Source organism: Panthera leo, chromosome B2 (genome assembly GCF_018350215.1).
Source record: "Panthera leo isolate Ple1 chromosome B2, P.leo_Ple1_pat1.1, whole genome shotgun sequence".
Taxonomy (NCBI): Eukaryota; Metazoa; Chordata; class Mammalia; order Carnivora; family Felidae; genus Panthera; species Panthera leo.
Genome location: NC_056683.1, coordinates 78,414,917 through 78,487,005, shown reverse-complemented (window position 1 = coordinate 78,487,005; position 72,089 = coordinate 78,414,917). Strand labels below are relative to the sequence as shown.

Genomic DNA, 72,089 nt, shown 5'->3' with positions numbered 1-72,089 from the left:
TGAGAGACAACATGTACTTCGTCAGACCTCTGGCAAAATACTGAGAAGCTAAAATAAGTGTCACCGTCCAAAAAGACTATGCAAGGATGTTGTAATTAGAAGAGCAAGATTTGGCTATATATCAGACAAGGGGGAGTGGCTACAGTAAAAGCAGGTAGTATGATTTGAGAGAGGTAATAAACATAAGAACCAAAGTGCCAAACTGAGAAGATCCAACATGCACATGAATGGAATTTCTGAAGAATAAAACAGAACATACAGAAACAGAGAAAAGCATCCAACAATACAATAGAAGAAAACTCTTCTGGAATAATTAATTGATAGAACTGAATCTACAGGTTGGAAGAAAAACCTTGACACAGAAAAAATGATACAGAATAATCAATACTAAGCTATATCATGATAAGTTTACTGATCTTCAAGAACAAAACATGAATTTTGAGTCTACCCACATGTAGAAAAATAAGTTTCTAAGGAGGCACAAATAACCAAGCTGATCCCAGAGACTTCAGTAATAATTAATGCTGTAAATCACAGATCAGTATCTACAAACTTCTAAAAGAAATTATGTACATACAAGAACTGGAGATGGTTTCAAGGAAGTGGGGCTTTTCTTTAGATTAAGTGCTGTCAGGAAGCAGCAGTATTTTTGTGATTGAGTACCCAAATAATTCTTCTTTAAAAGGTGAGAAGAGGGGCGCCTGGGTGGCTCAGTCGGTTAAGCGTCCGACTTCGGCTTAGGTCACAATCTCGCGGTATGTGAGTTCGAGCCCCACGTCAGGCTCTGTGCTGACTGCTCAGAGCCTGGAGCCTGTTTCCGATTCTGTGTCTCCCTCTCTCTCTGCCCCTCCCCCGTTCATGCTCTGTCTCTCTCTGTCTCAAAAATAAATAAATGTTAAAAAAAAAATTTAAAAAAAAAAAGAAAGAGAGAAGAATTTAGCAAGGCTAAAGTCGTGATTGGTAAAGAATCAACAACCACTCAAATTAGACAGACTAGGGGGATATTTGATTCTTTTTGTGATATGGAAAATGTTCATGTTTTTGTCTGAAGATGATTTTCTATGAAATTGTTTGTGTTTGGCAGAACAGTGGGGCCTCGTCACGAGTGCCAGGCCGGCTCCTGGCAGTGAGGGCCTGCTGTCCTCTTCTTCATCTGTCTACAGTAGAAAGTTATATGGTGAATACGAATGTCTGTGGATTGTGTTTTGGGACTTCTAGTATTCCTTAGGAGCTTGAATCATGCAAATAAAATTGATACTTATTAAGTTGCTGTAATGAGCAAATGCAGTTCCAAGATTTCATTATGTTATGCATCTATCTGCTGTTATAATTTTTTGAATGTGGGCTTTGTGCTGCAGTAGTTGCAAAAACTATAGTAGTAATAGTAATAACAGCTGCAATTTATTGTGTCTAAGATGTACCACACACCTTGTAGGTGTTCTGTCCTTGCATCTCTTTTACCTCTCTCAAAACCCAGGGAGGTAGATATAGTTACAGATAATGAAAGATAAATTCGGAGAGTGTACATAACTTCCCGGCGGTCACACACAAAATTCGAGGCAGAGACACAATGCATTTCCATGTCTCTCTAACCTCAAATCCCATATCATTTGAGGGATAAATGTTAATAAGGTTTCAGAGACCTATTATTTTCTATTATCAAAACAGAACAGGAAATTCTAAAAACAGCAGTAGTAGCAGCAACAATAGCATGGAAAGTACTTTTTGTTAAAAAACAAAAAGAAAACTCTTGAGACTGCCTCCTTCCCCCATATAAGGTTTTGCTTTTTATCTGAAATTTTTTGGATTAGGTAATGTTGGCATAATGACTTTCTTATCATTTTGTTCTTTCAGCTGATCTCAACTAATTGGTTTAGAATGGCTTTCTTTTTCTCCAAATTTCTAGTCCTCCTGGTGGGTTAAATTTAGGTCGTAAGTTTATCCAAAGCACAATGAGGAACCCATTTGTGGTGGCATAAATCACAGATGATCACAGAGAACAAAACTCCTGACTTAGGTAGTATCTCCTGCTGGTAATGAGGTGGTGAGCTGAGAGGCCAAGACAAAACGTAGTGACATTTTGGGCTAACAATTCTTTTAGAACATTTCCCTTTTTTGAGCTGTCCTTGAACTAGAACATTGCATGAAAGATGCCATCTGGCCAATAAAATTTCCCAGGAATTAGCTCCCCAAGGATGCTTTATCTTTTATAAAGTTTATCCCAGGTTCCCAAAAGGGGCCATGACTACTAACTGAGGGTTGAGTCCTTGAAGTTACAACACTCTCCCACACTATCTTTTCTGGGCTCTAAGTCTCACATTGTCCTCTGGAGTGTTGAAAAAAATGGCAGAGGAGAGATGAGGGGTTATATTGGTTTAAGGATCATGGTGAAGGGGGAACCTGGCTTTAGAGATCTCAGCCTTACAGGTATCTAGTTTGACCAAAGGGAAACCTACGAGTTCCAGAGGAAGATGCTCCAGCTTGCAGAGAAAGAGATGACAGTCCAACTCCAGGCAATACCTGGATGGGCCCTTTGGTTCTGATAGAACAGAAAAAAATTGATGGGAAAAGAGCTATTTCAAGACATTGCATGAACCAATCAACAGGAACAAAGAACTATTAATATTTATTTAGTTGACAATTAGAACATATTTATGTGTAAAATTTTTACACAGAGAGGAACAGTTTTTGGCATTTTTTGTCAAAGTTTGAATCCCGCTGTTTCTTACCCCTCCACATTTCAATGATAGCAGTTCTTTCTGAGTCCTGGATAGCAATAGCTCAAGCTTCCAGTCCACTTGACTGCAGGACTTGGGCGCTTTACAAGGCTTCCCTCACTGATTCCCCCAGGAGTGCTGCAAATTGCCCACATGTCTGGCTGTACCCTATCACCCCTGACCCTTTACTAACCCCTATGTCCCCTCACATGCTGCCCCCTTCCTTTCACTACTTCTGCCAAATGAGGGCATTGATCTATTCCTCACTTCTCCAAAGCTCAGCCAAGACCATCACATTTAGCTGAACCCTACTACTGGTTTAGGAATCATAAAAGGTAATTAAAGAAATTATAAAAAGTTTAAAAATTGGTATAAAACTAGAATATGCCCAAGGTCCCTAGATTGTGCACCTACAGGGTCCACTACTGATGTCTCTTTCCTGGTGTCTCATGGCCTTCTTCCCAGGTGCCAGTGCCAACCTGACCATCCTTTCTCACTCAGTCTAAGCCCTCCACCTCTCAGAGTCTTCCTCTCACTCCCAGACTCAGAGAAGCTTCTGCTGAGATATTACTCCTCTCACAAAGGGAACAAACTTGTGCCTGCATGATGAAACTCACCCCTCCTACTTTTACCACTTAAAACAAACAAAAATGTTTTTGCTTCATCTTTGCTTAACCATGAAGCTAAAATAGATGTTTTCCCAATACAAAAAACTTTTCTCTTAAAGTTGAACTCATATCCCCACCTCTAATAGAAGTTTCAGACTTATCCCCAACGCTGTGAAAGAATATGGAGGGTCTAGTCTCAGGTACAGCACCCTGTAAAATGAGGCATAGGCAATATATTATTGATATTACCATAAATGTTACCAATCCCATTGTTAAAACAGAACAAAAAGCAGTTGATCCTACCAGATTCTCTAAAAAGAGAAAAAAATATATTGATGGAAGTATTTCTCCCAATATCTTTCTTTCTAGAAAGCAAATGTCCACAGAGGATCCCTTGGACCAAAATAATGTCAGAAATCTGACATTTGTATTCATTTGCTAATAAACAATTTAATAACATAAAGGCACTTACTTTTTTTCCTAGTGAAAGCATACTTTGAACAATTCTTTTTTTTTTTAAGTTTGTGTATTTATTTTGGGAGAGAGAGAGAGGGAGGGAGAGAGAGAGCGTGCAAGGGGGGTAGGGGAGAGAGAGAAAGAATCCCACGCAGGCTCCATGCTGTCAGCACAGAGCCCAATGTGGGGCTCAATCTCATGAACTGTGAGATCATGACCTGAGCTAACATCAAGAGTTGGGCGCTTAACCAGCTGAGCCATCCAGGTGCCCCTACTTTGAACCATTCTTAATCATGCAATGGAAGAGTCTGTGGGTTCCTACCAACACAACAAAGGAGTTGGGATCCAGTTGGGTCTCCTTAGTGAAATTAGCACCGCTCAAAACCACAGTCCCTTGTTTAAAATTGTCACCTCAAAAACTTCTTTTGTCACTCAGCCTCATCTGCACCCTCCATTTTTCTAGAAGCCTTTAAATTATTAATTGATTATCTCAGTACCTCACATTTCTTCGAGTTCCTTATGAGACGAACTTGGTACTAGGTTTTGCCAATTTCATTCAATGTGGCCACATTTATTAATGATGTAAATGACTTTTTGGCCATCTGTAGTAAGTTATTTGCTTATGCTCCTAAATTCCATTTCCCTTGTTGAGATGATCATTTCCTTGTATTTCTATGACTCCTTTCACACACACCTTGGCCTTTCTCTATAGGGTTTTGCATACTGACTTAATCCCTAACCAACAAGACAACAGTCCCCTGTCTATTCACATGTAATCCCTTCTTTCCTTTTTTCTGAAATCCTTCAGCTCTCATTCTATTCTCATGGCCATCTTGCACTGTTCATTTTACCTTTTCAGATAGCTGACAGAGTCAATATATTGGTCTGAAATTTGCCTATAGCAATTTAGTACCTAGAACCATGACCTTTAGCTTTCTGAAGTAATGGGAGGTTTTTACTGCATTTACATCAAAATGTTACAACATGGCTTCTGTTAGGTCTCACCCAAGTTCTAACCCAAGAGTACAGTCGACTGCGTGATCTCATAGGGTTCCATGGGTTTGCCTATTAAATTCTGCTTTCCTTCTTAAAAACATCAATCTTATTTATGTTCAGACTTTCTGTTTATCTTATTGCTACCTTAAATGTAGCATACTCATAAATTAGTGGTATGTGGGAAAGAAGCTGGACTTGAGGTTAGAAAACAAGAGTTAAAATCTACCGCTTAACACTCATATAATATGGAGTAAGTTCTTCAACGTCTACTAAGCCTTAGTCTCCTCATCTTTAAAAGTAGGTTAACACTTACCTCACACAGATGTTATAAGGATTCAATGAGATCACAAACCTGGACACAAACTCTTCCGGTCTGTTGATTATCTTTATACTCAAGGACATCTCCCACAGCATCAGGAAGATTAGTTAAATGATGTTGAAGCACTTTTAGGTAAAAAATTTAATATGTGTACAAAGTGTATGCCACAAAATTAGATCATTTTCTTCTGTTATCTTCTCATCCATTGCATCTGAGAAGACACTAATACCTTGCTAATCTGGGCATAATTGCTGAAGAGTTTTTGTAAAAGCAGGAATTAGGGACAGCATTCTAGTATAGTAGAAGGAAAAGGAGAGCTACATTTGCACAGCATGGGGAATCTTCTATTTTCTGTATCAAAAAATTGATGAAGCTGGTGAAATTATGAGGGCCTAAAACTCCCCCAACCGTTCCCCTAAACCCCAGTTTTCCCCTTGGTGTTGCCACTGGTTGGATATAAAGGACAGAACGAACTACCTCTATTTTATAGGTCAGCCATTAAACATACCACCCAACACAACCTTTGGATTGGACATGGCAGCCAGAAGCATGCATTATGTTTGCACTTTCTAAGTGCGTAGGAAAACCTTCTTAATGAACACAAGGAAATTGAGAAACATATAGAAAATACAAGTCCCACCGTTTTCTATTTTGAGCCTCCTTATATGAGAGTATTCACCTCTAGAGAGCAGCAGCACACTCACTCTTCAGCCCTTTCAGAGCTTGTGACCCCCTGCCCACCAAAAAGTCTTAACGTACTGTTCAGAATAGATTATTCTCTCTCAGCTTGCGCCATAAAGTCCAATAATTTTCAGATCCAAAAGGCATAATTATCACCATAATTTGTGAGAACAACCATTTTTACACACCCACTATGTACCAAGTACCATGCTAGATACATAAGACACAAAGACTATATCATGCTGTTAGAGTCCTCAAAGAGCTTATTTTAGGTGGAGAAGTAAGGAAAATGTTAAAAAAATAAAGGAGCATAAATTCAATGTAAGCAGATCAATATAGAAGATTAGAGGCAATAGAGATACTTGTGGGATTTGTAATTGTAGTCTGAGTTGCTAATTCCCCCTCCTCTACCCCTAACGCACTCTGTACCTCTCACCGCCCAGCATTTCCCCTTCTTTCTTTTGCTAGTAAGTCACTGAATTTACCTGGGATCAGACTCCAGATGGAGACCACATCTCTCTCCCAGCCTCCCTTACAGCCAAGTATGGCCATGTGACAAAGTACTGCCTAATGAGATGTGAATGGTAAATGGTGTGAACAACTTCGAAGTCACACCTTTCAAAAAAACCCTACTCTACCCACCACTTTCTCTTTTGCCTTTACTATAAACTGAAACATGACCTGTGTCTTTTGCCCTTTATAAAGCTTTCACCATATGGATGAGTAGAGCAACAAGACAGAGGGGCACCTGGGTGGCTCAATAGGTTAAGCATCTGACTCTTGATTTCGGTTCAGGTCATGATCTCACGGTTTGTGGGTTCCAGCCTCTGTTAGTGCAGAGCCTGCTTGGGATTCTCTCTCTCCCTCTCTCTCTGTCCCTCCCCCACCTCAAAAATAAATAAATGAACTTAAAAAAATATATAGAAAATCTCTGATTTATCTCATAGGCAAGAGTGGCCTAGCCATTCCAGACTGCCTGCCTGCCTGCCTCTGGACTATTGTATTGGAAAGTAAGTCTCTATCTTATTTGAGTTATTAAATACTGTGGACTCTCTATTATAGTAGCTTAACCTGTACTGTGGTAAAAAGGAAGTGTAGTGATGGAATGCCTTTAAAGGTGGCTAAGATTTAGGTGAAAAAGGAGGTGAAAATGAGGGGATGGAGGAAGAAAGAAAATAAGAGTTCTGAATTTAAAAAGGAGAGCAAAGATGTGGATGTAGCACATGGCATGCTTGAGGGAGAGTTGACAGATCAATTTTGTTGAAGGTAAAGATGTACATACAGGAAGGGTTAAAGACAAAGTTCAAGTTGGGTTTGCACAAAACTATAGAAGCACTTAACTAAATACAAGCTACATAATAAAGTAAAATTCTTCACATAAGAAATGAGACCAATGTTTTGATAGAAGGGTGCTGAATGAACAGAAGCAGCTACCAGAGGGCTAAGGAAAGGGGAGTCTGAACTGATGGAAAGAAAGAACAGATTCTGGGGAGACATCTGTACGACTTGATGACTATTTGGGTATGTAGAGGTGAGATTTTGAGCCTGCTGACTAGAGGATGTTAATACCACAGAAGAGGTACTTAAAAAAATATATATATATATATATATTTATATATATATATTTACATATATATATATTTACATATATATATTTATATATATTTACATATATATATTTTTATATATATTTATATATATATATTTACATATATATATATATATATATATATATGTAAAGGAAACTAGTTTCATATGATAGCAGTGTATCCATGAGGAAATATCCAACAGCAGAAATGCAAAATTAAAGCTCTGGGGATCTGTTCAAGTTGGAGATACATAATTAGAGGTAACCAAAAGAGAGATTAAAGCAATAGGAAAAAAAATTACAGAGCAATAGATGAAAAACAACAAAAAGAACACTGTTATTGAAGGCCAAGGAGGATTTTTGATAAAAATAGGGGCAAATTGACATGAGAGTAAGTGAGAGAGAAGGCAACTACAGAAATAGAATGAACTTGGCTTCTGGGTTCATGTTCTTTTCATCTGTATATCCTGACAGATATAAATTTTTTTTTTCTCTAAAATCTGTTCTTTTTTACTTCTCTCTGCTGCCAAGACACTCATCACATCCTGCCTTGATTTACACAAACTCCTTCTCATTGGCCTCTTTCTCATCAGTTCCTACTCCAATCTTTGCCAAATGTTACTGCCAAGTCCATTTTCCTTTCCTGCTGTTCAGACTATGTTTCTCCCACTCTGCTTTGGCTTCTCTTCACCTTCCAGCCTTTCCCCCAACTCCACCTGCTTGTAATTCTTCCTCATCCTTCCTACATGCCCCCAGTCCGCACACACCCCCACTCCTTCATCTGGCCCTGTCATCAACTCTGGCATCTTCAACCATCAGACTCAGGTGCTCCTAACTTCAGGCCAATACCCGACATCATCCTCCCCCACAGACCTCCCAACTTGTGTGCACAATACAGCTCCTAGTCCTGCTGCAAAGAAACCCAGCAGATCCACTTCCTTTATGAAGCTTGCTAGCTCTAATAACTGTATTCCGTATGCTGCTTTCCCCCAGAGTATACAAAAGAGTATTGCTTGTACTGTACTCTTTCCTGTCCCTATTACCTCTAGGGCCTTATATTGTTTGTTCTGGAAGAACATGATTTCATTACTGTCAGATGATTTCTGTTCCTTGTAAAGCACTTATTGGTGTTACCTTGGGGTACCGCGTAAATAATACAAATCCCACAATGCCTCTTCGATGAGAGGGCTTAAACCCAACCAGTGTGTCCAAAAGCAACTTGAGTTTTGTCTCAGTGATGCCTGGAAGAAGACCATATCTGTCAAGAAAAAAAGATTAATGTACAGAAAGGAAGCTGTGATTTTTCTATTGTCCTCAACAAATAATGCACACACACATACACAAAACATTTATCTGAGTGAAAGAGAAATTCAGTGGGCATTACAGGTAGCTCAGCATAAAATCCTCTACCACTGTGGAAGCATTTCTCAAGGACATATCCTGTCATCATATAAAGCAATATTTAATTGCCACTTTTGCAGTCAAATGCTCTACCACTGAACTATACCCTCTTTAATTGTCACCTTTGAACCTTTGCTCATTCAAGTTTCACTTAGCAGAGATACTAATACACTTCATTTTTGATGAAAATATTCACTATAGAGCATACAGAATTAATTTCAAATAAGATCTCTATTTATAAATACATAAGGAAAAATAATAAACTAGTGTACATGTCTCTAAGAGCATGATTTAAATGATTATTGCTTAATCCTAAATTTACTTTTTCAAGAAAAAGACTTAAATACCTATCATTAATTTAAATACACTTGACACTTCCACAAAATGTAGAAATTGAATATCAAAGATGTGTCCTTTTTTTGCATTTTGTTTCCTTTATATGGTGAACAAACACTTGATAAGCAACATCCAAGTTTTATTTTCAACAGGAATCAGAAAACTGTAAAAGACAAACTGTTTTCCATCATACAAATGACTTGATCACAGATAATAAAATTGCAGTAACCTCAAAGCCTAAATAACCGTGTAAATGGCTTCTTTGTTCCTTGAGACAGATGGTGGATCACAACAGAGATAGGTTATGAATTCCAAAAGGATTGTCCTCCAGGATATAACAAAAAATAACTGGAGAAGTAGATTTAAAATATAGTTAAAGTGGAACCAAAATAGAAAAATCACATCCATTTTTAAGAGATCAAGAAGACAGAAACAGAGAACATACAGATTGTATTAGAACTACTCCAGGAAGAAAATCATTTTGAATTGAAATATTATGCATATATTAACAGAAGGAAATTGGAATGTATTTCAACATGATGAATAACGTTATCTGATTCATTATATGTCATGTCCAAAATTGTAGGAAACTGTAGCCTACTATGTCTATTAACCACCTTCTCACTTGTTGCTGGCTTAGAGGTGTGCCCACCAACCCTAGTCATTGTTGGAAGCTCTCAAACTCCTGTTTCTAGGTCTTAGCTGAATAACATGAGAGTGAGTTAGGAATTCTTATGGAAGAAAATTAGGGTTAATTAAGGAAATGTTGCATTTCACTCAAAGGAACCCAGATTAAAATATAGACAACCTTATCTAGGTAAGGATCAACAATCATCATTATCAAAAGGCCTATAATGAATGTCCAGGAAGTCATGTGGTAATGTGGTTTGGCAAAACATTCAGGAGTACCAATTTCAACACTGAATCCTTCCTATACGTATTCTCAGGCCATTTGGCTATATTATTTTACATGTATATATATCACCTGCTCCTGCATACATTCCCAGCCTCATCTCCCACCACTTTTTCCTCCTTTTTCCACACTCCAGCTCAGCTTGCCTTCTCTCAGAATGTGTCGTGCTCTTTCCTGACTCAGAGACCTCACACCTGCTCTTCCCTCTGCCTAGGCTCTCCCCCCTGTTAACCAAAGTAACACCTATTCAGGGGTTAAGTCTCTTTTAATGTTATTTCCCCTCCTACAGCTTCACAGAAGCTTGCAGATTTTCTTCAATATATTAATCTCGGTTATGGTTAATTTAATGTCTGTTTCCTAGGTAAATGACAAACTCCAAAAGAAGAGGGATCTTATCTGCCCCCCTCCAAACTGTATTTCTAATGCCTAGTACAGTATCTGGCTCATAGGAATGGTTCAATGAATATTAGTTGAATGAAAGGACAAATGTAGGATTTTTTTGTTGAGTAGGTTGTTGCCTGAACCCTTCAAAAAGTCCTGCTGCTGCATCTGCACAGACCAATGCCTTGAGGTACAAAAAAGGAAGGCTTCTTTTGGATACATAACTGCTTTGCTTCATTTACCTTCTGAAACCAGATGCAAACTTCAAGGCTTTCCCTGTGGACATTTTGGTGACCAAGAAAAGTAACAAATGCCTGGAATTTGGGAGTGGATAGGACTGGAAGATGCCTTGGGTGAGTCTTCCTGGTGAGGGAAGTGACTGGCCCCATAAATCTTTAGCGATGTACAGTGGAGTCCTCATGTACCAGAGCAGACACAGATTCCCCAACAGGCAGACTATGACCAAGTGGCAAATGACAGAGGGTCTTTGTGAGACCTGGAGTGATTTCATGGAGGCTTCGAACATATTATAATCTACTTCAGTATAAGGTTTGCTGATTATTATAACCTAGTGCAGTGTGGTCACAGTCCTCAAGAGAGGACTCAGGAATAGGATGATTTTAAGAAAGGCCATCAAGGAAAGTCTTGAACACCCAGATATCTACTATGGTCAAGGTGCATTGTTGATATGTGGTATGTTATACACTATGAAAGACTAGTTCACTGAGCTCTGCCTAACTCCTTGTGACAGTCCTGCTCATCAGACAGTCCTGCTCAAAACTGTATTTCTGAGTTGGTATAGTATTAATATTCATGCACGCTTTCACTTTTGTTCAACAGACCAGCAATAAATTTGAAAAATTTACCTAGGGTGTCTGGGTAGCTCAGTCAGTTTTAGCGTCTGACTTTGGCTCAGGTCGTCATCTCGTGGTTTGTGTGTTCGAGCCCCACATTGGGCTCGCTGCTAAGTGCAGAGCCTACTTCCAATCCTCTGTCCCCCACACTCTCTGCCCCTCCCCCTGCATACTCTCTCTCAAAAATAAATATTAAAAAAATTACACCTATATCCCCTTCTTGAAGAGTCACAATGTGCATAGCATATTGAAGGGAAGTTCTGCACTAAAGAAGTCTTCAACTCATAGGACCATGGAAACCTGTTTTTTAGAAAACATTTATGTCTCAATAAGGATAGTCTTAGTAAACCTGCTGTATCAAACAACCTCTAACTTTCAGTGGCTTAAAATCACAAGGTCTATTTCTAGCTCATGCTGCATATCCATAGTTGGTTGACTGGAGATCCTGTGTCATGTGAGCCTCACTCTGGGATCCAAGGTGTCAGTACAGTCAGCATCTAAGCATTTTTGGTCACTCTGGCAGAGAGGAGATAAGCTCTGGATGTCTTCACAGTGAAATGTTCTAGTCTGAAAGTGAAACTTGGAATTTTGTCTCATAACTCATTGGCCAGAACTAGTCACATGGTCCCCATCTGACCACATGCCTGGAGAGTAGACAGCCAGAAATACAACTAAACCTGTTCACCTGACTGAACATTAATGGTCACTGAACTACGGTTAGAAACCACTGCTGTTCACAGTTCTAAAAATAAGGATGACAATTACCATTGAAGAATGTTTAACACCTCTATGCCATACTTAATCAGGAATAAGAAATGGAAGGTTGACTTTTTTTTTTCACACTTATCTAGGGAAAAGGGGTGTCACCAAAAAAAAGTAAACAAAAATGAAAACAAAAACAAAAAAACAAAACCCCACAATTATTTTGGGAGATTTTAATAAAACAGTTTCTTTTCACTCAAAGTCTCTAGTAGAATTCCTACAACAAATAACAATCACTTTCCAGCCAATTCTTCATTGCTTCTTTCAAATACAAATATAAAATGGAATGCATGGATAATTCTACAACATAGCCAATGTCTAGGCTACTGGAGGGAGGTAGACCATAAATGCCCATTTACAGTGTTTTCTTCACAGATGTGCAGAGTTAATGCTATCATCAGGAAAATCTTGTAATAAGAGCAATGAAGTTGGCACAGAATTCATCTATAAAAAATTCAGTATATTTTGTGCTACTATCAAAACCTCTGAAAATCTGTTAAGTCTACCAAATCAAACTGTCTAGTGCCTTGCTGTCTTTCATGATAGTTGGCCACAACAATATCACATAATGACACAATACAAAAAGACAGTAATGATGTTCAGAAATAAGTACCTTGGTTTTGAGATGTTATCATCTGTATACCAAGCACAAAGAAGGTTCTTATCAGTGGACATTCAAAAGTTCTTAATGCACTTTTTTTTTCTGTGAGAAATACAGGGCATGTTAAATATGTATCATTTACTCAGCCATCTCCAAGTTCCACCCCACTTCCTCCTTACATATTTCCTATATACAATCATAGTTATATTACTTAATATATGTAAAATGCTTTAAGCGATGCTTGGCACATAATAGTTACTAAGTGGAGGTGGTGGTTGTTGATGTTATTATTATTATTATTATCTCATGTTTTACAAGTGATGCTGTATATTCATATGCCCTGCAGAAATTCTAAAGTATGATTTGCTTTAGGAAGTTCAATCCAGTGCTCCCAGAAGGAAGAAAGTCTAATATGCAAGGCATCTTCTATATGACATTTTTCTTGTTTGGGACAAAACAGGCATATCACCTTAGAAGTGACCAAATTGATCAAAAATGTGTTTAGAATACTCTGTGTGTGTGTGTGTGTGTGTGTGTGTGTGTGCGCGCGCGCACCTCTTTAGGTAAATGTCATCAAGTGATTACCTGAAATGGCAAGCGTTGAGAACAAATTAAAATAATTAAAAAAAAAATTTTTTTAACGTTTATTTTTGAGACAGAGAGAGACAGAGCATGAACGGGGGAGGGTCAGAGAGAGGGAGACACAGAATCCGAAACAGGCTCCAGGCTCTGAGCTGTCAGCACAGAGCCCGACGCGGGGCTTGAACTCACAAACCGTGAGATCATGACCTGAGCCGAAGTCGGCCGCCTAACCAACTGAGCCACCCAGGCGCCCCCAAATTAAAATAATTTTTGATAACTTTACCATGAAGACACTGGTTACAATAGCCCCTTCTCATATTGCATTACCCTCAGACTGTGGGAAATCACTTGCAAAATTATTAAAGTATTTAACCATATATTTTATTTTTATAGTAATGAATCTGATATGCTCTAATCTCCTTTTGTTTCTTATATATCTTCCATATATCATTCATTCCATTCACTTAAAGCATCATCTTCAGTTCCAGGTATTTCTGTTGGTGATTGGTCAAGAGAAGTTGAATCTTTGTATCTCACTGAGCTCAGCTCAGACGGTATCTCAGTTGATGAGGATTTCTCCCCCCAGAAAGACTTGACTGCCCCCCTAGAGAAAAAAACAAAAATAAAAATCCCTTGTGAAATGAAAACCAAAACTAAATAGATCTATATAATTTGTTCTATATAGAAGTGCCTCCTTAGTCATGATTTATTTTTAGTTTGTGTTGTATCAATTACATGGTGATAGTAGATGAGTCCTTAGACTGTACCAGAGTGTAAAGTCAGGTAAGTATTAGAAATATTTTAAAAAATGAATTTAGTAGCTTATACTAACCAAGTTTGAGAGTTGTGGGAACTACAACTGGACAACACACATATACATTCAAAACACTTTTTTTAGCAATTACTATATAAAATTCTAAAAATTGCATTTCAAGCTCTTTTGTGGCTGGGAAGCAAGTCATGAGATTAGCCTGAACTGGAATAGTTGCAGGAGGTATAGAGGGTGTTGGGCTGTTTCAAGATACATATGGGAGGCATTATGGACAGAGCTTTGGATTCATCAAACAAGAAGTGGGGACAGACAAGGAGGACATCAAGCAAGGGTGATGACTCAGCTGAGCCCTTTACCTACCAGTTTATAATTATGAATATCAGTACAAAGATCACAAATATACAGATAATAACTCCTATGGTCAGCACAAAAACTAGGACTGCATCAGTGTCTGGTCGGCTTGATCTTTTCATTTGCAATTCTAGAGAAAACACACACACCTGATGGTTATTACCACTGTATAAAAAAGGAGATACATATCTAAATGGAAACTTCATATCTAAAAAACAACTTTAGAAAAATACAGGAAGAATTAGTGGAAAGAAAGGTATTAGTAAGCTTGCTCATCACCTTTGAAATGTCCTTTTCTTTCTTTCTTTCTTTTTTAATATAACTTACTGTCAAATTGGCTAACATATGTGTGTACAGTGTGCTCTTGGTTTTGGGGGTAGATTCCCGTGATTCATTGCTTACATACAACACCCAGTGCTCAACCCAACAAGTGCCCTCCTCAACGCCCATCACCCATTTTCCCCTCTACACCACCCCCCATCCACCCTCAGTTTGTTTTCTGTATTTAAGAGTCTCTTATGCCTTGCCTCCCTCCCTCTCTGTTTGTAACTATTTCCTCCCTCCCTTCCCCCATGGTCTTCTGTTAAGTTTCTCAAGTTCCACTTATATATAAATGAAAATATAGGATATCTATCTTTCTCTGACTGACTTATTTCACTTAGCATAATACCCTCCAGTTCCAGCAATATTGCTGCAAATGGCAGGATTTCATTCTTTTTCATTGCCAAGTAGTATTCCATTGTATATATAAACCACATCTTCTTTATCCATTGATCAGTTGATGGACATGAAATGTTCTTTTCAAACATGCAGAAAAGTTGAAAGCATTTAACAGTGAACATCCTGTATTCCCACCACCTAGATACCATCAACATTTTACTATCCATCTGTCCATCCTTCTATAAATCCATTGATCCATCTTAATTTTTCAATGTATTTCAACGTAATTTGCTAATTTCTGCCAATTCCCCACAAAAGTCTTCAACATGCATATCATTAACTAGAGTTCAATACTTGTTTATAATTTTTCTTTTGAGGTAAAATTTACCACGAATTGCACAAAGATTTTAAATGTACATTTATTTTGGCAAATGCAAACACACATATATAATTCAAACCCTATGAAGACTCAGGCTATTGCTATACCCCAGAGACTCCCTTTAGCCCCTCCCAGTTAATCCCTGCCCCATCCTCCAGAGGCAACTACTGTCCTGATTTTCTTTTCCACTACAGATTAGTTCTGCCTGTTCTAGAACTTTATAGGAATGGAAACATACACTATATATTCCTTAGTGTAAGGCTTTTTTTACTCAGCCTGTTTTAGAGATTCACCTACACTGCTGCATGTATCAATAGTTTTTTTTTTTTCTTTTTTATTGACGAGTAGTAGTCCAATTTGTCTATTCATTTTCCTACTGATGGACATTCAGGCTGTTACAGCTTTAGGCTATTACAAATAAACTGCTGCAAACATTTTTTATTCAAGTCATCTGCAAATGTACATTTCTCTTGGATAAATACCTAAGAGTGGAAGTGCTGGGTCATAAAGTAGAGGTACACTTTATTTTTCCAAGAAACTGTAAGATCTTTGCCCAAACTGATTGTACCCAAACTGATTGATTTCTTTTAATGAGCTAAAGTTTTTAATTTTGATGAAGCCTAATTTATCAATCTTCCCTTTTATGGTGATTGTTTTCTGAATCATATCTAAGAAACCCTTGCCTACTCCTGAATCATGCAGATATTTTCTTATGTTTCCTTTTTTAAGATTTATGGCTTTAGTGTTTACATTTAGGACTACGATATATCTCTAATTTTTAGAAATGTTGTAAGATAGGGCTAGAGGTTTATGTTTTTATACAAATATCCACAGACTACTTTTAAATTAGACATTCTCTCCCATATCTTTCTGCTCTTCTTGCAAATAAGTCTATTAAATAGACAAAGCCAGTCTACCGTATGTATAACATTGTTACGTTGTATATTGGTGAAAAGCCAATTTATATCAAATTTTACTTACCTTACCAATTATATAGTTTTCTTGTGGTTCTTCCCAGTTCATAAATCACAGAACCATAAAGAATTCGTGTGAAGAAGGACCAGAGAGATTACCAAATGCAACTACTGAACTACACAGATAAGTAAACCAATGTTCAGGGAGGTTTAATGATTTGTGCAAGCTGTTTATATCTTGTAATAGTTTAATTTTGGTAAGTACCACCCTATCAGTAATAGTTTCCTGTATGGGCAATTTCAGCTGCTTATTTGTCTGGATTTTCTTCCTACTCTTTAAACATGAAGGAGTACAATTTTTCACTTTTCTTCTAATGTCAGAGGTATAAACTCAATTAGTGATCTCACTAAATAGTTTCAAATATGACAGAGAAATCACATCATATTGATATTCCAACATTGTTAGATTTTTAAAAATCTTTTTGTTTTTGATAATTTTAGATTTAGAGACGGCAGTGAGATTTTTTAAGCTCGAATGAAAGACACCTTTTAGTATTAAAACCTGAGAAGAAGAAACGGCAAAATTCCTTGCCATTTATTCACTACCCTGCAATACTAGCCTAGAGAGGATGGAGAGTGAAATTTCTATGGGAAGTATGCAGACATTAGCAAATTATGTTGAAATGCATTGAAAAAATAATATGGATCAATGGATTTATAGAAGGATGGATAGATCAATAGTAAAATGCTGATGGTAGTATCTAGATACTTCATTTCAACAGTAGTCTTCTTGCATGGATTATTTTTATATCTTGATTACTTTTATACCTAAAAAAAAAGGGGGGGCTGTGTTTCCTATTGAAATTTTTTAATGAAAATAGGTGAATTTCGATGTTCTAACTTCTTAGAGAAACTAAGCTTATGCCTGCATTCGTTTTCTAGGGTACCACAAACTGGGTGACTTAAAAACAGAAATTTATTGTCTCAAAGTTCTAGAGGCTAAACGTCTGAATGCAAGGTATTGGTAAGGCCTTGCTCCCTCCAAAGTCTCTGGGGGCCAATCCTTCCTTTCTTCTTCCTGCTTCTGGTGGCCCCAGATGTTCCCTGACTTGTGGCAACATAACCCTAATCTCTGCCTCTGCTTTCACATGGCTGTCTTCTTCCTGTGTGTCTTTGTGTCTTCACATGACATTCTCATCCTTCTCATTCTGTATTTGTGTCCAAATTTCCCTCTTCTTATAAGGATACCAGTCATAGTGAATTAAAGGCCCACTCCATTCTAGTATGTATGACCTTATGTTAACTGAACAAATTACATCTGCAATGATCCTATTTCCAAATACAGTCACATTCTGCGGTTCTGGGAGTTAGGACTTAAGAAAGGAAACACAATTCAATCCATAACAATGTCTGATTATAAAGACAACTGTTGTGGAAGTGAAAAATCTGATGTAAAGGGAATGGATGGGAAATTTTCATTAACTAAATCATATTTACCCTAACAATATTGCAATTGTGTACTTGTTTCAAGCCAGTGCCATATTGTGGTGACATTTATACATTTATAGACAAAATATTTGTTCAATGTCCAAATAGCCAAAAGGGTCTATCGCAGTGGTGTTCCCAATTGTCAAAAGAAACTGATACCAAAGTGTTCTGAAAACATTTTGTCATTTAACCAGTGCATGTCCTGAGATGGCAGAGCTAACCCATCAGCCCTGGACTACTTGCTACAAGAGAGAAGTCAACTTTGTCTCATTTAAGGGCTAACATTTTGGGGTCTGTGTTCTAGCCCTTAGCTTACACAATATCAAATGCATATTGACTTCTAATCATAGGAAGAGGTATGGTCTTAACAAGGATTAGGCTGTAGGGACAAAAAGAGAGAATGGCCCCCAAACCATAAATACCCTGAACTAGTTAGTACTTACTGAGATATGTTTTAGTTTGATGAGGTTTGGCCCTTTCTTGCCTTTTTTTAGTACTTTATTGAAATTATCCTTTTAATAACACTTGATATCTCAACTGAAGAGTAAGATTATTAGCTTTCACCATAAATGTTTTTTTAAAGACACTAAACACATCAAAAAAAGTTATAGTTTATTTTTAAAAGTCATCTCCAAAATATTTTAGCTTTTTTCCATTTTGATAAACGGTGTTATGCTATCTCTACAGTGTATGGTATCTCTAAACTACAGCAAAAATTCTTTACATGGGATTGAGAAATAGCTTCAAGAAATCCATGAACTCTCTTAAAATAACAGGTAGCTCTTGGCATGTTTGTTTATGTGGGCATTTTTCTGGGAAAAGCCTCTTGAATCTTGATTGGATTCTCAAAAGACCTTGTGACCAAGCCCCCTCATACCGTCAATAACAATGACAACAATGGTAAAACTAGTTAAGAACAACTGAACAAAAGAAAATAATTAGATATATTAGACATTGTAGTCTAAACTGGAAGGATACGCCCATGGATTAATTTTGCAAGAGAAGTACAGTTTCTAACATTTAAAGTTATGTTCAGGACAAGATTTGCCTTTTGTGACAAAAACTGAGGACTACATTATTGTTTCATCAAAAAAATAATTTCTTCAAATGAATAATTTTTAAAAAGCCATGTTTTGACATAACGTTTCTTAATTTTATTTATTTTACTGTGCCAAAATTGTTGTGTATCCGTGAGAATTCTATGTATGCACTTTCACTTTTGTGATAGAAGTAAAATAATATAATTCAAGTTAGAGGACTGTTCTTTGGAAACACTTCAGGAATGCACCAGTTTCTCAAAGTGAAACACATCTGACTCTACTTTGTGAAAAAGAAATTAAGCACCACTGGGGTCCCTGGGTGGCTCAGTCGGTTAAGCTTCAGCTCAGGTCATGATCTTGCAGTTCGTGGGTTCAAGCCCCGAGTCAGGCTCTGTACTGACAACTCAGCCTGGAGCCTTCTTCGGATTCTGTGTGTCTGTCTCTCTCTGCCCTTCCCCTGCTCGTGCTCTGCCTATCTCTCTCTCAAAAATAAATAAATAGTAAAAAAAAATTCTTTTTACAGAAATTAAGCATCACCTTGTAGAAAGTCTAAATGATAAAAACCAGTGATTTACAAAATGTTGTCTCTGGACCAGCAGCACCTGGGAACTTGTTAGAAATGCAAACTATTCTGCCAGCCCCACCCAAGATCTACTGAATCAGAAGCCCTGGGGGTAGGGTTATCAATCTGTGTTGCAAGGTGTCCTCCAGATGATTTTGATGCTTTTTAAAGTTTGATATAAGCAAACAAAAACATTACTGGGCACTTACCACTTGTTGTATAGACTGTGAATTTAATAGATGCTACTATTTCATTATTATCCAAGGTGTCACACTCGAAAACCAAGGGGCGAACTTCCCTGCGTACTTCCAGGATTGCTGAATCATTTGCAAGGATAACGGGTTGCTATTTAAAAAGGAAAAAAAAAGTCCTAATATTCTTTATGTGGACTTAAGATCAGGAAACAATTTACTCCTCATAACAAAAGAGTAGTCATTGTCTTTCAGTCTAGGACAGTAATTAATTATACACATGGATTTTAGAGTCAGGCAATCCAGACAATCAAGTACCAACCTTACCATTTCCTGCCTATGTGACCCAGGACAAGTTTCCCACTGCTTCTCAGTTATTTATCTGCAAAATGGGTGTAATGATAAGGATTACCTCATAGATTGTTATGTGGGTTAAAAGAAATTGTAGCACTTGGTGTATGTCTGACACTTAATAAGCCCTCAATTAATGTTAGCTACTATTATCCTGATACAACTCCTAGGCAAACAAATGAAAAATTTGCTTCCAAAATAGAAAACTTTATATAAAATGGATGTTTTTAAGTTCTGATAATAGCTGACCCCAAGACATATATAAAGACTTAGCCCCACTTAATAATGAAAAATTTTATAAATTTCAGTAATAACAAAGTTGTAAGATTTTTAACTTCATTTTTGCAAACTGTTTCTAAAGAGAGAGTTTTCTGATAGCCATCAAGCACTGGGACACAAATTTTATCACTCACTAGAAAGCACCACATTACATACATTCATGACTTACTTGCTCTGGCCTTAGAAGTTTCCAAATATATTTGAAACGATTTACAGGAGATATATGAGTACATGCCATTCTAACACTGTCAAGACTTTCTGAAATTGGTCTACCCCCTAAAAACAAGGAAAATTAAATACATATATACCAATGGGCATTATAAATTGTTTTATACAAAGGCTACTTTTAAAAGCCACTACATAAATTATAAAATCAATTTTTTTAAATCAATTATATACTGGACGTTATCAAAATTATTATTGAGAGTTTGAGTGTAGAAGAGCAGAAGGAATAATGGATGCAAAGTAAAGTCATTAAAAGAAGCAGGTGGGAGACACCATAGCTGTCTGTTCCTTCTGCAGAATATATAGCAAAGGCAACCAATTTAGTGATCTATTAGATTAAACTTTGAGATCTGCTAGTGGCTTTCCATTTATTGGTTAGGGATTCCATTTATTGATTAGGATTACCACTAGAGGTAATGAACTCTCAAAGTAGTGTAATTTGACATAGAACAGACCTCAAAGTTCTCAGTTTAAAGTCTGCCGATCTATTGATAATCATGCCAATCACTTGTCAAGACCAAAGTGTCAAAAGTATTTCACTATAGCACAGCCTTGATCACAGGCCCTGAGTATAATAAGGTTCTAGTGTATTACAGAGAATATACGTTAAATTTTAGACATAACTGAAAAAATGTAAAGCAAAAATGGAAAGGTACTCAGAGCTATTACTGTCTAGAGAACTGGAATTTTAAGTTTTATTAAGTTTCCTTTCAGTATTGATCAGCTCCTTCCACTCATGGCAGCCTGAGGTTAAGGCTATTTCCCCGCAGTAAACTTTTCCCTTCTGTCTCCCCCCCCAACACAGAGTCCAACTCACAGCCACAATCTACTGGTCCACGGCATTCTTCCACCCGTACAATACACTTGGATTCACCTCCAGGGCATCCATTTGTTAGGATAACTTCTCTAATACCAACACCTTTGGTAGAAGAAACCAGCAAGTGTTAAGAAAAATTCATTCCAGTTTCTTTTCTTTTTCCACCTAGGCTTTTTTTTTTTTTTTTTGAGACTTCTAATTTCAGAAGTTAAATTCCTAACTTCAGGGAGGTAATGCTTAGAATTATTTTATGCCCCTCATTTTGAATTATTTCATAAAACAGCATTTCCCAAAGTGAGTTACATGAAACACTAGTTCCTCTGGTTGTTAGCATAAGAAAAGGGATTCCACAATTAGACATTTGAAAATGATACATTAAATAAAATTAAAGGGTCCTCTTTATTTACAGAATTTGGGGAGAACTTTGAATATGCTAAGGAAATTAATGTGCTATAGTGTATAAGCTTTCACTGATTGAAGAATTAAAATTTTTACATTTTAACATTTTTGAAATCAGAATTTACCTTTGAATTGACAACATGTGACAAATTGGCCGCATTTTTCCATTTTAGAGGTGCATAAAATATGCTTCTTATTGCTGATAAAGTCTTAGATTTGATGAAATACAGTAGTACACAGGATCTCCCAAGCTCATCTGGCATGGAACTTTTAGAAGAGATTTTGGAACTCTAGAGAACATTCCCAAAATCACATTATATTTTTTCCTTTTTAAATGTTTATTTATTTGTTTTGAGAGGGGGGAAGGGGCAGAGAGGCCATGGGGGTGGGGGGAGCGGAGAGATTTCCAAGCAGGCTCCACATTGTCAGTGTAGAACCAGAGAGCTCGAACTCAAGAACTGTGAGATCATGACCTGAGCTGAAATCAAGAGTCAGACGCTTAATGAAATGGACCACCCAGGTGCCCTGCCAGAATCACATTTTAAAACACAAATGATGCTTTTTAATATTTAGATTAGTAAAATCTAAATTAGATTTAGTAAAATCTAAATATTTAGATTAGTAAAATCTATATTAAATATAGGAGGAGAAACTATTAAATCTCAATTTCTAGTAAGATACTCTCTTTAGAATTACCACACTTTTTTACAACAAGAAATCAAGTCTTTACTAACAGATCTCAGATCTCCACTGGGTTTGCCTTTCATTACCAGAATTGAGGAACATGATAAATGCTCAATCAGTGACATGATAAACATGTTGTATGGATAAGTGACCTGTGATAAGACAGTGTAGTCACAGGCTAAGGAACAGTACATCTTGATTTCCTTGTCTACCAGATTCCCTCTTTCAGCCTCTAAAGATGTTAATCATAAAACCCATTCTCAAGGGCAAGTTGAAGTCAACTTACAACAGTGACAGATGACTTACAACAGTGCTTCTCAAACTTTAGAGTGCATGCAATCACCTGGAAATCTTATTAACATGCAAATTCTGATTCAGTAGGTCTGGAGTAGGTTCTGAGATTCTGCGTTTCTAACAAGCTCCCAGGAGATGCTGATGCAGCTAGTCTATGGACCAAACTTTGAGTAGCAAGGGAGAGGACTCTACATGAGATAAGGAGATGAAGATTGGGAGAGAAAAGATCTTTTTTTTAATTATGTTTTTATTTTAATTCCAGTGTAGTTAACATACAGTGTTATGTTAGTTTTGGGTATACAATATAGTGATTCAACAATTCTATGCATTACTCAGTGCTCATCATGATAAGTATACTCTTTGAGGAAAGATTTCTTTTGAGTAAAAGAGATGCCTGAGAATGGTTGCAGTATAGCTCTGCTTGAATTTATGAAAGGTACCTCACTAGATGCACAGCCTTATTCTGAACTGCATAAATATTTTCCAAGCAAATTTAATTAGGAATTTATTTAGCCAAATATAGTTCATTGCGATGATATGTGTAGGTGTGAGATTTTCTGTAAGTCCAAGTAAACCTAAAAATCTGCCTGGGTATTCCAGAAAAAGAAAATTTTTTGACTGCTAAAATATTGTTTTGGGAGTTCAATAGAATTATCACCAAAGCACTTTTTCCCCCTCTAAATAGTTCTGTTATAAACCAAAAAAGTTTGAAAATATTTTAAAATATTTTAGATGTGAAATATTACCTTTTATGGTTTATCTTTCTCCTTAGAATTTATCACCATCTGACATGTTACATGTTTGAATATTATTTTTCTCTTTGCCCCTACTAAAATATACACTCCTTGAAGGCAAGGAGTTTCCTCTGCTTTATTCCAGCACCTGTAACAATGCCTGGCACATAGTAGGCAAAATTCAAAAAATGATTTGATGAATGAGCAAATATATAATTTTTGAAACACATCTTTAAGTAATAGAGTAATACACTATAAATTACTAGAATTGTCTTAAAAATAATTCTCTGCCTGTGAAAATTTCTCAAGCAAGCAGCAAAATAAAGATATAAATTACAAATGAATATTCACAGGTATATTACATGTATTCCTCTCATTTCTGACTCTGACCCAGTAAGAAGTTAAGGTAAAAAAAAATAGTTTTAAAATTATCTTAAGAGGCAGAAGGTAGAACAGTGGTTGTCAGGAGCTGGGGGAAGGGGAGAGAGCAGGGAGTTCGTGTTTAATGGGTATGGAGTTTTCATTTTGGGATGATGAAAAAATTCTGGAGATGGATGGTGGTAATCATTGTACAACAATATGAACATGTTTAAGATTACCAAGTCGTACATTTAAAAATGATAAAAATAGTAAATTTTATGTTAGGTTTATTTTGTGACAATTAAAATATATTATCTTAAATATAAATAATTCAGGTGTAGTTTAAAAAGCAATTCTGCTCTATATCTGCATGGATTGCTGTCTTCTTACCCTTTGGTTTTTGTCTTTCCCTCCCATCACTATCCTTTTTGCAAGACAGGTTCTAATTTAGAATAAACGGAATTTCATTGTGAGTTATCTATTGTCTTCTCAGCATGCTAGTCTGTCTATAGTGGTTCTCAAAGTGGTTGTTAAAAGATGGTCTTTTAACCAGCAGCATCAGCTTTATTTGTAAACTTGTTTAGAAATACAAATTCTTAGGCTCCTCCAAAGACCAAGTGAGTTAGGAACTCAGGGTAGGCCCAGCAGCCTGGGTTTTAACAAGCTCTGCAGGCACTTAGGGTGGACACTTAAGTTTGAGAAACACTGGTCTATTATAACACATGTACCCTTAATCCCACCCCCATATGAGAGATATTATGTCCAATTTCTATTCATGGAATGATGGAAAAAAGTCATAGTTTGTGAATATTATCTTCCCCCCAAGCTAATACCTCTTTTCCCCAAGACATAACATATGTATTGGAGAAATGTAGAATTTATAATAGAGTATTACAAATACACAAATTTCTTGATAGATTTGCCACACAGTGTGTGGGAAGACATCTGTGAGATGCATCGGAAGATCTTCATCTTCTGAACATCTGTGAGATAAACTTTTACTTAGTGAAGGCAGTTTAAGTGCCAAAAAAATATAGGGAGCCGGCTTAAAATAAGACTTAGGGGTTATGAACTGACAATATCTTACCTTTTGAGCTTTGTGTGCAAATTATAGTTTAAGAGATAAATAAGGGCACACAAATTACAAATAAAAATTGTCAACAGCTTTTACCTTTCCTTCCCACCAAATTATAATATTGTTGATTTATCTGCTCTATGCTACTTACCACATGTAACGGTGCACATCCCAAATTCTACTTCTTTGACTGCTGTATTATTTGAAACTAAATATAAAGTGCAAAGATACATTATTTAATCATGTAAAAACTTTTTTAAGTGAAAAACTACTTGAGGGTGAAGGATACAAGCATTCATGGGAAGCAGATAGTTTTTAACATTAATCAAAAAAAAGTTTTTTAACTTTTTAAATCAGAAAAGTAATGTCATTCCTAGTACATCTTCTATTATTGCTTAAATCAAAAGAAGCCTTATTCATGAAAGTAATGAATTAAATTAGGAAATACCTTGCAAAGAAGGTCTATATTTAAACTCTTACATAAATTAAAAATAATGTTTTTTCATCAACTTAATACATGGTGAGTTAAAGTTCTATAGGTCAGAAAAACAAAACAAAACAAAAGCCTACCAACTGTAAGGCCCGATTTTTTCTATTCTCTATTTTCCAAAAAAAAATTGTGAGTGCATCATTTCCATCCAAAAATAAGTCTTTATCCCAAATGTTCATTAAAATCTCTGTTATAGGTTGGTTCTATACATTCTTAAGTTAAGATGATAGATTATGCCCAAGAATTTATCCCAACACTTTATTTATCAGGATAATTTATGAATATACATGTGTTTGAGTAGTTAAATATTATTGCTTTCAAATCACATTTCTCTGTTTCTAATCTGGCATGATTTCCACCAGCCAATTCTTCACAGCAGATTAGAACTAATATCTCAATATAAAAAATATTACATGAGGGGTTAGAATTTTTTTTAAAGCATTGCATCCTAAATTAACAGTATTACATGGGAAAGTGCATTGGAATTGGGGTCCAATTGCTTCTTCTACCACTAATCATCTGAGTTTGATCAAATTACTTAAAACTCTGTCAGGCCTACTTAACTCTTCTGCAAAAATCTGAAAAGGAAAATCTATCTTATTTGATTATTGTAAGAATTAAATGAGATAACATATGTGAAAACATTCTGTAACTTATTTACTGCTGCAAACATGCTTAAGATAGCATAACTTCATTCACAGTCAGTGCACATCACAGTTTTTCCTATTTTGATTACTATAAGACAATACATTCATAAACACTGTTATTCTATACTTACAAGCACCAAATATACTGAATAATAGTATGCTGTTGGTGTATACATGTTAAGTAAATTAATATTGACTTTGTTAAATTATTTGGCCTATCATGATCAATTTTGAAATGACATTTTTGCTTGACATGCTTGGATACTTTCTGCTGGCACATTATGAGATATAAATTAAAAGACAAATCTTGAACATAGAAAACATAGTTAGGAGGATGAGTATTAGCTTTTAAATACAACTTCTTTAAAAAAACCATTAGAAAAAACTATTAATCAGCCCCACTATTCACTACCTATGCAACTTTGGGAAAGTTACTTAAGATCTCCTAACTCCAGAAAAAGACTGGATTTAATCAGATGATCTCTAAAGTCCCTTTTGGCTTTGATTGCCCATTAGGTCATTCAATGACTTTCTTTTTATTTTATTTTTTGAGAAAGAGAGAATGAGTGTGGGTGGGGCAGAGGGGACAGAGGGAGAGAGAGAGAGAGAGAGAGAGAGAGGAGAGAGAGAGAACCTTAATCAGACTCCACACTCAGCATGGAGCCCAACCCCATGACCCTGGGATCATGACCTGAGCTGAAATCAAGAGTCAGATGCTCAACTGACTGAGCCACCCAGGCACACCTCAATATCAGAGTTTTTTTTTTTTTAATTTTTTTAAAGTTTATTCATTTTTGAGAGAGAGAGAAAGAGAGAATGAGCAAGCATGAGCAGGGGAGGGGCAGAGAGAGAGAGAGGGAGATACAGAATCCAAAGTAGGCTCCAGGCTCTGAGCTGTCAGCATGGAGCCCAATGTGGGGCTTGAACTCACAAACTACGAGATCATGACCTGAGCCAAAGTTGGACGCTTAACCAACTGAGCCACCCAGGTGCCCCCAACTTTCATTTTTGATGGGAATCCTATACTGGTGAGTCACAGAAATTACATGTACCTGGACTTCAGTGTGATATTTGTCAAAATTTCCTGTTATATATCTGTGAGTAAAAAGGAAAAATACAGTCTGCATGTCAGTAAACTTTTTATGTGTAACTTGCTAAACAGTAATATCCACTGATGCTAAGTAATTGCTTGGTGCCAATTTGTAAGGAATGATGTGTCACAGGACTCTGTCCTGTTTAATATTTTTATTACTGACTTGGAAAATATTGGTATCCTGCTGACTGAATCCAGAGATTCTGAAAAACTAGAAAGGATAGCAAATATGTTTGAAAATAAATCTAGCTCTAAAAATGACAGGTTGGAATACCAGGCAAGTCTAACAAAATGAAACCTTAAGAGAAATAAAAGTCTTACATATAGAGCCGAAAGCTAACTGTCCCCAAAATACTAATAGGCTGTCTTAACTTGATAGAAGAACAGGTGAAAATGAGTAGAAATTTCAATAGTAACTTCAATAGGAGTCAAGAATGTGATGAGTCTTCCTTAAAAATCTACTGGGTTTTAGACTTTACTAATAAAAGCCTGGCATCCACCATGATGTAGATAATGATCCTCATCTTTTTTGTTCTGGCAAATCCTGGAATGTTTTCTTCAATTCTCATCACACTTTAACTGTTGGTATATACCATCAGAATCCAATTTTAACTTTTGAGTTTCTTTTTTAAGAGTTTATATGTAAGGTTGATATTTCATAACTTTTATTCTTTCTTAGAGGTGTTCCAAAGAAAAAGAGAAAATACAGTTATATTTATATAGGATAAAACTTATTTTATAGAATGAAACTCATTCTATTTTGCAATTATTTTTTTTTATTTTGCAATTATTATGTAGGTCTGTTCTTGGTTCTTTTATGAATGTAAGCTTATAGGTATAGGATAACTATAAATCTAAGGGTTTAGGCATAGGTATACCATTATGTTTATAAAAGGTATAAAAGGAATGGGGGGCATAAGGGGTATGAGTATAAATCTAACATAATATCTTAATTTTTCCTATATTTTTAAACATTTTGTTATTTCATCATCTGTAATGATTGATTTCATTATTACTTATTGATCATTCCCAGCTGTGTTTTTTTTTTTTTAAAGACTAAGACAACAAAATGGAAGAGTGGTTGGAATTGCCTAGAAAGATGATGTGGCTGTAAAATAAATCATAACCATTATATCATCCTTTGTTTTATTTCTTTGTCCAAAAAATTGCATCATCTTTCAGAAAGATATAAAAGAACTCTAGATGCACCTTTCTTCTAGTCCATTTTCATCTTTCATTGAACATAGTTGAGGTTTTTGAATTTTGTTTTTTGGTTTTTGGTCCATAAAAGGAGAAGAAAATTGACAGAGAGAAACATTTCACAATTGTTGGATGAATCGGAAGATGAACATAGAGATAGAGAGCAGCACCTTAAATGCTAAGGATGATGGTGAAATTGATTGCATAAGCAAAAGGAGAGATAACTTAAATATCCTAGATGAATTTTCTATAACTCAAGAGTCAATGGATTAATGAGTATTACATTTCTAAATTTCATCTAAAGATGAAAAGGATATATAGTATTTTCATTCAGTTAGTCTTTCAACAGGAAAGACTTGATCCTGAAATGTTTTGTGAAAATAAACTGGACCATACTATTTTGCTAAAAGGATATGGACAATATTCTTTTCTTTTCAAAGCTCCTTATACCCCAAAATTTACTTGATAAGGTTTGTAAATGGACAGATCATGATGGCAGGTATGTATACAAAGGTAACTAAGAGAAAATAGATGATGTAGAAATGAATAAAATTCATTGGGTCAATCATCTAATTGGTATTTATAAATCTAAAATGAAAATATTTTGCAATTAGGGAGCAAAGGACATGGCAGTCTTTTCATCAACAAAATATGTGGCTTCATAGTTTTCAAAAGTATTGTGTTTTGACAGTGCAAGTGCAAAAAGAACCAAAGGAATAAACTAGAATCTATTAGAGATGTACTTGAAATCTGGAATCAGTATTTATAAGATGGATACATTCCAGATTCATACATAACAGTTAATGAGCATTTAGTTGCATTCAAAGTGCCTTGCCCATCTAGGGTATATACATCTTCAAAACCAGGAAATATGGAATAAAAATTTGTAGTTTTCCATATTTACATTCTTATTAAAATTTCATTTAAGTTGCTTCATTAACCCTTTATTCTTGTAAATTACTTGTAAAATGCTTTAAAATCTAAAAAAAAGTGAACTGGATAGCAAATAGTGATGACTGCTTTTACTGGTCCATGGAGGGTTGAGGGGCTTTGTCAAATTTTAATAATGGCTCTAGAAAATTTCCAATCTTAGACACTTCCAATTAGTTATGGTTCTGGATTCTCACTCTTCCCAGGAAAAAACAACTACACATGAAATTGTACATATAAAATTCCAAAAGGTAGACCCCCTAAAGTTCACAGATGACAAAACTGAGACAGTGAGAGAATAAATACCTTGCCTACATTTGAATTTGTATCTAAGACATTATAACTTCATTGTCTGGATTTAGCCTAAACTCTATTTAGCACATTACAGGTAGAACTATCCCTTGAACAGTTTAATACTAAAATTGTTAATTATTTTTAAAACTAGAGTGAAGCAACAGCGATTCTGCCTTAAAACATGTTTTCTCGCCTAGTCTCTTTCACACTTCCAAAGTCAAGGACCTCGCCAAACTCCCTGTAATGTTATCAAGGCAATACAAACCTACATCTCACCATTAACCTCAGATAGTCAATTTCTTTCTGTCGCTGAGGGTCACTATGTCATCAGGAAATAAAAGAAAGGCTAATAAATACAGCACCTATTCTGTATGTCTAGGAGATGTGAGACTGCCAAGGAAATTAAAAGAATCTCAGCCAGGTCATTTATGGGGTAAGGGAATCAGTCTCCTTGAGCTGCAAATCTGCAACTGGTTTTCTACCAACCAGAATGTGTTACTAACCAATAAAACATATTTAATGGCTTGTCAAGTTTTATTGCTTAATGACCCAGCAGAATGAGGCAAATTTACGAAACAAGCACAGACTCATTCCCCCTTGGCTAACAGGTATTATCCAACAAAACCACTAGTTGGATCCTTAATAGGTGTTTCCTACTACTACCATTCCATTGTGGATAGAAGTGGAACGTACAAATATCATATCACCAGGCTACAGAGGTGCTCAAAGGTGGAGCTGCATGAAGCTGGCAAGGGGCTTCTGGGCAGTTTTGTCAGCATTTTGGTCTAAGATGTGTCACAGTGAGGGGGATTCTTAATTCCAATGAGTTCCAACCTAAAGATCAAATGTGGAAAGTAGTACAACCTCAAAGTAATTTGGAACCTCAAAAAAATTTAAAAAAAAATAAAATGGGAAAGACATAGAACTACAAGGAGTCAAAATAATTCCTGTTGGTGAGAGGCTACTTCCTACTCCTAATCCTTAACAACAACAACAAAAAGCACATATAACAATTTCTATAATGTGCTTGTTTTTCTTGGCACAGTCTCTTCAAGGCCAATAGGCATATGAAAAAAGTATAAATTCAGGCTGTTTGCAATTGAGCTCTACAGATGCTAACAGGGATAATAATTCTCATTGTCCTCAGACAGAAAGCAGGGCTTTGCCTTCGGCTGATCCACGTTAAGGAGCCTCCCGCCCTCACCATCCTCCTCTGGCAGAGTTTGGGCCTCGCTCTCAGCCTCGGCCTCGTTCTCGGCCTCCTCCTCGCCCTCATTCTCGCCCTCATTCTCGCCCTCGCCCTCGGGGGCCAAGCTGGGATCCTGGACGGCAGTGACGTTCGTCCCACACGCGGACCGGAGGCCCGCCAGGAGAAGCCAACCCACGGTCAGCAGCAGCCCGTTGGAGCAGCCCGCGCCCCCGGGGCTCATGGTTCTCGGCCCCGACGGCCGACCAAGACACAGTCGCAGCCGCCCGCTCCCGACAAGAGGTGCGTCGAAGAGAGGAGCCGCCAGACTCCGAAGCTCCGCGCCGCGCCAGGTAACCATTGAGGCGTCACGGCTCGTCACCGGCAAGCGGAACGCCTCCCGGGCTCCTAGCGCCCTTGGAACGCGCGCGAGGCCGCCTGTAGCGCCTCGCCCGGCACTTCCGACTGGGCTTAGGCCGCGCGGCTCGCTTTCCGGCGTTGCAGGTGCGCAGGCGGTGGCAGGAGCTGCGCTCATTTCCTCAGTTACTAAGCAACCCGCCAGCTTTTCCCTCTGGTCTTGCTTGCTCACCCTTGTCTCTTCCGAAACACGTTCGTCCTTCCTACGCTTACTCTTCTCCAAACCATATCCCTAGACCCACGAAGCACTCTTCATGTGACTTGGATCCAGATTCCTTGTACAGGATATCCTACTCAGCATGTATCAAGAAGGATTTGTCATAACCTCATTAAGTATGGTGCCGCAAACCAGATCCATATCTGCAGGTGAGGCTTGATCTGCAGAGGATATAGGACCCCCCTTCTTGGCTCTGAAATCTTTTGTTAACAATACACTCGAGTGTTGTTTAGTTTTTAAGATTTTGTGCTGTGCCATCAATTCCCCAATTCCCCGTAGGGCTTCTTTACGCTAGATTAGGCGGTAGGGAGAGAGAAAGGAAAAGGGGAGGGTGCGTCTGTTGCCAAGCTTCTTCTACCACGTTCAATATTTAGATAGATGATGTTTTTGTAACCAAATCTAGAACGTAACCTTTGTTCCTGTTAATTTCTGTCTTCTTGCTTTGGGCCTGTGTTTTAAGCCTCATTGAGATTTTTTTCAACTCTGAATCTGTCGTCTAACATATTAGATAGTTCTCCCAAGTTTGATTTGGAAAATATGTCTCTTTCAGATCAGTAACAAAAATGTTAAAAGGGGCAACAAGCTAAGAATAAAGCACTAAAAGGCCATTCTCTGACAATAATCCATTAATCCACACATTGATTTAACCCAAGAATCAATTCTTTTACCAAAAAAGAAATCCCGCCTTTTTCTAAGGTTGAATCAGACTGGAAGCAAGAATCCATGGCATTGCCACTTGAATCAAAAAACCTTAGATATAAGTATAACTCCCCATTGCCCTCTTAATGGTATTCAGTGTCAATATGCCCAATTATATCATAGAAATAAATGAAATCCCATTAAATTCCTTCCATGATGGTGTTGTAAGGGTTAAATTGTAGTGTAGGGCTAACCTGTAGCCTTGGGAAATACAGCTTTGTTTTGACACTGTAGGTTAAGAGATAACAGCCTTGTCCTATCAATCAAGGGAACAAAAGTTCAAGAGAAATCAACTGGATTGGTGTTTGATTGGATCTGGCCAAGGGCATGTTGAGAACTTTGAAAAAGTGGGCCAGAGGCAGGGTCAAGGAGGTCAGCTGGTTGCGGCTTAACCAGCTTAACCGCAGAAGGTCTGAACTGTTTCCACCCCCATCTGGGAACTATTTCTTTGTTCCCAGGTGATGATAAGATGATGTGGTCGGCTATAAAACTCTGTACCCAGGATGTTCGAGGCCGCACTCTGGTCAAGTGTGTTGGTCCCGATCAGTCAGCCTTGTCTCTCATTGCAATAAACTTTGTTGTGACTGTCACTGGTGCCCATAGCATTCTGTTTCAGGAATCGTGTGGATGCAACAGTGTTAATTTCAACAAGTCTGCTTTAATTAATTTAGGCTTCTTTAAGAACAGAAACATAGACTTTGTAATCAAAAGTTTAGAAATCATGTAATACTCCAATCCCTTCATTTTTCAGTGAGGAGATTAAGAACTGGCTTTCTAGTAAATGCCTCACATAAGATCATCCCGCAAATTATTTGTAAAGCAGGCTCTCACAACCATATCTCCTGAATGCTCACTGGGTGCTTAGTGATTCATATAATTTAAAGTTAACAATGAAAAAGCATTCAGTGGGGTAATAGAGAGTCAAGAGTTCAAGCAATGTTCAATGAAAACAAATTAGGGTTGAAATGTTTTTATCTTGTTATTCCAAGTTTGATTAGACCTAATAGCTACAATGTGGTAGTAAGAGAATATTGATGAATAGACGGTTCAATGGATTTAAATGTGAAATTTGAAACAGAGTTCGTTTAACTGTTTCTACATGACCTTATCCCATACTTTGAGGTTTAACACCAATTCCTATGGCACGTGGGCTGAAGAATAACCTACTGCAAAGTGAATTTAAGGCATAAACTCTGGCTTTTGGAACATATGTACATCCAGCCATCACAGACCGACAGATAGGCACATAACTGAGAAAAGTGTTAGGACGGTCTTTAGAGCCACTTATTTTTAACAAAAGTAGATTAGTTGAAACAAAAGCAGAAATTTTTATTTGAATTTTTCTCACAAAATCTTCTAGTTTTGAAATAAGTAAAAGACAAGGACTTCTAAAATGATCAGCATTAAAGTTTGAATTGGTATTGGTAGGGAGTCTCTGACAATATTTTATATTAACTAAAATACCATAAAAAATATTATAGTGCCTGACAAATTATGAGGGAAATTAAAATGGGAAATTTAGGAATGGTCTTGAGATACAAAGGCCTTAGTTTCATGGTCAAATTAATAAGTCAAAATTTTTCCTTTAAATACTAAGAAAAATAATGTTTTCAAATATAAACTTTAAAAAGGAGATGTATGGTATTTCATAGGCAACATTGTTAAATGCTTCAAAAGTCAATTTAGGACACATATTTTCCTGAAAATAGTATTCTTTTTGGGCAAAGCAAGTCCCATAAACTCTCAAGATATATAATTTAACTCAAGGAAAAATTAATGACCAAATAAACGGCTTCAAAGAGAATCTAAATGGAAATTAAAGGTCTCAAAGAGGAGCTGAAAGACTTGACTATGAAATAAAGAATGTTAAAATAATATCTGTGATAGCAACAATACAAATCACTTATAAAATATTGTGTTATTCACCTGAGTTATGAGAAAATGTGTAATATCTATCCTCAACAGACTTACACTATCTCCAGTTGAAGCCACAAATAAGTGAAAGGTAAATATTGAGGACACACTATCAAGAGGGATTGACCCTACTCTAACCTTCAGATACCAAGGACCAGGAATTACATCCTCAATCTTCTGACCAACTTCATTTCAGTTCACTCAGCTCCCCTTGTCCTGTCTGGCTTTAAGCATCTCTACCCCTAGCTTCAGTTTCCAAGGCGCAGGGGTTATGCCAGTCTTCTGTGACACCTCTTCCTTACCCCACCCAAACTTATCTCACCTCTCCAGGTCTGCATGCACCTTTCTTGAACTTCCTTTGTGTGAGAATACTTGGCACGCCTAGAGGCAGTGAAATTCCTTTATCTAATCCCCACTCTTTACCCTAGAGGACCTCAAGGGCTGGAAAGGAACACCAATTTGAAGATTTGTGATGGAAACACAAGATAACAAAGGCCTAAATAAAGGATCACCATAAAAATGAAAAAAAGAAATGAATGAAAGAAATTACAAAGGAAAGATTAACAAAATGGAATGACTGGCTGCCTAAGAGAGAGGAGAGGAGCCAAATAAAGGGAATGGGGGTGGGTGGGGTGCGGTGCCTGGGTGGCTCAGTCGGTTAAGGGCCAGACTCTAGATTTCAACTCAGGTCATGACTCTAGATTTCAGTTCAGGTCATGTTCTCACAGTTTCCGTGAGTTCAAGCCCTGCATGGGGCTCTGTGCTGACAGCACAGAACCTGCTTCAGATTCTCTGTTTCCCTCTGTCTCTGCCCCTCCTCTGCTAGCACTCTCTCTCAAAATAAATAAATAAATTTAAGAAAATAAAGGGAATTAGGAAAATCAGTAGCTGTTTTGTTTAGGCAGGTTAATTTGGGGATCAAAAGCTTAAGGTTAAAGTTAAGTTGGAGGTATCAAAAGAAATCAAGTGGAAATGTACATTGGCAGCTTAAGATGACCAAATACACACACACACACACACACACACACACACACACACACACACACGGCCAGAAGGTAAAAAACCACTGCCAGTGAAAAGATTGGCATGAAAAATACATATGTACATCCAGTTAATATGATATTCTAAGTATTTCTGTAACATTACAAAGTTACTAAAACTACTGTAGTATTTATGAAAATAGGTGTCTGGGAGATAAATTGATTTTGGCCTTAATAATTAGCTTGAATTAGTAAAAAGCATTCCCCATAATAATCTCCCAGAGAGAAGGCCCTCAAACCACTTTATCCTATTTACAATCTCTAAGAGAAAAGAATTTTTTCTTCTTGAGACAAGTTTTTAAGAGCAGAGCTTTTTGTTCAGCACCCTTACCCCTCATCCTCTGCCTATTAGTTAAAACTTTATTGCTACACATGGGGGAGATTTTTGTGGTCGAAACTGTCAGAAGCCCTGTGAATTTTTGTATATAGGAATGGTGGTTTAAAACAGTCACATCCTCTCAAACTATCACATGTTCATTGAGAACTTTATGCTTTTATTCCAGCCTCAGCCTCCCCCACCCCTTTATTTTCTCATCTAATGCAGCTGCCCATAAAGGCCTTTCTTTTTAAAGTCCTTCTTAAGGCAATAAGAATTTACAATATATCAGGGAAAGAGTAGTGCCCAAAAGATGTTCTTTCTCTATTTTAACAACAAGGGTTGAAAAGGCCATTGAAAGTTAAATCATGTTCTAGGGAAATGTGGTCATATTTTGTGAAAGGAATAAGTGTCACATTGTGAATAAGTCTTGATAGAAGACATATAGTACTCTCAAATTCCTCTATTTGTAGGGCTTTCTAAGCTACATCTTCTATGATTGAATAAGGTACCCTGTCTGTAGTTATTCAGGTTATAGGTACACAGCTCCACTCAGCTATATGTGCCCCAAATTAATACATAAAACCATTTTAGAGTTATCCCTGATTTGGATTTCCCCTGCAATTTTTGTGATCTATAGTGTGCTTCTTTCTTTTAATTTTGAGTCCATAGTGGGAACCAGTACTCTCATTTCCCTTGGTTACTCAGGAACAAAGTCCATCCCACAATCCCATTTAAGTACTGTTCTACCCATGCTCCAGACCCAACTCAACTTCTTTCCTGTTTTGTTCATCTAATTCCTTCAAAAAAGATACGCCTTTCACCCTGCATTTTGAACATAGGCTTCTAGGTGACAAGCCTAAACTTGTAATTTATGAACTCAAAGTTTCCCTCCTACCCAATCTCATTTCTTAATAGTTCTACCTGTAACTCTACTCCCTACCACCACAACAGGACCAACCCCACAGGGTGTTATAACTGCCATAGTTTCAGGATATATGTTAACAATACATATACTATTTTTTGATATACTCAGGCCCAGTCATACCAGAACTATTATACCTTTTCTGCATGTAAGTTGAGAAGAAACATAGAACTGGATATCTTTACTGTGATTAGTAGGAAGTTTTGCATGGGATCACTAAATACCTTAAGCCCCTAAAATATTATCTTGGGATTTCCATTTTACTTTCAAATGGGTAATGGCAGAGGATGGGTATTCTCAGGAAGAGAGTTTCAGAGGCAGGTAAAAATAAGTTTTACACTTACCAAAGTTAAGTTGTGTACTTCACCTGTACTCACCTTAAAAATACACTGAGGACTTTGAGATGCTACTAAAGAATCTGTCCCCAAATGAGACTTTTTGAAAAATAGAATTATTGTGTTATGTCATACAATAAACTGCACAGATCTAACATGTACACTTTGAGAGATTTTGGTATATATATATATATATATATATATATATATATATATATATATATATATATACCTGTGAATTCTCACCACAATCAAGACAGTGAACATATTCACTACTCCAAAAAGTTCCTCATCCCCTCTATAATCACCTACTCTTCCCTATATCCACATCCTTGTCCCGAGGTAGACACTGATCTGCTTTCTGTCACTACAGTTTGTATTATTTTAGAATTTTTATTTAAAAAATATATATTTATTTTGAGATAAAAAGAGAGTACAAGTAGGGGTGTGGCAGAGAGAGAGGGAGGGAGAATCCCTAGCAGGTTCTGCACTGTCCGTGCATAGCCTAACACAGGGCTCAATCTCAGGATCTCTGAGATCATGATCTGAGCTGAAATCAAGAGTTGGACGCTCATCCAACTGAGCCATCCAGACAACCCTAGAATTATATATAAATGAAATCTTAGAGTGTGTATTCTTTTGCATCTGACTTCCTTTACTCAACCAAAGTATTCTGAGATTCATCTGTGTTGTCATATATGTTAGTGAGTTTATTCCTTAATGTTGCCAGGTAGTGTTCCATCGTATGGACATAACACAGTTATCTGTTCACCTGTTGGTGGACATTGGGGAGATGTTTCTAATTTGGAGCTATTATAAAGAAAGTTACTATGAACATTCTGGTACATATATCTGTGTGGACATATGCTTTGTTCTCTTGGGTAAATAGGAGTAGAATGGCTGAATCATATGGTAAATGTATGTTTAACTTTGTAAGCAACTGCCAAACTGGTTTCCAAAGTAGTTGTACAATTTTACATTACCCCTGGCAGTGTAGGAGAGTTCTAATTCCTCTGCATCCATGCCAAAATTTCGTATGGTCAGGATTTTCCATTCTAATAGGTATAAAGAAATATCTTAATGTGGTTTTAATTTACATGTATTGCTCTAATGCCTAAGGATGTTGGACATCTTTTCATGTATAAAGGTATACATGAAATAGGCATAAAGAAATATCTAATGTGGTTTTATATCTAATAGGTATAAAGAAATATCTTAATGTGGTTTTAATTTACAAGTATTGCTCTAATGCCTAAGGATGTTGGACATCTTTTCATGTGCCTTTTGTAGATCTACTGTGAAGTGCCTGTTCAAGTCTCTTGCGCATTTTTTAAAAATTTGTTTTCTTAATATTGACTTTTGAGAGTTCTCTACATATTTTGGATAAATCTTTTGCTAGATATGTGTTTTTGCCAAATTTTCTCCTGGTCTATCGTTTGGCTTTTTATTCTTTTAAGTGTGTCTTTTCAGGAGCAGAAATTTTAAATTTCTATTTAGTCCATTGTATCTATTTGTCCTTTTATGGATCTTGTTGGGTATCCTATCTAAGGAATATTTGCATGGGAATCATGAGCTAATTTTTGTTTATGAGCAGAGGTATGGATTCAATTTAATTTTTTAACAAATGGATATTCAATTGTCCCAGCACCATTTGTTGAAAAAAAACTTCACTGAATTGCCTTTGCACTATTGTCACAAACCAGTTATCCACGTATGTGTGAATCTATTTCAGTACTCTTCTGTTGCATTGATAATGTCTATTTTTACTCCTATATCACACATTGTGATTACTGTAGCTTTATCATAAATCTTGAAATCAGGTAGTTTTAGTCCTCCAACTTTGTTCTACTGTTCTAAATTTTTTTTTTTTTTTTACTATTCTAGGTCTTTGCATTTCCATATGAATTTTAAAGTCAACATGTCAGTTCCAACAAAAATACTAAGATTTTGATTAGGCTTGCAATGAATTCATTAATTTAGGGATAATATACCTCTTACCATTAGTGAGTCTTCAGACTCATGAACATTTTTTTAATGTTTATTTATTTTGAGAGAGAGAGAGAGAGAGAGCACACACATGAGCTGGGGGAAGGGGCAGAGAGAGGGGGGAAGAGAGAATCCCAAGCAGGCTCTGCACTGTCATCATGGAGCCCAATGTAGGGCTCATCCTCAGGAACCGTGAGATCATGACCCAAGCCAAAATCAAGAGCCAGAGGCTTAACTGACTGAGTCACCCAGGTGCCCCCAAAGTAAATCTGTTTAGATCTTCTTTTATATTTCTCAGCAATGATTTGTAGTTTTAGCATATAGACCTTTTATATCTTTTCTCAGAATTATCCCTAAGTATATAATGGTTTTGTTAATAGTACTATTTTATTTCAATTTCTGATTGTTCATTGCTAGTAAATAAAAATAAAATCAAATTTTGTATATTGATCTTGTATCCTGAAATCTTCCTAAACTTACTTACTAGTTCTAATAGATTTTTTTGTACATGCCTTTGGATTTTCTACATAGATAATCATGCCATCTGTGAATAGACATGTTTACTTTTCCATTCCAATCCAGATATATTTTATTTATTTTTCTTGCTTAATTGAAATGGCCACAATCCCCAGTCTAAAGTTAAGTAAAAGTGTGAAAGTAGACCTCCTTGTCTTCTTTCTGATCTTAGAGGGAAAGAATTCAATATTTTACCATAAAGTATGATGTTAGCTGTAGGTATTTTACAGTTGCTCTTTATCAGATTCTATTCTTAGTTTGCTGATTTTTTTTAAAATCAGGAATGTATGTTGGATTTTGCCAAATGTTTTTTTCTGTGTCTATTGAGATGATTTTTTTTGTTTGTTATTATGATGAGTTATATTGGTTGATTATCTAATGTTAACCCAACCCTGCATTCCTGGGGTGCAATCTACTTGGTCATAATGTATTATCCTTTTTATGTATTGTTGCATTCAATTAGCTAATAATTTTGTTTAGAATATTTATGTGTATGTTCATAAAGGATATCAGTCTGTAGTCTTCTTTTGTTGTAATATCTTTGTCTAGTTTTGGTATTATTGCAATGCTGGCATCATAGAATGAGTTGGGGAATATTCTTTCCTTTGATGTTCTGGAAAAGTTTGGTAAAATTTTCATTATTGCCTTTTAAAATGTTTGGTTCAGGGGCACCTGGGTGGCTCAGTCAGTTAAGTGTCTGACATTAGCTCAGGTCATGATCTTATAGTTTGTGAGTTCAAGCCCCACATTGGGCTCTGTGCTGACAGCTCAGAGCCTGGAGCCTGCTTCAGATTCTGTGTCTCCCTCTCTCTCTGCCCCTAACCCACTTTTATTCTGTCTCTGTCTCTCTCAAAAATAAAATAAACATTAAAAAAAATTAAAAAAAATTTTTTAATGTTTGGTTCAATTCACCTGTGAATTATTATCCTGTATATTTCTTCATGGGAATATTTTTAACTACAAATTCCATCTCTTCAATAGGTAGAGGTCTCTTCAGGTTATCTGTTTCTTCTTGAGTGAGTTTTGGCAGTTTGTGAATTCCAAGGAATCCATTTCATCTTAGTTGCCAGGTTCACAGACATGATGGTGTTCATAATATTTTGTTATTATCCATTTAATATCTGTAGAATAGTGATGTCACTTCTCTCATTTCAGATTTGAGTAATTTATGCCTTTTCTCTCAGTCTGGCTGAAAGTTTATCAATTTTATTAATATACTCTCAAAAAATTGGCTTTTGATTACATTGACTTTATTACTTTCATGCTTTCTATTTCATTGGTTTCCGCTTTGATCTTTATTTCCTTTCTTATGCCTAATTTGGATTTAATTTCCTCTTTTATTCTTAGTTCCTTAAGATGAAAGATGAGGTCATCCAGTTGAGACCTTTCTTATTTTTTAAGATAGGCATTCAGTGCTATAAATTTCCTCCTAAGTACTGCTTTAGCATTAGCTCATTGTTTTTGATATGCTGTTGTGTTATTTTCATTCAGTTCAAAATATTTTCTAGTTTTCATTTTGATTTCTTCTTTGACCCATGGGTTGTTTAGAAGTATGGCATTTAGTTTTCAAATATGTGAGAATTTTCCAGATATTTTTTCTATTATTGGTTTCTAATTTAATTATATAATGGTCAGAGAACATATTTTGTATTACTTGAATCCTGTTAAATTTAAATTTAAATCCTGTTAAATTTATTGAGATTAGTTTTATGGTTTTAGATATGGTCTATGTTGGTAAATGTTACATGTGCACTTGAAAAGAATGTGTATTCTACTCTTGATGGGCAGTGTGTTCTATAAATGTTGGTTAGGTCAAATCGGTTGATAGTGTTTGTCAAATCAACTATATTTTTGTTGATTTTATGTTTACTTGTTTTATCAAGTATTGAGAGTGGGGCACTGACCCTTCTAACTATGATTGTGGATTTTTGCCTGTTGTTCCTTGGAGCTCTGTCAATTTTTGTATTTTGAAGCTCCATTATTACGGGTATACATATTTAAGATTTTTATGTTTTCATAATTAACAACCCATTTATTTTCCAAAATAACCTTCTTAACCTCTGGAAATATCCTTTTCTCTGAAATCTGTTTTTTCTTATGCTAAAATAGTTGTCAACTTTCTTTTATCTAACATTAGCATGGTATATCTTTTTCTGTCCTTTTATTTTTAACCTAATTGTGGTTTTTTATTTAAGTTGTGTTTTTGGTAGGCAACATATAGTTACTATTTGCCAAATTAAACTTTTTATTTTGAGACAATTGTAGATTCACATGTAGTTAGTTGTAAGAGGTAATGTAGAGAAAGGGAGCCTGGGTGGCTCAGTCAGTTAAGCATCTGACTCTTTGTTTCAGCTCAGGTTGTGATCTCACAATTTTGTGGGTTTGAGCCCCATGTCGGGCTCTGCACTGGCAGCAGCACAGATCCTGCTTGGGATTCTCTCTCTCTTCCCCCCCTCTCTGCCCCTCCTCCCCTCATGCTGTCTTTGTCTCTTTCAAATAAATAAAGTTTAAAAAAAAGAAGTAATATAGAGGAGTCTCATGTGCCCGTTACCCAGTTTTCCCCAATGATAACATCTTGTGAAACTATAGTAAAAGATCAATCAGAATTTAATATTTATACAGTCAAGATACAGAACATTTTCTTCACCTCAGAGACCCTTCATGTTGTCCTTTTATACCACACCCACTTCTCTGCTATTCAACCCCCTCCTTAACCCTTGGCAGTTACTAATCTATTGTTCATTTCTATAATTTTGTAAATTCAAGAATGTTCTATAAATGGAATCATACAGTGTGTAACTTTTTTTTTTTTTTACTCCATGTACTGTGTATATCAAGAGTATGTTTCTTTTTGTTGTCGAGTAGTATTCTCTGGTATGAATGTAACACAGTTTAACATTCACTTATTGAAGGACATCTAGATTATTTCTATTTTTTGGCTATTAAAAAGTAAGTTGCTATAAACATTTGTGTATAGATACTTGTGTGAACATAAGTTTTCACTTTTCTGGAATAAATGCCAGGAGCACAATTACTGCTGTATGCTAAGTACATGTTTAGTTTTAAAAGAAACTGCCAAACCATTTTCCAGAGTGGCTGTACCATTTTATCTCCTCACCAGCAATGTATGAGTGTTCTAGTTTCTCTGCAACCTCACCAACTTTGGCATTTTCACCTAAAAAAATATATTTTATATATTTTGGTGTATTATAGTCTAGATACTAGTCCTTTATCAGATATATGGCCTGCAACTATTTTCTCCCAGTCTGTAGCTTGTCTTTTCAACCTCTTCAAAGGGTCTTTCACAGGGCAAAAGTTTTTAATGTTAATCAAGTTCAGTTTATTAGTTTTCTTTTGATGAATCATGCAGTTGGTGTCAAGTCTAAGAACTCTTTGTCTAGTTCTAGATCCTGAAGTGTTCTTGTATGTTTCTTTCTAAAGTTTTACAGCTTTATGTTTTATACTTAAGTCTGTGTTCTATACAAGTCTTTATACTTGTATAAGTTTTGAGACTTAGAGTTTGTTGTTGTTTTGCCTGTGGATATCCAATTACTCCAGTACAGTCTGTTGAAAAGGCTGTTCTTCCTCCATTGAACGGTGTTTGCACCTTTGTCAAAGATCAGTTGGCTATATTTATGTGAGTCTATTTCTGGGTTCTCTGTTTTGTTCCAGTGATCCATGTGTCTATCTTTCTACCAACACTACAGTCTTGATTACTATAACTACATAATAAATCTCGAAATAGGATAGATTGTTTTCTCCCACTTTATTTTTCTTTTTCAAAATTTATTTTTAGCTATTTTAGTTTCTTTGCCTTTTTATATAAATTCTAGAATAATCTGTCAATGTCTACAAATAATTTTGACCGGAATTGCGTTAAATCTGTATACGAATTTGACGGGGCGCCTGGGTGGCTCAGTCGGTTAAGTGTCCGACTTCGGCTCAGGTCATGATCTCACGGTTCGTGGGTTCGAGCCCCGCATCGGGCTCTATGCTGACAGCTCAGAGCCTGGAGCCTGTTTCAGATTCTGTGTCTCCCTCTTTCTCTGCCCCTCCCCTGCTCATGCTCTGTCTCTCTCTGTCTCAAAAATAAATAAACATTAAAAAAAATTTTTAAAAATCTATATATGAATTTGAGAAGGCTTAACACTTTTACTATGGGAATCTTCCAATCATTAACATGGCGTTTATCTGCAATTATTATTTATTTATTTTGTAGTTTTTACCATGTGTGTTATACACATTTTGTTAGCTTTATGCCTATTTTTAAGTGATTTTATATGGTATTGTATTTTAAATTTAAGTTTCTGTGTATCCATTCTATACATGATGTATTCATCATGTACACAAATGCAATTGATTTTTGTATGTTTATCTTGCATTCTATGAACTTGCTAAACTCACTTATTCTACAAATTTTGTGCAGATTTCTTGGAATTTTCTATACAATCACATCATATGCAAGTAGGGCATATGATGCCCTTTCTTACTTTCCAGTTTGTATCATTTTTATTTTACTTTCTTGCCTTTCTACACTGGTTAGAAGTTCCAGTACTAGGTTAAATAAAAGTGATGAGAACAGACTTCTTTACCTTGTTCCCAACTTTGGGAGGAGAGCCTTCAGTCTTCTACCATTAAATACAATGTTAGCTGTAGGTTTTGTATTTGTTCTTTAAGAAGTTGAGGAAGTTCTCCTTATCCTGTTTCTCTGGGAATTTTTATCATGAATGAGTATTGAATTTTTCAGATGCCTTTTCTGCATCAATTGATATTATGGTGTGAATTTTCTTCTTTTTAGCCTGTTAATATGATTGATTACATTGATCAATTTTCGATAACTGAATTAGCTTTGCATTCTTGGAATAAACCTCACTTCATCATAATATATCATTCCTTTTTTATATATTGCTGAATTTTATTTGCTAATATTTTAAGGATTTAAAAAATCTAAATCCTTGAGGAATATTGGTCTGTTTTCTTTTGCTGTACTGTCTTTGTCTTTTGGGGATATCTGGGTAAAGCTGACCTCATAGAATGAATGGAGAAGTATTTCTTTTCTGGAAGAGATTGTATAGAACTGGTATTAATTCTTTAAACACTTGGTAGAATTCTTCAGTGAAACCATTTGGGCCTTGATATTTCTTTGGGGGGAATTTTTAAATTTCAAAATCAATTTTCTTTTTCTTTTTTTTTTAGTATAATTCATTGTCAAATTGGTTTCCATACAACACCCAGTGCTCATCCCAACAGGTGCCCTCCTCAATGTCCATCACCCACTTTCCCCTCCCTCCCACCCCCCATCAACCCTCAGTTTGTTCTCAGTATTAAAGAGTCTCTTATGGTTTGTTTCCCTCCCTCTCTGTAACTTTTTTCCCCCCTTCCCCTCCCTCATGGTCTTCTGTTAAGTTTCTCAGGATCCACATATGAATGAAAACATATGGTATCTGTCTTTCCCTGCCTGACTTATTTCATTTAGCATGATACTCTCCAGTTCCATCCACATTGCTACAAATGGCCAGATTTCATTCTTTCTCATCAATTTTCTTAATAGTTGTAGGGCTACTCAAATTATCTATTCTATGTTGGGTGAGTTTTTGTAGTTTGTGCTTTTTGAGGAATTGGTCCATTTTCTCTAAGCTGCCAAATGTATGGGTGTAGAGTTCTTTGTAATATTCCCCCATTATCTTTTTGATGTCTGCAGGGTTAGTAATGATATCCCTTGTTTTATTTCTGATATTGATAATTTGTGTCTTCTCTTTTTCTTTCTTTGTCAGACTTGCTAGAGGTTTGTCAGGTTTATTGATCTTTTCTAAGAATAAGCTTTTTGTTTTATTAATTTCATTTCCTGTTTTTAATTTCGTTCAGTTTTACTCATATGTTTATTTCTTTTCTTCTGCATTTATTTGGGTTTATTTTATCTTTTTCTAGGTTCTTAAGGTGAAATCTTAGAGTATTGATTTGAGACTTTCCCTCTTTTCCAATGTCAGCATTTAGTGCTCTAAATATCCATCTCAGCACTGCTTTAGGTATGTCCCAGAAATTTTAATATATTGTATTTTCATTTAGTTCAAAGTATTTTTTATTTCCTTTGAGAATTCCTCTTTGACCCATGGATTATTTGTCAGTGTATTCTTTAGTTTCCTTGTGTTTGGAGATTTTCCTATTACCTCTCTGCTATTGAGTCCCTTTTATATCATTGTATTCAGAACACTCCTTCTGTATGGTTTCAGTTCTTTTAAATTTGTTGAGGTTTGTTTTATGGCCCAGGATATGGACTGTTTTGGTATATGTTCCACTGGCAATTGGAAAGAATCTGTATTCAGTTTAGGGTAGAATGTTCTATAAATGTCAATTATATTTTGTTGGTTGATGTTGCTGTTGAGTTCTTCTGTATCATTGCTGGTTGTTCTGTCCACTTGTTATATGTATTGCTAGGAAAGTGGTGTTGGAGTCTCTGACTATAATTTTGGGTCATCTCTTTCTCCTTTCATTTCTGTCAGTTTTGCTTTACACATTTTACCACTATTGTTTGGTGCATACACATTTAGAATTGCAATGTCTTTGTGGTAGATTGACCTGTTGATGATTGTATAATGTCAACTCCATCTTCTCAATTCAGGGAGTCGACCAGGCTCTGATTGGCTTCACCCTCCCTGTGCCACAGACTGGAAATTTTCTCAAGATAATACCGAGGCAACTGTAGATTCACCTATTTCCCATTTTTCAGGGATGACTTTACTTCATTGCCTGATGGCCAGTGTCTTGAAAACTGTTTTCTCATATATTTTTTCCTGATTTTGGAGGAGGACTGGGGTGTGGAGAGTTGCTAGAGGTGGCATAGTAATACTAATCCCTCTTATTCCATCTTTTGCATAAGCCAAAGTCAGCAGGAGTTTCAATAATATTGTATGTAGTGGATTTTTTTCTGTGCTCCTATTCTTTAAATGACAGTCTGGGAAATGCAGACCTTTAGAAAGCTCCAGTTGAATTTTATGAATAAGGAGTTAGTCCAATTACAGTGTTAGTCCACATTACAGTGCAATGATGAGATTAGGTCTCACAGATAAGGCTCTGGGATTTTCTCTTGAAGGACAAATTTTGTAATTTCCCCAGCTCCACATTTTCTATACCTCAAGTACCACTTTTGATTGTGACTAGAGATTCTCTGAATTTTCATCATTAATAGAATAGTTGGTAGAGTAGTTTCTTATAGGAGCCAAGTATTTAGGGGGTACTGGCCAATAGACATCATTGCTAGACATCATTTTTAGACATTAGTTAATTTCCCCAAGTTTGAGATGGCTTTTTTCCCTATAGATCTGAGTTAATCAGCTTTTATGCAAGTACTACGTGTTAATCAATTCTAAGAAAGTTTAAAATAGATTAATCGAAGGCATCTGGGTGGCTCAGTTGGTTAATCATCTGACTCTAGATTTTGACTCAGGTCATGATCTCACAGTTTGTATCATGGATGGACGCTGTATTTTGTCAAATGCTTTTTCTGCATCTATTGAAATGATCAAATGATTCTTATCCTTTCATTAATGGATGTATCACATTGATTGATTGAGAATATTGAACCACCCTTGCAACCCAGGAATAAATCCCACTTGATCATGATGATTTTTTAATGTATTATAGGATTTGGTTTGCTAGTATTTTATTGAGAATTTTTGCATCCATGTTCATCAGGGATATTGTTCTATAGTTCTTCTTTTTTTTTTTTTTAAGTGGAATAATTGTCTGATTTTGGAATCAGGATAATGCTGGCCTTGTAGAATGAGTTTGGAAGTTTCCCTTCCATTCCTATGTTTTGGAATACTTTGAGAAGAATAGGTATTAACTCTTCTTTATATGTTTGGTAGAATTCACCTGTGAAGTCATCTGGTCCTGGACTTTTGTTTGTTGGGAGTTTTTTGATTACTGATTCAATTTATCTGCTGGTTATTGGTCTGTTCAAGTTCTTTATTTCTTCCTGCTTCAACATTGGTAATTTATATGTTTTCAGGAATTTATCCATTTCTTACATGTTGTCCAATTTGTTGGTATATAGTTTTTCATAGTATTCTCATAATTTTTGCTTTTCTGTGGTGTTGGTTGTTATTTCTCCTCTTTCATTTGTGATTTTATTTATTTGGGTCCTTTCTCTTTTCTTTTTGATAAGTCTATCTAGAGATTTATCAATTTCATTAACTTTTTGAAAGAACCAGCTTTTCATTGATCTATTCTATTCTTTTAGTTTCTATATCATTTGTTTCTGCTCTAATCTTTATTATTTACCTCCTTATGCTGACTTTAGACTTCATTTGTTGTTCTTTTTCTAGCTCCTTTACATGTAAGGTTAGGTACCTTTTTTGAGATTTTTCTTGCCTCTTGAAGTAGACCTGTATTACTATATACTTCCCTCTTAGGACTGTTTTTACTATATCCTAAAGGTTCTGGACTATTGTGTTTTCATTTTCATTTGTTTCCATGTATTCTTTTATTTTGCCTTTGATTTCCTGATTGACACATTCATTGTTTAGTAGCATATTGCTTAATTTCCATGTATTTGTGGTCTTTCCAGATTTTTTCTTGTGGCTGACTTCTAGTTTCATAGCATTGTAGTCAGAAAAGGCACATGGTATGACTTTGTGTTTTTATATTTTTTTGAGGCCTGTTTTGTGACTAAATATGTAATCTATTCTGGAGAATGTTCCATGTGCACTTGAAAACAATGTGTATTCTACTCTTTCAAGATAGAATGTTCTGAATATATCTGTTAAGTACATCTGGTCCAGTGTGTCATTCAAAGCCACTGTTTCCTTGTTTATTTTCTGTTTAGATGATCTGTTCGTTGATGTAAGTGGAGTGTTAAAATTTCCTACCATTACTGTGTTATTATCAATTAGTTCCTTTACTTTTGTTATTGTTTTATATATTTGGGTTCTTTCATGTTGGGGACCTAAATATTTATAATTGTTATATCTTCTTGTTGGATTGTCCCCTTTATTATTATATAGTGCCCTTCTTTGTCTCTTGTTATAGTCTTTGTTTTAAAGTCTAGTTTTTCAGATTTAAGTATTGCTACTACAGCTTTCTTTTGACACCATTTGCATGATAAATGTTGCTCCATCCCCTCACTTTCAATCTACAGGTATCTTTGGTTCTAAAATGAGTCTCTTTTAGGCATATAGATGAGTCTTATTTTTTTTATCCATTCTGATTTTTATCCATTCTGGATTTTTATCATATCCATTTTGATTGGAGTATTTAGTCCATTTACAGTCAAAGTGATTATTGATAGGTATGTATTTACTGCCATTTTATTACCTGTTTTTGTGGTTGTTTCTGGAGATTTTCTCTGATCCTTTCTTGTCTTTCTCTCTTTCATGTTTTGCTGATTTTCTTTAGTGATATATTTGGATTTATTTTTCTTTATTCTTTGCATGTTTATTAATGGCTTTTGATATATGGTTATCATTAGGTTTGTATATAACCTCTTCTGCAAATAGCAGTCTATATTAAGTTGATGGTCATTCAAGTTTGAACCTATTCATTTCTCCTCTCCTCCCCACATTTTAGGTATGTGTTATTATATGTCATATCCTTGTGTGTGTGTGTGTGTGTGTGAGAGAGAGAGAGAGAGAGAGAGAGAGGAAGAGAGAGAGAGAGAGAGAGAGTTCCTTGACTGATTTTTACAGAAATATTCATTTGTATTGCTTTGTGTTTCCTGCCTTTATACTATCACTTTTGGTCTCTCCTTTTCACTCAAAGAGTCCCCTTTAAAATTTTGCACTGAGCTGGTTTAGTGGTCACAAAATCCTTTAGTTTGTTTTCCCAGGAAACTCTTTATCTCTCCTTCCATTCTGAATGATAGCCTTGCTAGATAGAGTATTCTTGGCTGCAGATTTTTCCCATTCAGAACTTTAAATGTATCATGCCACTCCCTTCTTGCTTGCCAAGTTTTCATTGAAAAAAATTTTGTGTCCCTTGTGGGACAAGGCAGGCCTAGGGTCCTCCTACTCTACTGTCATCTTCCTGCTCCCTCTCCTCTTTTTCCTTTTTAAATCTACAGGATACAGTTGATGGAATTGTGAATACTATTCAGAGGTTGCAGCTGAAAGATCTTCTTATATTTGATTTTTTTGAATCTTGGATTAATCTTACACAATTACTCTTTACTTGCTAGATAGAATATATTTATGTACAACAAGTCATAACCATCCTAAATGTATGTATACCTAACAACAGTGTATCAAAATATGTGAAGAAAAAAAATGTTGGAACTAAAAGGACAAATAGACAAATCTGCTATTATATTTGGAGACTTTAACACCTATCTTTTACATAATTAAGACACTAAGCAAGCAGAAGATAAGTAAAGATATAGTTGACCTGAATAGCATGATAAATCAACTGTATCTAATTGACATTTATAAAATACTCCACCTAACAACAACAGAATACACATTCTTCTCAAGCTCACCTGAAACATTCACCAAGATATACAATTCTGAACCACAAGACATGCCTTAACAGATATTTTAAAATGAAATTATACAAAGGATATTTTTAGACAATAATCAAATTAAGTTAAAATCAATAAAACATAGCTAGAAAATCATTCCAAATATTTGGTTATTAAACAACACACTTCCAAATTACATGAGTCAATAAATCTCAAGGGTTTGAAAAAGAAGCATCTTGAACTAAATGAAGATGAAAGTACAACTTATCAAGATTTGTGGGATACAGCAAAAACAGTGCTTAGGGGGAGTTTATGGCATTGAATGCATGTATTGGAAGAGAAAAAAAATCCAGAAATCAATAATCTAAGATTCTATCTTAAGACAGTAAAAAAAGAAAAAAAATTAAACCCAAAGTAAGCAGAAGAGAATACATAGTAAAAACTAAAACAGAAATCAGTGAAATTGAAAATAGGAAGATAGTAGAGAAAATCAACAAAACCAAAAGCTGGTGCTTTGTGAAGACTGGTAAAATTAATAAACCTCTAGCTAGGCTAAGGAAAAAAGAGAGAAGACACAAATTACTAATATCAGAAAAGAAAGAGGAACCATCACTATTGATCCCATGGATATTAAAAGGGTAACAAAGGAATATTCTGAACAACTTTATGCCCACAAATTTGACAACCTAGGTGAAATGGACCAATTCCTTGAAATACACAATCTATCAGAACTAATATAAGGAGAAATAGACAATCTAAATAAGCCTATATCTATTGAAGAAATTCAATTAATAATAACCTACCAAAACAGAAAGCATCAGGTCTAGATTGAGTGATTAGTGAATTTTGCCAAGCATTTAAAGAAAAAATTCTGCCAATTCTTTACAAGCTTTTCCAGAAAATAGAAACAGAATGAATACTTTCTAACTCATTCTATAAGACCAATAGTACCCCTAATACTGAAACCAGACAAAGACATTACTAGAAAAGGGAAACTACAGGCCAATATAACTTGTAAACATAGATGCAAATGTTTTCAACAAAATATTAGTAAGTTGAATAGAACAATGTATAAAAAGAATTATAAACCATGACAAAGTGGGATTTTTAAGGCTATTTCAACATTTAAGAATCAATTAATGTAATCCATCATATCAACAGGCTGAAAAAAGAAAAATCAAATGATTATATCAATAGCTATAGGAAAAGCATTTGTCAAAATCCAACACCCCTTCATGATAAAAACTGAGAAAACTAGGAATAGAAGGGAAACTTCACCAACTTGAAATATAACATTTACAAAAATGCTACAGCTAACATCATACTTAATGGTGAGAAACTAGATGAGTTCTCCATAAAATAGGAGGAAGGCAAGGATGTCTACTGTCACCACTTCTATTTAAGATTGTATTGGAAGTCCTAGCTAATGCAGTAAGACAAGAAAAGGAAATAAAAGGTATACAGAATGGGAAAGAAAAAATAAAAATCTTTGTTTATAGATGACATAATTGTCTATATAAAAAAACATCTTCTGGAACTAAGAAGCAATTGTAGCATGGTTGCAGGATACAAGACTAATATATAAAAGTCAATTGCTTTCTTACATACCGGCAATTAAAAATTGGAATTTGAAATAAAAACACAATATCATTTACATTAGCACCAAAAAAAAAATACTTAAGTACAAACCTCACATGATATGTACAGTATCTCTACGAGATAAACTGTAAAACTGTGATGAAATAAATCAAGGAAGATTTAAATATATGGAATGATATTCAATATATACAGAAGAGAAGGCTCAATATTCTCAAGTTGTCAGTTCTTTCCAAATTGATCTGTAAATTCAGTGTAACCCCAATCAAAATCTCAGGTTGTAGATATCAACAAATTAAGTCTAAAGTTTACATGGAAATGTAAAAGAACCAGAATAACCAACACAATATTTAAAAGAGAACAAAGAGGATGGGGACACTACCTGTCTTTAAGAGTTAATATAAAGGTATAGTAATCAAGACAATGTGATACTGGGAGCAAAAATGGATAAATAGTTCAGTGGAACAGCAGACAGCCCAGAAATAGACCCAGACAAATTGACAAATGAGCAAAGGCAGGCCAATAGAGAAATGATCACCTTTTTAACAAATGGTGCTAGAACAACTGGTTATCCACATGCAAAAAAATTAAGTCAAAATGGATCTTAACCTTTAATGTAAAATGCAAAATATAAAACCACTAGAAGAGAAAATCTAGGGAACCTTGGATTTGGAAATAATTTCTTAGATACAACACCAAAAAGATAAAATTGATTAGTTGATCTTCATTAAAATTTTTAATACTCTGCTCTGTGAAAGACACTGTTGAAAGAATGGAAAGACCAAGCCACAGACTGAGAGAAAATATTTCCAAAGCACAAGCTGGTAAAGGACTCATAATCCACATTATACAAAGAACTCTTAAAAACTCAACAGTAAAACAAGCCATTTGATTTAAAAGTATCTGAATAGACATCTCATCATAGAAGACATACGGTTGGTAAATATATGTGAAAAGATGCTCAACACTATACGTCATTAGGGAATTGTGAATTAAAACAAAGATATCACTACATACCTAAAATCCAAAACACTGAAACACCAAATACTGGCAAGGATGTGAAGCAGTAGAAATTCTTATTCATGGCTGGTGGACAAGCAAAATGGTATGGTCACTTTGGAAGACAGTTTGGCAGTATTTACAAAACTAAACATACTCTTACTGTATTATACAATAATTGAGCTCATTGGTATTTACTCAGAATGAGTTGAAAACCTACATCCACACAAACACCTTCACACAAATATTTATGGCAGCTTTATTCATAATTGCTAAAACTTAGAAGCAACCAAGAGGTGAATGGATAAACAAATTGTGCTACATCCATTTGATGGATTATTCAGCAATTAAAAGAAATGAGCTATGAAGCCACCAAAAAGCATGGAGGAAACTTAAATGCATAAGGCTAAATGAAGGTCAATTTGAAAATGCTACATACTGTATAATTCCAACTATATTACATTCTGTAAAAGCAAAACTATGGAGACAATAAAAAGATTAATCATGCCAGAGGGTGAGGGGAAGGGAGAGATAAAAAGGAGAATAGGTGATTTTTAGGGCAGGGAAACTATTCTGTATGCTACTGTAATGGTGGATATGTGTCATTATTTGTCAAAACTCACAGAATGTACAACACAGGAAACACTAATGTAAACTATGGACTTTTAATCAATACAGTGTATCAATATTGGCTCATCAGTGTAACAAATGTGTCACACTAATGCAGGCAGTACTAATAAGGGAAAGGGGAGGTAGGGAGTTGAGGGGAAGGGTGGAGTTTCCCTTATACCATTATACCTTATACCAAGAACTTCCTATACTTTTTACTCAATTTTTCTGTGAACCTAAAATTGCTCAAAAAATAAGTATATTAATTTTTTATTAAAAAAAAAAAAGAGTGAGAAAGAGAGCCAAAGTAGGGGAAAGAATGAGCATAAGGGTGCACTTACCAAACTTTTCTCAACCTGTTTGGGAGGGGGTGATCATCCAGGAGGCTTTAGCTACCTCCTGCCTTACTCAGAAGATCACTGAACACAGTATGTCAACACACCTGCAGTGCATTTATGGCTTAGGCTGCAGAACATTTGTAGGGAAATTTTGTTCTAAGAAAACAAGAGAGAAAAAGTGAATTTTAGTGGTAGTTTTAATTATTTTGAAAATTTATGAGATGTATACTAATTGATTAGCAAATTTGGAAATAATTATTTCTCTTGCTGGCCAGATGTGGTGAAGCTGGAATGCTCTGACAATGCAGGTTTCAAAATAAACTGTTACAGACCTTTTCTAAAATCCACATGTCTTCAAAACCCTATAATATTATATGTACTTGAATCCAAGAATTCTATTATTGGCAATTTATGCTATGAAAATATATTTAATGACTTAAACTATTGTACAAAGATGTTTGTTACCACATTATTTATAATAACAAAACATGGAAACTACCTGAATATCCATATAATAGGAGAGTGATTAAATAATCTTTGTGCATCACTCAGTGGAATGTGACAGAACCATTACAAATCATGATTAGGAAGTTTGATTATAGTTGGAATTGTTAATAATCATGATTACAATTAGCTCAACATAGCAGTATATGAAAAAGTATGAATACAAAAGCTTTAAAAATTAGATTCTTTTCATTGAACCTCCACAAGTTTGTCCACACTCACTCCTTAGCTTGGAATAAACAAATCAGTGTACAACTACGTAAACATCATATGTGAAAATGAAAATACCAACAAATCTTTAAAAGGCCACATAACATTAGGTTTTATTTTTAATTTTTAAATTTTTATCATGGCTTGTATAATAAATAATTTTTCTTTAAATGATGAGCAGTGCTATATAGCACAGCCCTCTCTCAATCCATTAGGGATTAAAGGTACTCGAATGATCACCTTTGAACAGTCATCATGACAGTACATACACTGGCCAAAAATATATAAAAATTGTGGTATTAATCCAGATAATTTGACATCCTGACCATCCCCTCATCTACCCTCACCACCACCAAAATCACTTTTTAAAAATTAAAAATAATTGAAACAGACTTTTTCCCCCTTAGATAACTGTCTCAACTCTCATCTCACTTTGTTCCTTGAAATATGTTAAAGCAATGCTTCTCAAAGTTTAATTTCATATGAATCACCTGGGGATCTTGTTAAATGGTACTTTGATTTGGTAGATTTAGGGAGGGTCCTGAGAGTCTTCCTTTCTAACAAGTTCCCAGGTGATGCTGCTGGTCTAAAGCCCATTCTTTATGTCTTTGTTTGTTTTTAATGTTATTTATTTTTGAGAGAGAGAGAGAGAGAGGCAGAGAGAGAGGGAGGCTCCAGGCTCTGAGCTGTCAGCACAGAGCACAAGGCAAGGCTCCAACTCATGAGCCTTGAGATGATAACCTGAGCCGAATTCGGACACGTAACTGACTGAGCCACCCAGGGGCCCCAGGACCATTCTTGAGTAACAAATCATAAACATTTGAGTAATTTACTTACCTAGTTAATCCAGATAATTCATGTGCTTGCATATGTGTGTGTGTGTGTGTGTGTGTGTGTGTGTGTGTGTGTGCATACCTACGTATACACATATATTTTAAGTGTTCTGTCAGGTTTGGCCATCAGCATCAAGCAAATTTTGGAAACTGCCCAATTACACTGCAATTTATGCTATCTAGACAACCTAGTTTCTTAGTTTTCTTATTTTTGAAACAAAGGTAATAAACAGTGGGTTACCTATTATTCCTAAATTCTGTGGAAAAGAAAGAAATGAAATGTTCTTGAGTTAGATCATTCTTGGCAGAGGTTTGACTTGTTCAATAATGAAAGTAGAATTTGGTTTTAAATGTTCAAAAAGCATCAGTAGACTCTTATGACTCTTGCTGATGGGGTTGACACTTAGCATTCTTCTTTCTCATAGAAATGCTCGATAGACTATGCTCAATAAATATTTGTTCAGTGAATGCCACATGATCACCTACATCTATATCTTTGTAATGCATCCTATGCAGCAATTTTCAGCTACTGGCTGAAAACATTATCTTTTTTTCATGTGTTCTCAAATGATAACCTGATAGACTTCAAGTATAATGGAGGTATTCATTTTGTGGAACATCTTAAATCCATGAGATGCTGTTTTCTATGACATAGTGCTTGAATTGCTAATATCTTCCAGAGTCGGTGAGTAACTCTCATGGATTTCTTTTTTCCAGACACTGTCCTCAGCAAAAATAATGCTGAGAGGTCAGGGCACATCTGCAGGGTGTAAAAAGGCAGCATCTGAAATACTCTTCTCACTTTTCTTTGCATAGATAATGCATTGCTTTCCCCCACTGAATAGGGACTGTTGCCATAGTAATTTTAAAAACACTCCTAGATCAATATTAGAACTGCAGAAAAGTATCTTAGATATGCTAAGCAATTTGTGCGTCTCAAACTATACCCTCACTCTTGTTTATTTGCTCAACTGTGGAATAAAGATTTGACCAACTCCTCATGACTGGTCAGTTTTATGATGTTAAGAATTAGTCATCTAACTAACAAGTGTCCTGTGAATGCTTCCCAAGCAAAGGACTATGTGAGCAGCTAAACCACAACAATGTCAAATGCGGAGCCTGTGGAGCCACCAATCTGGAAAAAAGTACATTGCTGTATGCATCAGGGGGCCAGGATCCCAGCTGTTCCTTAAAACGCACACTGTGATTTTTGCCATTTTATCAGAGTTCACCTAAGCAAATTAAATCTCTTTCTTTTTCCACTGTGTATTCATCGTTAGCTTCCCATCACAATTCCCAACTTGTCCACATAAATACCACATAGTACCACACACACCCTGCACCAAATATGAGAAACAAGTTCCAATTCCTTATATTACACAATGTTTAGAAACATTCAGATGGTTTAGAATCAAGAGCTAGAAGGAAAAAAAAATATACCAATTATGTGTCTACTTCCTTCTGCAACAAAGCTGCACATACACAAGCAGTGCTTATTATGCCAAATGTAGACGTTTATTCCAAAAGAGCCATTCTCTTCAAGTGCTGTTACACAAAGCTCCTCAAATTATCCCAATAGTGAACGTGCCTCTGAGGAGCCGAGTAGGAAGAAGCCTGGGGCCCAGCTGCAGCCCTGCTCCTAGCCATGTGACCCTGAGCAAGTCATTTTACCTTTCCTGAGCCTGGTTTCGCGTGTGTAAACAAGATGAAGATGTTCCTCACAATCTGAGTACTCTTCTGACCATAAAAACCTATGGCTCCATGAACAGGAAAATATGGGATCCCTTCACCATTCTGGTTTTTTGCTCCACTTTTATATCCCTTGCTGACATGGTGTAGAACTGAGTATCTGTTCTCATGGAGACTTGGCAGTAAACACAACATGTCTGTCAAAAACATTTATCAGGGTTTTCCAAGTCATGCGTAGTATAGAAATAAATTCAAGGATTCAGTCTGGGAGCTATAACTCTGGAGAGGATACTTGTTATTTCAAACTTTAAAATATATATATGAGGGGCGCCTGGGTGGCTCAGTCACTTAAGCGGCTGACCGGCTCAGGTCATGATCTCGTAGTTTGTGGGTTCAAGCCCCACGTCGGGCTCTGTGCTGACAGCTCAGAGCCTTGAGCCTGCTTTGGATTCTGTGTCCCCTTCTCTTTCTTTCCCTCTCCTGCTCTCTCTCGCTCTCTCTCTCTCTCTCTGAAAAATAAATAAACATTAAAAAATAAATAAAATAAATAAATATATATATGAAAACTAAAAAGGAAGCATTATTGAGTAATTGATCAAGTTGCCTTAATTTTCTGTAGATCCAAACTTAGAAAGAAAATAATGCCCTGTATGGCTTCTATGTTATTAGTCCCATGTTATTCTCTGTTGTGGACTTGATTGAAACTATGTGAAGTTAGTCCATTGGTTTGTAAAATAATATTCAGCCTTTAAAATGCAAGCAATCTTCAATATAAATTATCCTTTGTTTGACTGGTTGTAACAGCCATTTCAGTTATATTAAAAATGCTCAAAGTGTGGTGCTCAGAAGGCTAAATTATAATTTAAACATTATTTGGTATAAGGTTGTGCCATTAAGTGAGTTCCTGGTTATGTGCATTGTGGCAAAGTGCCATCTGCCCAGTTAATTGAAAATTGTATTTTCCATTAGTCCAAAATTTCCCTTAGTTTGCTCCTTTCCTCCCAGTCATCTCTGGCCACTAAACCTTTCCTTACAAGTATCTATTTCTTTAGTTGGAAAAAATTCAGAAACAATATTGTGTGGGACCCCTAGATAGTTAGATGTTAGAGAAGTAGTGATATAAATAAGAAGCATATTCAGGATCTCTCTCAAATTATATGGAATAAATGATTGTGATTTTCATAATTAAAAAAATTTTTTTAATGTTTTATTTATTTTTGAGACAGAGAGCATGAGCAGGGGAGGGGCAGAGAGAGAGGGGGAGACACAGATTGTGAAGCAGGCTCCAGGCTCTGAGCTGTCAGCACAGAGCCTAACATGGGGCTCGAACCCACAAACTGTGAGATCATGACCCAAGCCGAAGTCAGACGCCTAACCAACTGAAGCACCCAGGTGCCCTGTGACTTTCATAATTAAACAGAGCTTTATACTATTCTGTCGACATCAGGCAACGAATGGGCTGGTATGAGCAGGCTCCCTTGCTGCATCATCATTCCTATGCATAGCTCTCAAAACATAGACATACTGAATAAAACAGGACAACATCACAATTCAAGCCTAGCACAAAAGAAAGGTAAAAATGTAGGAAGCAGATACCAAGAAGCCAAAGCCCAAGCAGTGTGCTGTAGCAGGAGCCTAAAGGGACTGGAAGGGATGGAAGCCCTAGGCTAACCCAAGGACAAGCAGTTCAACCGTGAGGCTGGGAGCCTAACTGGGCCCTGGGAACGAAGGTCAGAGCTGTGAAGCACTGCCTGCTCTAGGGAAAAGAGGGAGAAAAACTCCCCCACCAGTTTGGACAAAAATTGAAGAAGGTTGCTGCTCTTCTGGGGCGTTGGGTTGGAAAACAGTCACTAGAAATCAAAACCCAAATTCTGTGACACTTGGGTGGACAACTTGAACTTATACAACCTGCATTGTAGGGAAGCCCCAGGCCAAGAAACAAGCCTTAAAATTGTCCCAGGGCTATTGACACTCTAGGACCCAGAGGAAGGAATTCCCACTGAGGGGATCTGGGACGGTCTCTAGTGCTATTTATGTCAGAGCTTGGAGGATAAACAGAATTTCAACAGACACAATTAGGGAAGGGGTATTCCTGGTGGAGACCTAGCTGGGCAAAGTCACAGAAGGGAGTATGTGGCATCAGGGAAGGGGGTCTGTGAAGCGGGGAGAGTGAGAAAACAGGCGGAATGGGGATAGATTAGAGAGACAATATGGTCAAAGTTTTTCTTCATAAAAATAGCATTGTGTTCAAGTTGATTGCAAATGTCATAATGTATAAGATAAGTAACCATGGCTTGTTTCTTTCTGCTGTATACTAAGCAGTATGAATAATGAATGATATGAGTGAGTGAAAGGATTATTTAATACTGGCTAACCTCTCCCTAAGTTTTCTTGGACAAATTATTGCTCGTCATCAGATAAATAAATCCTTGGTGCTGCTCCTCATCATGCCGCTTTCTATAGAGAAGCAGCTGAGTCTTCATGTAATTTGGAGCATCGGTCCTTGTTATTTTCAATTTAGGGCTCATATTTGCAATCATTGTTTGCCTGGTATGTCTCAATCAGAAACAACCTCTTACTGAATCTCAGTTTTAGCTGCCTTGGGAGATCACTACCTATCTCCTGATACCTTCCCTGGGATCTCTATAAAGTATATTTTATATAGTCTACATAGCTTTTACTTAAAACAAACCAAAAAGATCCTTGGGAAGACATGTGACTTGCTGTTTTGCATGATGGGGTGGGTGTCCCATAGAAACTGAATTGTGTTAATAAGCTTTTTCAATAAAGAGCCAAATAGTAAATATTTAGGCTCTGAGGGGCTATATACAGTCTCTATCACATATTCTTCTTTGCTTTTTTGTTTGCATTTATAATACTTAAAAAATGTAAAATCTAGTCTAAGCTCACAAGCCATACAAAAACAAGCTAGGACTAGATTTGGCCCACCAGCTGTAGTTTGCCAAGCTCTGCTATAGATTAATCCAAGGAATACAACGTTTTTGGCATTTAATTACAAAGAAGTCTGTAGCTAGCATGAGTGAATGCCTGAGACCCTGAGGGATGACTGTTGGAGTGCTGAGACCAGCTAAGAGCAAACGTTAGGAACGCAAGACCATGCTTGCCTGAGCAACCAGAGCATCCATCAAGAGGAAATCATTTTCAAAGTGAAATCATGCTTGCATGACGAACAGCAGAATATCAATCCAAACAGATGTGTAGGAGGCAATGGAAAGTCAGAACCATGGAACAGTAGATTATTAAAAGCAAATGAAGTTAAGTGCCAGCGAAGATGTATAAAATAGCCAGAATGGAAGTTTAAGGAAGACCCTACATCAAAATGAAACTGCACCCTGCTGCATCACCCCCACTCCCCAGCTTCAAGTCATTTAAGACCAGTTGACCACCTATTATAGTTATAAACTTATACATAAAATATCAAACTCTGCTTTTGGAGAAAAAGGGGAAAAGAGATGAGAAAGAGTAAGAGATAAAAGGGGAAATGAGGAAAGGTAGGAGGGGAGAGAAAGGTGAAAGGAAAGGGGAAGAACAATAGCATCACATTTAAAGATGACCATTGGCATTTGTCTTAAGCCTAAAGATGCTGACCACAAAAAAAAAAAAAAAAAAAAAATCTGTTTTTATTTCTCTTCCTTCTTTCCTACAAGGAGGTACAATGCATTCTCCAGGATTGGTCACATGACCACATCTAGCTGCAGGGAGGCTGGGAAATATGCTAAGCACATTGCCTCCCCTGATAAAATCAGGAGGAAAAGAGCAGTGGTGTTGGGGTAGGCTATGACAGCCCTTGCCACATACAGCAAATGTGACTTTCACCTCACTGTAGTGATCAAATATTTTTCACCCAAGCCAGAGATCTGAAACCACAGGATATTTAAGAAGCATTCAGAGACACAGGTATGTGATTGGCCAAAGTATTTTGGTGGATGGATTTTAGAAACCCTAGTGCAGGAAACAGAAATGAATGTGCATAAAATGTACCGCTGTTTTAAGCTATTCAACAAAACATGACAATAACCTTGAAAGAACAATAGTAATATTAAAGGTAAGCTCTTTGAAATGAAGACAAAAAAGTAGTGTTGGACAAGAGGAAAATATTCACAATACACATACCTGACAAAAGATTTGTATCCAGGTTATCTAAAGAACTCTTAGAACTCAACAATAAAAAGGCAAACAACCCAATTAAAAAATGGACAAAAGATTTGAACAGACACTTAAAAGGAGACACATAAATGGCCAATAAGTACATTAAAAGATGCTCAGTGTCATTAGTCACCAGGGAAATACAAATTAAAACCACAGTGAGATTCCTGTATATACGCATTAGAATGGCTATTAGTAAAAAGGCATACAAAAACCAAGTGTTGGCAAGTAGAGAAATATGTAACTCTTTTCTTTGCTGATGGGAATGTAAAATAGTATGACCACTTTGGAGAACAATTTTGCAGTTTATAATGAAGATAACAAGTTTATTCCTAAGTATTTACCCAAGAGAAATGAAAACACATGTTCCCAAAAAGAATGCCAGTTGCATTCATAATCTCAAAACATCTAGAAACTATCCAGATGTCCATCAACAGGTGAATGAAAAATCAAAGTATAGTTTATTTCTACAATGGATTTCTATTCAGCAATAAAAAGGACAAACTACTGCATTGAATATCCTAGATGACCCTCAAAAAATTTCTACTCTATGAAAAAAGCCACATAAAAATACATAATGATGATCCCATTTATACAATTGTGGAATAGATAAAGCTAAGTGACAAAAAGCAGGTTAAGTGTGAAATCATGGATTTATTCTTTCACTAAATATGTATTCACCAAACACCTATTATGTGGTAAAAATTGTTCTAGGTGTTAGGGATTAAAGGATACATGATATCGTTCCTCCTGTTAGCAAATTCAGTCTTATAGAGGACTTGGGCTTACAAACCAGTAATGATCATGCAGGGTAACAGGTGCTATAATAGAGGTGAGTTTATAGTACAGTGGGTATTCAAAGGAAGGAGCCATGATATCTGCTTGAAGTCATTAGGAAAAGCTTCACCAAGAAGGTGTGTGAGTAGGGCCTTGAAGGATGAGGGTGAGCTTCCCAAAAAGGCAGTATGGGCATACACAGAAAGAAGCATATTGAAAACATACAGATGAGAAATGGCTTTGTGCAATAAGGCATTGGGGTGGATCACAGGTTTCATGCAAATGACAGGGGCGTACCCTCATCAGGGAGGGCCTTTTGTATCGTGTTAGGTACATGATATTCGTGTTAGGTACATGAAATTTGTCCTACATGCATTCGGCAACCAATGAAGGGTTTTAAGCAGAAGAGTGAGGAGTAAGATCTGCATTTCTAGAAAAAGCAAAATGAATGGATTGGAGGGAATACGTCCGAAATGAGGTTCAGTGTGGTTGATTTATTAAAGAACTGGACTCAGTTGTTAGTAAAGACCTTAGCAAGAACAATTTATATTATTACAGCCCATAATACTCCACATGACCTGACAACTACCCTCCTATCCAGTCTCATTTCTTCTCACATTCCCTCTTACTCACTGTTCTCTAGTCATTGATCTTTATGCTTTTCCTTGGACATTACAGGCTCATTCCTGCCTTGGGACTTTGCATTAATTTTTTCCTCTGTCTGCTCTCTGTTTCCTTCTCATTATTTTAGCCAGCACTCAAATATCACTTCTCACAGGAAACCTTCCCCTGACCTCCTTGTCAAATGATTCCCTCTTCTTCATTAACTCATCATTTTCCCGTTGAATCTTCTTCCGTGTCAAGAACCATGAAGGCTCTAAGATTTTACTCTCCTTGCAAGCTAAGTTAGCCTACCACAGTCTCAAAGATGCTGGCAGAAGATGTCTATGAGATGTCTAGGTCAGAGACAAAAGACCTCATTACACACAGTACAAAAGCACCATAAACTTCATGTTTGTATCAATACTTCTTGCTATCCAAGTCCCAGAGGTAAACAGTGTGGCCCAGGTATATACTGCAAACACTGTGAGTTATAATGTGTGTGTTTCTTCTCTATTATAAGGAGACTTGTCATTAAATTTAGAACCTACTTGGGTAATTGGGATGGTCTCATCTCAAGAGATCTTAATTACATCTGTAAAGACCCTTTTTCCAAATAAGGTAACATTCACAGGGTCTGAGTATTAGGACATGCACATATTTTGGGAGGCCACCATTCAACCTGCCACAGAGGAATAGTCAGAAAATTTTTTGACTCAATTTTTTAGGATAATGTTCCAAAGCTCAATGATGCCAGATGCCTGTGAATGGTATGGAGTGCAAAAGAATACTAAATAACTTGACTTAGCCCATTGTTGAGTGGTTTTTGTGACTAGGAATGGTCCAGAAAGCCAAACACTTTATGCAGATTCATTTTAAGAGCAGCAACAGTCTAGCTTGAACAGCAACACTGTAACCTGAAAAGTGTCTATGGTAGTGAAGCACCGCTAACAGGCCTAAGAGGGGTCAAAGATCTCATGTGGTCCATTGATCAGGAGTGCATAGAAGCTAAGTCCATGCAGTGTGGCCTTCCCTATTGCCAGACAAGCAGGGCAACTATGGCAGGGATCACAAGTCTAGCATGCAGTGGCAGTCTGAAAACACTGAATCCTTTGTGCTCAAGCTGTGGTGGTGGGTATGCTGCCATATCTCATATGATGATGGATTCCTGCAGCAATAGTGGCAATTCTGATTGTGCAGGCTTGGTCAGCAGTTTGACTCCAGCTGATCTTGTCAAAGAACTGATCCTTATCATGGACATCTACATGAGTGAGCCACACTGTTTCCTTAACACAGTTCATGGCCTTAAAGAGGAGCGTCTGTAATCTGACGTCTGTAGTTTTCCAAGTGGCAAACCAAATAGCTAGGCCACTGACCACCCTCCCAAGAGTCAGCAGAAATACAACAAAGGTCATCAAGGGGAATATCAGCCAGAGCAAGAGAAGGCCTTAAGTTCTCCCCACTGAGAACTCAAGGACTGATCGTATCCATTTTGCCTTTGCATAGTTGAACAGCCACAGCAGCCCACTGGGTTTCTGTCAAGCCATCAGTGAACCAGTCCAGGCAAATTTTTCCTTAAAGAACCATATAGTAAACATTTTAGGCCTATGGGCTACATAGTCTCTGTTGAAACTACTCATCTTCCCCACAGTACAAAAGTAGACAATACATAAATAGGTGTGATTGTATTCTAATAGAACTTCATTTACAAAACCAATTAGCCAGTCTGCAGGCTACAGTTTGTAAACCTCTGATCTAAGGAAACCTAAATAAATCAAGGGCCCCATTAGCCAGTGCCTTTTATTCAGGTGCTAGAGTGGGGGATAACATTTCCTCCAGAGGAATAACTACCACTTTTTCATGCAAAGCCAAGATGCTGCTAGGGCCAGGATGGCTGGATTCTTTTCTTTTTTTTTTTTTTTTTAGTTTATTATTTATTTTTAGAAAAAGAAGGGGGGGAGGAGAAGACAAAGAGAGAGAGAGAGAGAGAGAGAGAGAGAATTCCAAGCAGGTTCCACACTGTCAGTGCACAGTCCAACACGGGGCTCCATGTCAGATCTCACAAACCGTGAGATCATGGCCTGAGAGGAAATCGAGAATTGGATGCTCAACCAACTGAGCCACCCAGACACCTCAGGATGGCTGCATTCTTGAACATACAATTTCCCTTTGGCAAGCAAGGCTTGTTGGGCCCTTCCCACCTTGTTAGTGGTTGAGTCTAAGATGACCCACTCCACAATGGGAATGTCAGAGTCAAAAGCTCCCCATGTACCAGGCATTCAGTGCTGACAAGAGCTAGATATCAGTTCCTGCTTTTCAAAAGGAGCGTACCTGGTAGCCATGTCAGGTAAGCGACGAAGGTAAAATCTATCTGAAGGCTGCCTCCCTTCACCAGAGGTTCTAAGCAGCAAAATCAGTCACAAAGACTTGTAGCACAAAGGGATCATAGATGTTTTTTGTTGTTTTTGTTGTTGTTTTTGAATTCCACTTAAAGGGTGCTTATTTTCATACTAGCCCACATAAAGGACCGGTTAAAATACCCACAAGGCACATACTATCTCTAATACCCAAAAGGTACAATAAGGTGCTAGGTCTACATTATTGTGGTAGGTAGTTAAAATTGCTGTGTAGCAAGTTTTCCTTGACTGATTTCCTTGAACATTGTGACTCCATTCCCATGGCTCCCCCAAAATTTACTCCATGAGCAGACCCCTGAATTTTGTCAGGGTTTATTTAGCCACCCCCTGCTAGCAGATATCACAATACCATTCGGACTCAGGCTTCTGATTTGACAACCAACTGGATATATCATCTGTATAGTGAAAACTTCAGGCATCAGAGGGTAGAGACATTCATGCTAAATCTTGACTCGCCAAAAGTCAGGGCACTTTGTCCAACTAGCACTTCTATATGTGAGGCTCTTCCTGATCAGGAGAATTCCCTCTGATACTTATTGGACAGGGATGTACAAGAATATAACATCAACTTATAAGATAGATTCATATGTAGAAGCGACAAACACAGTCCATTGGATTGGCCCAAAGGGCCCCATCCTCAAGGTCATGATAGCTTCCCTTCCCCAGTGTGTACCCTGCCCAAACCCCATCAACTGGAACTTTGTAGGATGATGTTGTGTTGGCTCTATCCAATAGAGTTTAAAAGTTTGAGGTCCTTCTCTCCCCAAAGTTTCCCAAAATACTCAGATGGGTGTGTATGGCCTCCAGTCCCCTTTGTAGATATGGAGGACTTGGTCTAGTCCCAATCATCTTTCTTGTTAAAGCAGCTGAGGTCAGGGTCAAGGGACAGAGAGAGGTTAAGGGGAGTACAGCCAGAAAGGGTGATTCTGCACCAGTACTCAAGGCTTTGTATTTACTTTTGGTTTCAAGTAACCACCTATGTGGCCCAACCAGATTAATTACTAACAGTTTTAGTCTGTCCAAAACTCTATATTCTCATTGCTGAACCATTTATTTCCACTTTGGGGATTTAATAACTCAATAACCATAGCAATATTGCCTTTCAGCTCTGGCCATAGGACTTGCAGCCCATCACTGTAATAGTTCTTCTTTCCACCCAGAGGCAAGTGAGGAAGCAAAATTCCACAAGTGACTTGTTTTAGTCCTACCTATGTTCACACAATCTCTAAATATAGATTAACAAGTATGACAGTGGGGATCCTTACTAATCCCCTTCACACACCTTGCTCAACATTTGAGTAAGAGCATTTGCTGCCAGATTCCAGAGAGTCCTTTCATATTCCCAAACCTGACCCATGTGGTCCTCATTCTTTCTTTTCCAGAAAGCCATGTCTCTGTCAGCATCTTATATTCTCACCAAAAACTGCCAAAAACTATGAAGGGTCTGAAATTTTTGCCCTATACTTGCAAACTAATATGGTATCCTGCCATGGTTTCATGGATGGTGGCAAAAGACAAAAGGCTCCTAGTCTTACAGAGTAAATATTTGTGTCTCCTAAACCTTATATGTTGAAACCTCATCCCCAATGTGATGATATGTGGAGGTGAGGCATTTGGGAGGTGATTCGTTTATGAAAGCAGAGTCTTCATGAATGGGATTAGTACCCTTCTAAAATTTGCTCCAGATAACTCTCTTTCCCTTTCTAATGATGTGAGGCCAAAGTGACCATCTGCAAAAGAAGGAAGAGAGCTCTCATCAGAATCTGAATCTGCCTTGACTTTGGACTTAGAACTGGGAGAAATACATTTCTGTTGTATATAAGCCACCCAGTCTATGATATTATTTTATAGCATCCTAACGGATTAAGACATCTGGGTCAGAGACAAAATATCTTAAGACAGCACAGCAAATGGCATGAGCTTCATGTTTGTGTCACTTCTCCTTGCTCCTCAAATCCAGTGGGAAAAATGTAGAGGAAACCAGATGAATACTACACAAACGCTGAATTGTGTTACAACTGAGGAGCCCAGAGCTTAGGGAACCCAAATCTTTTCCTGGACAATAAGCAAACTGACCTGCCTTCTACTACAGAGGGAGACATTCTAACTTTCAAGTCTGTTTGCTGTGCAAACATCCTTAAAAAGATAGTTCAGGACAAAAGGGCAATTAATCCCTCTGCTCATAAGAAATGCAAGACAATCATGGAGAATTATCTCTGATCATCAAGTATTTCTCTCTTCCCTTTTTTAAAAAAAAATTTTTAATCTTTATTTATTTTTGAGAGAGAGACAGTGTGTGAGCAGGGAAGGAGCAGAGAGAGAGGGAGACACACAGAATCTGAAGCAGGCTCCAGATTCCGAGCTGTTAGCACAGAGCCCGACGCGGGGCTCGAACTCATGAACCGTGAGATCGTGACCTGAGCCAAAGTCGGACGCTCAAACAACTGAGCCACCCAGGTGCCCCAAGTACTTCTCTCTTCTTAATATTCTCTTGTTAGTTTACTTTTTAATTTTCTTTTGCTCAAACCAGAACATAAGCTCCCTGAGAGAAGGGAGCTTCTCTGTCTTGGTCTCACCCCTCCCCCTATCACCTAAAAACAGCACTTGACGCACAGTAGAAATTCAATCGATACATGTTGAACAAGTAAATCTCTTGAAATCTTACTTGTCCTTCGAGACTCAGCTTAGATGACCTGTTCTGAAAGCCATACCAGACTCCTGGAATTGAGATTTAGTGTTCAGGCATCTAGGCTTTCATAATACTTCTTCTATGTGTACCCTGGCACTTGTAATTGAACATTTTATCTTGTCGTTATTTTAATTCATGTTTGTTTGCCTGGACTGAAAAATCCTTAATGTCAAGATGGAGTCTTATTTACAGGGCTTAGACGAGGATGAAGCAAGTAAAGCCCCTTGGGTGTGCAATTTAAGGAGGGACTTGCTCACAAGTTCATGCAAGTTCACCCTAGGTGCCTTGCTTGCCTCACCCTCACCAGCCCTGTTTATTTTTGTATCCTCAGCACCCACTAAGGTGGCTCTCATCTAATAGATGTTCCATCAATGTTTGCTCCACAAAAATGAATAGAATTTAAAAAGATCACAAAGGAAAAGTTCTCGAGACCCATTTTGCTTAGTTATTTGGACCTGATACTTGCCCTTTGCCCCTTCAGAGTCATGCTCTACCATTCCCTGTCCCACTTCATGGCACAGAAGGCCCTCTTGCCTCCAGCTGCTAGGTGGGGTTGGTCAGCGGAACTGCCAGTAAGAGCTGGAAGGGCAGGAGGAGAAAGGACTCTGAGTACTTATTCCCCCAGCTCTCTCCCACAAGGACATAGCTCTAGTTAGTCCTTTCCCACAGTCACAGGTACTCTCTTCAGGTTCCAGTAATTGTTCCCTCCTTGCTCCTTCCTGTCTGAGATGGGCAATGGCTCCCCATTGTGGCTAGCTCTGGAATGCATTCCCATACCTTTTTGCTTCCCTCAACGCTGCCTGCTCCTTTTCACATAGTTCATTTATTAAAACTCTTTCAATGACCTCATTTGCATGTATTTTTTTCCCTACTGGGTCTCTAAAAGGATACAATATTAGACCGCAAGAGAGAGATTTTAAAATAAACATGGGAAAAAGCAAAGATGTAAAAGACACCTCTTAATTTTTTTTACATGAAAGATGTCATTTTAAAAGAAAACTTGACAGCAACTCTAAGGTATTTTATGGATGTCAACCAAATGGATTTAAGTTTAATAGCTCATGATGCCTAAAATGGATGAATTAATGAAATTAGGCCAAAGGGGATCTTGTTTGAAGGCCAGGAAAACTGGTGATGTATTATGGATGATGAATGCTAGAGGGTGGGGATATTTTTATAATTCACCTTTATCATTAATAAGTTAATAGCAAACTACACGTCAAAATTAAAATGTTCAATTAAAAGATTACATAGGACCTTAGAGGACTCCAACAATTATTAGACCATAAAGATGTAAGGGTCTGGAAAGTGAAGGATGCCTATTCAAAACACTTTTAATTATTTTAATGATTAACAGTATAAGCATGAACAGTGTTAATACCAAATGGCTGAAATGGTTCTGGAGAGTAAAAGGAAAGCTTTCATTGAATAGAAAAGGGTTAAAGTTGATATACTGTTTCATCTGTGAAACCCAATTACTGAAAAGTAGAAGAGCAAATTGATTAATAGGTGGCTTTAACAATGGTTTTATGCTTTGGTCACTACAAATATAGTGAGGGGTGGTAGAAACCTTACCAATTAAATTCATAGTATCTATATAAACCCAGAGAATTTTGGACATAACAGCAGGTTTATTTTGATATGGGGCTGATGTGGTAGATTCTTTTAATGGTGTCATTAAAACAAAAATCTTTGGACAAAATAGGAAAGGCAATTCTTTAACCCTTTTTTCTCTGCAAGGAATTACCCACAGAAAGAATATAATTGCCTGTTAAATTTTAAGCGTGTTTAGAAGATGCAGAGCAGAATTGAATAATTATGCAGGTAATTGAATCCCTGAGCCTTTTTCTTTATGCAAAGAGTCCAGATAATTGATGCAAGGATGAATTATCCTGATCATGATCTCATTTCTGGACTTTGCTTTAGTAATTGCAGATTAAAATTCACCCAATATTTATTGAACAGCAGCTGATTCCAAGGTTTCCCATATGCTTAGTTAATTTTCCTGACACCTTCATAGTATAAGTATTAATTGCATCTTACAGGTGAGGGAACTCAAGTTTAGAGAGGTTTATAACTTGCCATGGAATTGGATTTGAACCCACAACCTCACACATTAAGTCGGGCACAGTGTCCTCTAAACCATGTGAACAAATAAATGAGAAATGAAACGAACATAGGTGTCAGAGCCGCAAATTCCAGGAGAACACCAGTACCCCAGAAATGAGTTTGCCCCTCTGAAATTCTAACTGCAAATGCCTTGACCACCGCTGGGGAGTCTGTCTCCAGGCACTCTGAGAGCAAAGGAGACAGTACATTTACAACAAATTTGCTTTGTTTTCTTCATAGGCTACCTGTCACTTTCTATTTACCTTTTTCACCTGATTTTTTTGAGAAGCAGAGGAAATGTTATGACATTAACTGGTCAGCAGTTAGAAAGTATCTCACAATTTATCTAAGGAATATAGAGAAGCTTTCTGGAAGGCTGCATTTCCCTTTGCCAGTGTTACAGATAAACATTTTATTTTACATATAGAAGATCAAAGCTCTGAAAGGGAACAAACAGCAATTTAAAATTCCAATGCCTGAGGAAAAAAAAAAATGTATCCAAAGAGATAATTCCTCGGGCACTCACTGTCTCCTATTCATAGAAAAAAGAATGCATACGATTGAAAATATATGAGAAAACTGAAAGAAGCAGGAGGTGGAGAGAGACAGAACAGAATAGCTGTTGTCTAGAAAAGAGCAGATGGTCCTCAGTTGGTAAGAATACCAATCTCATTCCAGTGGTGTGTGACTTAGTAGAGCCAAAATAAATGACATATTGGTCCAGAGAGGAAACTGCCACAAGTAGAAGCTGGCCAGAGAAATGAAGAGCTATAGGAGGTATTCAAGGAAAACATGGTTTTCATTTGCATTTTCCCCTTGGTTTGACCTTCTCCTTGGTTTACTGACAAACTAGTATCCTGCACATTAAATCATGACATGAGCTTCTTTCTAGACCCTTACTCAGCAACCCACCCCAAATCTGTCTCAATAAGTGCCCAGCAGAAGCCAGTCCTTACAAAAGCCCTCAGACCCCAGAGAGGTCATGATGTTTTCCTCCATTTCCTATCCCACTTCTTTGTCTTTCTCAGCCCATAAATTACAATGGCCTTCATCAGAAAGAGTTTTGAGCAAAATCTACACTTTTCTTTTTTTCTTCTCTAAGGAGCCACTAGCGTAAATCTATCCAGAAAGATCAACTGGTCTTTCTGACTCATTAAACCTATCAGAAAGCAGGACGTTTCTGTGTTTATTCACTCATTCCTCAATTGTTTAACCAGTGCCTAGTCATTTCCAGATGCCGTGTCAGGTTCCAAGGATGGCGTGATCTGGCTTTCAACCCGCATGGGAAGACAGGACACTCAACACACTGCAGTTAGGGTATTTCACAGGTAGGAATGCCAGCATAGGATAGCACAAGCAAAGAAATTTAGACACTTTACTATTCAAAATATGCCCTTTCATGATTGATGGTGCTGTTTCTTGCAAATAAATGTGTTGCAAATCCAAACTGGTCTCTAGCCACAGATCGCTGCCTGCAACCATTCCCTGTCTATAATTCGGAAGTCCCTTCTGGACAAACGGCAAGCAGCCTCTGTCGCCAGGGATGGCTTTGATAAGCAATGTTCCTTTATGGTGAAAGAGACGTTCTCCTTACCTGAGCGGTTTCCAGGTGAGCAAACCCTGACTCAGCTGCCACAGCCTCTTACTGAGCTCCTTTAAATGTAGTGAAATCTTTTATTTTAGCTGTTTTGTTGGGGAAAATGTAAGTCAATAAAAAAATGCCCACCAGTTATTTAATGCCTTAATGTCTATGTCAGAGAAGCTACTATAGATGTGCATGGATGAGGTCAGTTTTTCCTTTGATTAATCTTGCAGGAGTCCTGAAATTGGTGACTCCTGAGCACAGACAGCAGCTTCTCCTCCTTTCCCTAGCTAGTTTCTCCTTCTGTTAAGCTTTCAAAGTGGAGAATATGGTCTCATGCCACCAGCACTGCTGTCATTTCCAGTGCTGGCTAATGCTCCCCTGGGCGGGGGCGGGGCGGGGAGGTGAAGGGGGTGGGGAAGCAGAGAAGCTAGAGAAGAGAGTCTTGTTCAGCTTTTTCTCCGTGAACCCTCCTCCTGCTGCAGAGATGGTGGGCGTGGCAAATAGGGCTATTCCCCTGCCTCTTTGCTGCCCTTTTATTCTACTCTATCTGCCTTGCAAAAAGTCACAGGGGGTCACCAAGCGCATAATCCATCATAGCATTTTGACAGACTACCTTCAGCCCTGCTGAGGGAAGACACCGGGTCATTAAGGGCTTTCAACACAGAGGAGGAGGAATGAGATTATATATGAACCAAATTACCTCTCTCTTGGCCATGAGGGATATTAATGTTGAAATGGATTTCCTAGAGTCTATTGCAGGATCGTCCTGCCAGGACACCTTGAAGAAGAGAAGTAATACCACCTGTGTTTAACTCTGGGGGGGGGTGGGGGGGGGGTGGGTAGGACATGGGGGTGAATAGCTTAGCCCCCAAATTGTCTTCCAGCCTCAGACTTCCATTAAACTTCTATTGGATATTAGTCACAAGTGCTTTTGGGAAATATTAGCTATAAAGTAAAACAAATTGCTGATCATTTACCTTCACTTATATCACTTTGGGGCATACATCAGTTGTTGATGAGAAATAACAAAATTAATGGAAACCGTCTGCTGAAGAGAAATTGCTACCTACGGTCCTGCTCCCTGTGGGCTTTCATAACCAGGAGAATCAGTTACCAGAAAGCCTGGTGGGGAAAATAAACTTAAGGGATAAAAACGAGAAGAAATGATCTTTAAGTCAGCGACCCCATTTTATCCCCTTCTAAACAACCACAACCACACTCAACATTTGTATCGACTTAAGAGAAAACGTGAATTGGGCCCCTAGTTCCCATTGATTAATCACACTGAGAGACAAATCAGCCAGGAAACCAATTGAATTAAAAGGCTTCTTTATTTGCTGAACAAGATAAATAAAACCTAGGAACAATCCTTCAACATAGACAGTTATGACTCAGTTGTGAACACTCAGCGCAAAATGATCCTGAGGCTACGGAGAGAAATGACAGCTATCATTATTATTGTTAACATTATTAGTTGCTATTATTACCACATTTTATAAAAAGCTCATAAAAAATAGATGTGCCACAGTAAAACTTATCTCA

The 72,089-nt window shown here is 36.9% G+C and overlaps 1 protein-coding gene and 1 long non-coding RNA gene across 2 annotated transcripts in view; both read right to left on the bottom strand.

Annotated features, from left to right (window-relative positions):
- Positions 1-13,554: 13,554 nt before the first annotated feature.
- On the bottom strand, positions 13,555-30,947 carry SPACA1 (sperm acrosome associated 1). Its single transcript, XM_042939329.1, has 7 exons — positions 30,629-30,947; positions 24,922-24,978; positions 21,225-21,326; positions 20,352-20,458; positions 19,571-19,706; positions 14,328-14,448; positions 13,555-13,799 (listed from the first exon to the last, which is right to left on the bottom strand). The coding sequence occupies exons 1-7, from the start codon at positions 30,852-30,854 to the stop codon at positions 13,643-13,645; spliced, it is 906 nt and encodes a 301-aa protein (XP_042795263.1). The 5' UTR covers positions 30,855-30,947; the 3' UTR covers positions 13,555-13,642.
- A 40,969-nt stretch (positions 30,948-71,916) lies between these two features.
- The window catches only part of LOC122220161, a 2,770-nt gene continuing 2,597 nt past the window's right edge, over positions 71,917-72,089 (bottom strand). Inside the window, exon 3 of the long non-coding RNA XR_006202697.1 lies at positions 71,917-71,974. This is a non-coding gene — a long non-coding RNA (uncharacterized LOC122220161). The remainder of the gene's footprint in view (positions 71,975-72,089) is intronic.

Bases quoted from the DNA above. Each gene is read 5' to 3' on its own strand.
- SPACA1 (XM_042939329.1), bottom strand. From the start codon at position 30,854: ATGAGCCCCGGGGGCGCGGGCTGCTCCAACGGGCTGCTGCTGACCGTG. The intron at 24,979-30,628 runs GTGAGGGCGGGA...CTTTATATTTAG, and splicing joins AACTCTGCCAGAGGAGGATG to TTTCAAATAATACAGCAGTC. The intron at 14,449-19,570 runs GTAAGTGCCCAG...TGTTTTCTCTAG, and splicing joins CACAGTCTATACAACAAGTG to AATTGCAAATGAAAAGATCA.